Source organism: Pseudophryne corroboree, chromosome 2 (assembly GCF_028390025.1).
Source record: "Pseudophryne corroboree isolate aPseCor3 chromosome 2, aPseCor3.hap2, whole genome shotgun sequence".
Lineage (NCBI taxonomy): Eukaryota > Metazoa > Chordata > Amphibia > Anura > Myobatrachidae > Pseudophryne > Pseudophryne corroboree.
This window is the reverse complement of record NC_086445.1, coordinates 350,953,382-351,025,470: the sequence shown is the minus strand read 5'-3', so window position 1 is coordinate 351,025,470 and position 72,089 is coordinate 350,953,382. Positions and strand designations below refer to the sequence as shown.

Here is a 72,089-nt window from a genome sequence, read left to right as displayed (position 1 = left end):
ATGTGCTGTTTGGGGAGGGTTTTTTGGAAGGGACATCCTGCGTGACACTGCAGTGCCACTCCTAGATGGGCCCGGTGTTTGTGTCGGCCACTAGGGTCGCTTATCTTACTCACACAGCTACCTCATTGCGCCTCTTTTTTTCTTTGCGTCATGTGCTGTTTGGGGAGGGTTTTTTGGAAGGGACATCCTGCGTGACACTGCAGTGACACTCCTAGATGGGCCCGGTGTTTGTGTCGGCCACTAGGGTCGCTTATCTTACTCACACAGCTACCTCATTGCGCCTCTTTTTTTCTTTGCGTCATGTGCTGTTTGGGGAGGGTTTTTTGGAAGGGACATCCTGCGTGACACTGCAGTGCCACTCCTAGATGGGCCCGGTGTTTGTGTCGGCCACTAGGGTCGCTAATCTTACTCACACAGCTACCTCATTGCGCCTCTTTTTTTCTTTGCGTCATGTGCTGTTTGGGGAGGGTTTTTTGGAAGGGCCATCCTGCGTGACACTGCAGTGCCACTCCTAGATGGGCCCGGTGTTTGTGTCGGCCACTAGGGTCGCTTATCTTACTCACACAGCGACCTCGGTGCAAATTTTAGGACTAAAAATAATATTGTGAGGTGTGAGGTATTCAGAATAGACTGAAAATGAGTGGAAATTATGGTTTTTGAGGTTAATAATACTTTGGGATCAAAATGACCGCCAAATTCTATGATTTAAGCTGTTTTTTAGGTTTTTTGGAAAAAAACACCCGAATCCAAAACACACCCGAATCCGACAAAAAAAATTCGGTGAGGTTTTGCCAAAACGCGGTTGAACCCAAAACACGGCCGCGGAACCGAACCCAAAACCAAAACACAAAACCCGAAAAATTTCCGGCGCTCATCTCTAGTGTCAATGTGTTCATATACAATCTGTTTTTGTGTCAGTGGGCTCCTGGTCTGTGTGTGGGTGTCAGTGTTCCCCTGGGACCTGCACCATATGTGTGTCAGTGTGCCCCCTATACAATCTATGTAATGTGTACACACGGCTCCTCTGTGCTGTAGTGTGCATAAGTGTCTCCTCTGCGGTGTAACGTGTATAAGCTGTTGTACTGTGGTGTAACATGTATAAGCTGTTGTACTGTGGTGTAACGTGTATAAGCTGTTGTACTGTGATGTAACGTGTATAAGCTGTTGTACTGCAGTGTAACGTGTATAAGCTGTTGTACTGTGGTGTAACGTGTATAAGTAGCTCTTCTGTGGTGTAACGTGTGGGATTATATATAATTGTATTTTAATTATAATGATCTTTTTTTATTTAAATTTTTTATTTTATTTAATTTATGTCTTTTATTTATTTATTTTCCTAGGGGAAGGAAGGGGGGGGGGGCGCAAATTTACTGTCTTGCCCCGGGTGAGAGCAATCCTACTTTCGGCCCTGGTATGTATCTCAAGTTTCCAAAAGAAATGAGCAACACAAGATACCGGATGAGACTGCTTGAGTCTACAAACAAAACAACCGTACAGAAGGTGAAACTACGAGAGACAGCCTACCTACATGCCATGTGTTTCAACATGCAAACTTCAATGGGATTTACCTCCTATGTCCAAAAGTGGTATGATACATGCCAAAGTGATCTAGCTAATTCTCGCAGGCAGTGCTGCAGTCAGAAATTGTGGGATCTATTCTTAATATGTGTGTACTATTTTTTGGTCTATACAGCTGGTTAATATAGTAGACACCAGCGGAAAAGAAGTGTTGGAGACATAACCAGGAGCTTGGGTTTATTGCAGTGCACAAGTTTTGTACAACCATACTCACAATTACACAGACAAGTAGCAGAGATGTAGCAGAGCATACAGTGGACCAGCCAGGCATGTATATTAGCAGGCAATGCAGCATATCGCAGAATCCCCCACAGAGCTGAGTAATTATCTGTGTAGTTCTATGGTGCTCAAAACCAGTGGCAAGTTGGCAGAAGACCTGAAGGTGGAAATATTCGTATGATGGCTGTGTCAGGTAATGGAGAATTATGGAGGAAGCACAGTAGCACACTCTGGATACCAACACCCATGACAAATGAAACATACAAGGAATCAACCCCCTCCTCTAGCCACCAATGCTCCTCCACCCACCAAGGCCGGGTGGGCACATAGGTGCAGTATGGATCCCTGGTGTACAAAGAAAGTGAATGTTATGATTTCCCCCTATTAAAGTGCGACACATGCCCCTAACATGCTATCAGAGAGCAGGTGCAAGTTTTGATGATGCAACTAAGTGTGGCATATAAGGCACTAGTAATCGGTATTACATCATGCACAGGCGCTAATAGTGGTAATTATGCACCTGAATATAGATTGACATTGACACTGGAAAACTGGCATTGAACTTGACACAGACAGGGGTAGATGTACTAAGCCTTGGAGAGTGATAAAGTTGAGAGAGATAAACTACAGACTCAAACAACCTTGTGGCTGTTAGGAATGGCAGCTAGGAACTGATTGGCTGGTACTTTCTCTCTCTGCTTTATCACTCTACCCCAGAAAGAGCTAACAATATTCACCTTCATTGCACAGATCACAGTTGTATACTGTATGAGCTTGATCATATGACAATGAGTTGATCAGTGACAATATTAACATAACTTCTTGTTTCCTGAATAGACCATGGGGCCTATTCATCATTGAGCAGTGAAAAGCCTTTTATCAGTGCTAAAAAGGACTTTTCACTGATTCCTCCATTTCACAGAAGGAGTGTCACGAGCTGCTGCCGCAGCTCATGTCCTCCGACGGTCTTGGTCATTGCCACAGGACCTTGACGTTATTCCCCTTCTGACAAATAGGACGCAGGGGCATGGATGATGTCTCTATCAGGAGACGGAGATGACGGGCAGCTGCGGCGGTTAATAGGAGCCTCCCCGGCTGACTGCACCACCATTTTCTTTATTAGAGCGGCTTCGCGTGACATCACGCAGCCTCTCCAAAAGCGGTCCAGCCAAGCATGCATTGCGCAGACCACTCTCCCGTAATGCAGAAATGCCGCCCCCCCATCAATGGCCGCCGCTCTCAATCATAGTGTGATCACATCCTTCAGGGATGCAATCATACTGTGAATGCGTACACATGCGCTGTGCAGCTGCAGTGCATGCGACAGTCGCAAGAATCGCTTATTTGTGATTTTCGGCAAACAGAGAGCCGAGCCGAATGAGTGCTCATATTGTTTGGATTACAATTACAGAACTTCTTCATTATGATTAGTCATCTTTGCTGTGGAATTCTTCACCATTCCCACACCACATTCCTTTCTGTGAATTACAATACCATTACCACTTCACCATGACTGAGTCGTATCTCAACAGTCAATTATCTCACTTCAATCATGCCCAATCTTTCCAACTGGATATTAAACTACAGTGAATTATCTTGCTTCAATCCAGTTTTGTCTTCAAATTTCTCCTCCACATCTTTTTGTGATTCCTGTACTCCTTATCATTGGACCGTGACTCCTTCAATGGAAGTTCAAGAATCGTAACACTTTACCATGAAGGAATCTCATATTCCTCCAGTGGTGCTCCAGCTCTGTCAGGGTCGCTTTCCTGTAAGTGAGAGTGAGTTTCACTTATAAAAACTAATTTTCTATCTCAAAGTGGCATAAAGAGCCTGCTGCCTGGAGAAGAGTTATCTTCCTGACTTCTCCCTGTTCTCCATCACCGGCCAATCAGAGGAGCCTTGGGGACAAAAAAATCTGCGCCCGACCACCGCTGATCTAAATTGTATGTGCCAGTCACTGCCACTGCACGCTGTCGGCTTGCTCTGCCCCCAACCCCACCGCTGCTATGTATAGTGAGGTGTCCTAACATATGCGTATGCCAGGTTAACGTTGACTGTCACCATGGCCAACTCGTTTGATGCTCCCCCTCACACCCTAACAGGTGTTCTAAAGCAGGTGACCGTTGACTGTCACCATGGCCAACTCGTTTGATGCTCCCACACACATCCTCAGGACACCAACCCCACAGTTTCCCCCGTGACTTGTGAGGTGTCCTGGTACATGCACGGAAAGGGCCTAATTCAAATCTGATCGCAGCAGCAAATTTGTTAGCTAATGGGCAAAACCATGGGGGTCATTCCGAGTTGTTCGCTCGTTATTTTTTTCTCGCAACGGAGCGATTAGTCGCTAATGCGCATGCGCAATGTCCGCAGTGCGACTGCGCCAAGTAAATTTGCTATGCAGTTAGGTATTTTACTCACGGCATTACGAGGTTTTTTCTTCGTTCTGGTGATCGTAATGTGATTGACAGGAAGTGGGTGTTTCTGGGCGGAAACTGGCCGTTTTATGGGTGTGTGCGAAAAAAATGCTACCGTTTCTGGGAAAAACGCGGGAGTGGCTGGAGAAACGGAGGAGTGTCGGGGCGAACGCTAGGTGTGTTTGTGACGTCAAACCAGGAACGAAACTGACTGAACTGATCGCAGATGCCGAGTAAGTCTGGAGCTACTCAGAAACTGCTAAGAAGTGTCTATTCGCAATTCTGCTAATCTTTCGTTCGCAATTTTGATAAGCTAAGATTCACTCCCAGTAGGCGGCAGCTTAGCGTGTGCAAAGCTGCAAAAAGCAGCTTACGAGCGAACAACTCGGAATGACCCCCCATGTGCACTGCAGGGGGGGCAGATATAACATGTGTAGAGAGAGTTTGATTTGGGTGGGGTGTGTTCAAACTGAAATCTAAAAACTGAAAAACTGAAAAGAAAAAAAGGAGGTGCAATGAGGTAGCTGGATGACTAAGCTAAGCAACACAAATGTGCGGCACAAACACCTGGCCCATCTGGGAGTGGCACTGCAGTGGCAGGCAGGATGGCAGATTGAAAAACTAGGCCCCAAACAGCACATGATGCAAAGAAGAAAAAGAGGTGCAATGAGGTAGCTGGATGACTAAGCTATGCGACACAAGTGTGCGGCACAAACACCTGGCCCATCTAGGAGTGGCACTGCAGTGGCAGACAGGATGGCAGATTGAAAAACTAGGCCCCAAACCGCACATGATGCAAATAAGAAAAAGAGGTGCATTGAGGTAGCTGGATGACTAAGCTAAGCGACACAAGTGTGCGGCACAAACACCTGGCCCATCTAGGAGTGGCACTGCAGTTACAGACAGGATGGCACTTAAAAAAACTAGTTTCCAAACAGCACCTGATGCAAAGAAGAAAAATAGGTGCAAGATGGAATTGTCCTTGGGCCCTCCGACCCACCCTTATGTTGTATAAACAGGACATGCCCACTTTAACAAACCAATCATTTCAGCAACAGGGTCTGCCACACGACTGTGGCTGAAATGACTGATTTGTTTGGGCCCCAACCAAAAAAAGAAGCAATCAATCTCTCCTTGCACAAACTGGCTCTACAGAGGCAAGATGATGACCTCATCCTCATCCTCCGATTCCTCACCCCTTTAGTGTGTACATCTTCCTCCTCACATAGTATTAATTCATCCCCACTGGAATCCACCATCACAGGTCCCTGTGTACTTTCTGGAGGCAATTGCTGGTAAAGGTCTTTCTGGAGAAATTTATAATTCATTTTGATGAACATCATCTTCTCCACATTTTTTAGATGTAACCTCCTATGCCGATCACTGACAAGGTTACCGGCTGCGCTAAACACTCTTTCGGAGTACACACTGGAGGGGGGGTCAACTTAGGTAAAATAAAGCCAGTTTGTGCAAGGGCATCCAAATTGCCTCTTTTTCCTGACAGTATACATACGGACTGTCTGACATGCCTACTTGGGTGCTGTCACTCATATAATCCTCCACCATTCTTTCAATGGTGACAGAATCATGGAGGTCATTCCGAGTTGTTCGCTCGCAAGGTGATTTTAGCAGAGTTGCTCACGCTAAGCCGCCGCCTACTGGGAGTGAATCTTAGCATCATAAAATTGCGAACGACGTATTCGCAATATTGCGATTACACACCTCGTAGCAGTTTCTGAGTAGCTTCAGACTTACTCGGCATCTGCGATCAGTTCAGTGCTTGTCGTTCCTGGTTTGACGTCACAAACACACCCAGCGTTCGCCCAGCCACTCCTCCGTTTCTCCAGCCACTCCTGCGTTTTTTCCGGAAACGGTAGCGTTTTTTCCAACACGCCCATAAAACGGCCTGTTTCCGCCCAGAAACACCCATTTCCTGTCAATCACACTACGATCGCCTGAGCGAAGAAAAAGCCGTGAGTAAAAATCCTACCTTCATAGCAAATTTACTTGGCGCAGTCGCAGTGCGGACATTGCGCATGCGCACTAAGCGGAAAAACGCTGCGATGCGAAGACATTTTTCGTAGCGAACGACTCGGAATGACCTCCCATATGCAGTGACAGTAGACATGTCAGTAATCATTGGCAGGTCCTTCAGTCCGGACCAGATGTCAGCTTTCGCTCCTGACTGCCCTGCATCACTGCCAGTGGGTGGGCTAGGAAATCTTATCCTTTTCCTCGCAGCCCCAGTGGCGGGAGAAATTGAAGGAGGAGCTGTTGATGGGTCACGTTCCGCTTGACTTGACAATTTACTCGACAGCAGGTCTTTGCACTTCTGCACACTGGTGCCTGCTGGAAAGAGAGATACAACGTAGGCTTTAAGCCTAGGATCGAGCATGGTGGCCAAAATGTAGTGCTCTGATTTCAACAGATTGACCACCCTTGAATCATGAGAAAGCAAATGATGGGTTCCATCCACAAGTCCCTCATACTTTGCGGAATCGCTCCGCCTTAGCTCCTCCTTCAATTTCTTCAGCTGCTTCTGCAAAAACCTGATGAGGGAAATGACCTGATTCAAGCTGGCAGTGTCTGAACTGACTTCACGTGTGGCAAGTTCGAAGGGTTGGAGAACCTTGCACAAGACGGAAATCAATCTCCACTGCGCTTGAGTCAGGTTCAGTCCCCCTCCTTTGCCTATATCGTAGGTGGATGTATAGGCTTGAATGGCCTTTTGCTGCTCCTCAATCCTCTGAACCATGTAGAGTGTTGAATTCTGCCTCATTACCACCTCTTGCTTCAGGTGATGGCAGGGCAGGTTCAGATGTGTTTGATGGCCCTCCAGTCTTCGGCACGTGTTGGCTGAATGTTGAAAGTGGCCCGCAATTTTTCGGGCCACCGACAACATCTCCTGCACACCCCTGTAATTTTTCAAAAAATTCTGCACCACCAAATTAATTGTATGTGCAAAACATGCGACGTGCTGGAATTTGCCCTAATGTAATGTACGCACAATATTGGTGGCATTGTCCGATATCACAAATCCCCAGGAGAGTCTAATTGGGGTAAGCCATTCTGCAATGATGTTCCTCAGTTTCCGTAAGATGTTGTCAGCTGTGTGTCTCTTATGGAAAGCGGTGATAAATAGCGTAGCCTGCATAGGAACGAGTTGGCATTTGCAAGATGCTGCTACTGGTGCCACTGCTGTTGTTGGTGTGGGAGGCCATACAGCTACCCAGTGGGCTGTCACAGTCATATAGTCCTTAGTCTGCCCTGTTCCACTTGTCCCCATGTCTGTGGTTAAGTGGACAGTGGGTACAACTGCATTTTGTAGGATACTATGGACACTTTTTCTGATGTCTCTGTACATTCTCGGTATCGCCTGCCTAGAAAAGTGGAACTTAGATGGGATTTGATACCAGGGACACAGTACCTCAAACAATTCTCTAAGTCCCACTGAACTAATGGTGGATACCGGACGCACGCCTAACACCAACATAGCTGTCAAGGCCTCAGTTTTCCACTTTGTAAAAGGATGACTGCTGTCATATTTCATCTTCCTCACAAAGGACTGTTGGACAGTCAATTGCTTAGTTGAAGTAGTACAAGTGGTCTTCTGACTTCCCCTCTGGGATGACGATTGACTCTCAGCAGCAACAACAGCAGTGGCAGCAACAGCAGGCATACCACTCAAGGATCCTCTGGAGGAATCCCGATTAGGAGAGGAAACCTCAGTCTTGCCGGTGACATGGCCTGCAGGACTACTGATGTTCCTGACTGAGGAGGATGTTGACGTTGAGGGAGTCAGTGGTGTGGCTTGCAGGAGCTTGGGTACAGGAGGAGAAGGGATTTAGGTGTCAGTGGACTGCTTACGCTCTTACCCAAAGTTTCACAACTTGACACTAACTTATGATGAATGCACAGCAGGTATAAGGGAGGATGTTCCTAGGTGGATAACATCCTTACCCCTACTTTTTACAGATTGACAGAGGCAACAGATGGCTTGACACCTGTTGTCCGTATTTGTGGAGAAATAATTCCACACTGAAGAGGTGACTTTTTTGGTAGTTTTCCCAGGCATCACAATGGGCTTCTTCATCCCATGGACAACAGGTGTCTCCCCCGGTGCCTGACTTAAACAAACCACATCACCATCAGAATCCTCATCGTCAACTTCATCCACAGCGCCACCAACACCCATATCCTTATCCTGGTGTACTTCAACGGTGACATCTTCAATTTCTATATCAGTAACTGGACTGTGGGTGCTCCTTCCAGCACTTGTAGGGGGCATGCAAATGGTGGAAGGAGCCACCTCTTCCTGTCTAGTGTTGGGAAGGTCAGGCATCGCAACCGCCGACACACTTGGACTCTCCTTGGGGATTTGTGATACATTCTCAGAATGCACAGTTCTTTTCTGTGCTCTTTCCAGCTTAACTCTTTCAATTTTTCTAGCGGGAGGATGAGGGCTTCCATCATCATGTGAAGTTTAACCACTAGTCATGAACATAGGCCATGGCCTCAGCCGTTCCTTGCCACCCCATGTAGTAAATGGCATATTGGCAAGTTTACATTTCTCCTCAGACCATTTAAATTTCTTTTTTTGGGTCTTATGACTGTACTATGGCTTTTTTAATTTTACATGCCCTCTACTATCACAATGGACATCGGCCTTGGCAGACGACTTTGATGGCATTTCATCATCTATGTCATGGCTAGTGGCAGCAGCTTCAGCACTAGGAGGAAGTGGTTCTTGATCATTCCCTATTTTATCCTCCAAATGTTTGCTCTCCATTATTTTTCTGGAGTTATATAACACAATATGTGGCACAAGATTGTGTTCCCTACACCTCACAGGGCAAACCCTGTAAAAATTATTTGGATTAAATATTAATAACCTCTTTATTTGGAGTAAATAATATACAGCACAGGACAGCACCACTGAATTTATATGGAAGCACCACTGGACTGGAATTATACTGAATTATATGGATATATATGGAATTATACGGCAGAATAACTGGAATTATACAGCAGTATCATGGGAATTATATCGCAATATCACAGGAATTATATGCCAGTATCACGGGAATTATATGCCAGTATTCCGAGAATTATATGGCAATATCACAGGAATTATACAGCAATATCACAGGAATTATATGCCAGTATCACGGGAATTATATGCCAGTATTCCGAGAATTATATGGCAATATCACAGGAATTATACGACAATATCACAGGAATTATACGCCAGTATCACAAAAATTATACGCCAGTATTCCTAGAATCATATGGCAATATCACAGGAATCATACGGCAATGTCATAGGAATTATACGCCAGTATTCCAAGAATTATACATCAATATCACAGGAATTATATGCTAGTATCACGGGAATTATATGGCAGTATCATAGGAATTATATGACAGTATTCCGAGAATTATACGGCAATATCACAGGAATTATACGCCAGTATCACGGGAATTATATGGCAGTATCATAGGAATTATATGCCAGTATTCCGAGAATTATACGGCAATATCACAGGAATTATACACCAGTAATACGGGAATTATACGCAGTATTCCGAGAATTATATGGCAATATCACAGGAATTATACGACAATATCACAGGAATTATACGCCAGTATCATGAAAATTATACGTCAGTATTCCGAGAATTATATTGCAATATCATAGGAATTATACGCAAATGTCATTGGAATTATACACCAGCATTCCGAGAATAATACAGCAATATCACAGGAATTATACAGCAATATCATAGCAATTATATGCCAGTATTCCAAGAATTATACGGCAATGTCACAGGAATTATACGCCAGTATTCCGATAATTATACGGCAATATCACAGGAATTATACACCAGTATCACGGGAATTATATGGCAGTATCATGGGAATTATACGCCAGTATTCCGATAATTATACAGCAATATCACATGAATTATATGCCAGTATTCCGATAATTATATGGCAATATCATAGGAATTATATGGCAATGTCATAGGAATTATACACCAGTATCACGGGAATTATATGGCAGTATCACAGGAATTATACGCCAGTATTCTGAGAATTATGCGGCAATATAACAGGAATTATACGTCAGTATCACAGGAATTATATGGCAGTATCACAGGAATTTTACGCCAGCATTCCAAGAATTATACGGCAATATCACAGGAATTATATGGCAGTATCACGGGAACTATACGCCAGTATTCTGATAATTATATGGCAATATCACAGGAATTATACGGCACTGTCACAGGAATTATACGGCAGTATCACGGGAATTATATGGCAGTATCACAGGAATTATACGCTAGTTTTCCGAGAACTATATGGCAATATCACAGGAATTATACGGCAATGTCACAGGAATTATACGTCAGTATCACGGAAATTATATGGCAGTATCACAGGAATTATACGCCAGTATTCCGAGAATTATATGGCAATATAATAGGAATTATACGGCAATGTCATAGGAATTATACGCCAGTATTCCGAGAATTATACAGCAATATCACAGGAATTATACAGCAATATCATAGTAGTTATACGACAGTATTCCGAGAATTATACAGCAATATCACAGGAATTATACAGCAATATCATAGTAATTATACGACAGTATTCCGAGAATTATATGGCAATATCACAGGAATTATACGGCACTGTCACAGGAATTTTACGCCAGTATCACGGGAATTATATGGCAGTATCACAGGAATAATACGCCAGTTTTCCGAGAATAATATGGCAATATCATAGGAATTATACGGCAATGTCCACAGGAATTATACGCCAGTATCATGGGGATTATATGGCAGTATCACAGGAATTATACGCCAGTATTCCGAGACTTATACGGCAATATCACAGGAATTATACGCTGTATCACAGGAATTATACACCAGTATCACGGGAATTATATGGCAGTATCACAGGAATTATACGCCATTATTCTGAGAATTATACGGCAATATAACAGGAATTATACGTCAGTATCACAGGAATTATATGGCAGTATCACAGGAATTTTACGACAGCATTCCAAGAATTATATGGCAATATCACAGGAATTATATGGCAGTATCACGGGAACTATACGCCAGTATTCTGATAATTATATGGCAATATCACAGGAATTATACGGCACTGTCACAGGCATTATACGCCAGTATCACAGGAATTATATGGCAGTATCATAGGAATTATACGATAGTTTTCCGAGAACTATATGGCAATATCACAGGAATTATATGGCAATGTCATAGGAATTATACACCAGTATCACGGGAATTATATGGCAGTATCACAGGAATTATACGCCAGTATTCTGAGAATTATGCGGCAATATAACAGGAATTATACGTCAGTATCACAGGAATTATATGGCAGTATCACAGGAATTTTACGCCAGCATTCCAAGAATTATACGGCAATATCACAGGAATTATATGGCAGTATCACGGGAACTATACGCCAGTATTCTGATAATTATATGGCAATATCACAGGAATTATACGGCACTGTCACAGGAATTATACGGCAGTATCACGGGAATTATATGGCAGTATCACAGGAATTATACGCTAGTTTTCCGAGAACTATATGGCAATATCACAGGAATTATACGGCAATGTCACAGGAATTATACGTCAGTATCACGGAAATTATATGGCAGTATCACAGGAATTATACGCCAGTATTCCGAGAATTATATGGCAATATAATAGGAATTATACGGCAATGTCATAGGAATTATACGCCAGTATTCCGAGAATTATACAGCAATATCACAGGAATTATACAGCAATATCATAGTAGTTATACGACAGTATTCCGAGAATTATACAGCAATATCACAGGAATTATACAGCAATATCATAGTAATTATACGACAGTATTCCGAGAATTATATGGCAATATCACAGGAATTATACGGCACTGTCACAGGAATTTTACGCCAGTATCACGGGAATTATATGGCAGTATCACAGGAATAATACGCCAGTTTTCCGAGAATAATATGGCAATATCATAGGAATTATACGGCAATGTCCACAGGAATTATACGCCAGTATCATGGGGATTATATGGCAGTATCACAGGAATTATACGCCAGTATTCCGAGACTTATACGGCAATATCACAGGAATTATACGCTGTATCACAGGAATTATACACCAGTATCACGGGAATTATATGGCAGTATCACAGGAATTATACGCCATTATTCTGAGAATTATACGGCAATATAACAGGAATTATACGTCAGTATCACAGGAATTATATGGCAGTATCACAGGAATTTTACGACAGCATTCCAAGAATTATATGGCAATATCACAGGAATTATATGGCAGTATCACGGGAACTATACGCCAGTATTCTGATAATTATATGGCAATATCACAGGAATTATACGGCACTGTCACAGGCATTATACGCCAGTATCACAGGAATTATATGGCAGTATCATAGGAATTATACGATAGTTTTCCGAGAACTATATGGCAATATCACAGGAATTATATGGCAATGTCACGGGAATTATACGTCTGTATCACGGAAATTATATGGCAGTATCACAGGAATTATACGCCAGTATTCCGAGAATTATATGGCAATATAATAGGAATTATACGGCAATGTCATAGGAATTATACGCCAGTATTCTGAGAATTATACAGCAATATCACAGGAATTATACAGCAATATCATAGTAATTATACGCCAGTATTCCGAGAATTATATGGCAATATCACAGGAATTATACGGCACTGTCACAGGAATTATACGCCAGTATCACGGGAATTATATGGCAGTATCACAGGAATTATACGCCAGTTTTCCGAGAATAATATGGCAATATCACAGGAATTATACGGCAATGTCCACAGGAATTATACGCCAGTATCATGGGAATTATATGGCAGTATCACAGGAATTATACGCCAGTATTCCGAGATTTATATGGCAATATCACAGGAATTATACGCAGTATCACAGGAATTATACACCAGTATCACGGGAATTATATGACAGTATCACAGGAATTATACGCCATTATTCTGAGAATTATACGGCAATATCACAGGAATTATACGGCAATATCATAGGAATTTTACACCAGTATTCCAGAGAATTATACGGCAATGTTACAGGAATTATACGCCAGTATTCCGAGAATTATATGGCAATGTCACTGGAATTACATGCTAGTATGCCGAGAATTATACGGCAATATCACAGGAATTTTACGACAATATCATAGGAATTATACGCCAGTATTCCGAGAATTATACGGCAATGTCACAGGAATTATACGCAAGTATCATGGGAATTACACGGCATTATCACGGGAATTATACGCCAGTATTACGGGATTCATACGGCAGTAACACTGGATATATGGCAGCAGAGGACACCACTGTGACTGGTCACTGGACTGATGCTGCACAAGACACTTCCCCTGGTCTAATGCAGGACAACACAACACCACTGGAAGGGACTTATACAGCTACACTGGATATATGGCAGCAGAGGACACCACCACTGTGACTGGTCACTGGACTGATGCTGCACAAGACACTACCCCTGGTCTGATGCAAGACAACACAGCAAAAATGCAGGGGACTTATACAGCAGCCAGCAGCACTGGGGACATATAGCAGCAGAGGACACCAACACTGTGACTGGCTGGACTGATGCAGCATAAGACACTGACTACACTGGACTGGTCTGAGCAGCACAACACAGCACTAGACTCACCACCCAACTTTCCCGTCCCCACACAGACACTGCGGATGGAGACACGTCCTCTCACTACACTCTCCGAGACTGGAGTGAAAATGGCCGCGAAGCGCGGCTCCTTATATGGAATCCAAATCCCACGAGAATCCGACAGCTGGATGATGACGTTTTTCCTCGTTCGGGTTTCTGAGTCAGGCAGGAAAACCCGAGCCTGACTCGGATCCGGACTCGAATGGTGAAGTTCGGTATGGTTCGGTTCTCTGAGAACATGAACCCGCTCATCTCTAATATATATATATACATAGATGTAGAGCAGTCCGGCACTTTCCTGTAGAAAAAGGCAGTGGCACTGCAGGTCTTTTGAAAAATCGGCTGTATTAAAGCATATTACAGTGCCCAAAGACCAACGTTTCGTGGCCTTAGCACCACTTTTTTTCACTTCACCTTGAAGAAAGGGGCGCCATGGGCCTGAAACATTGGTCTTTGGGCCGCTGCCTTTGTCTACGTGTGTGTGTGTGTGTGTGTGTGTGTGTGTGTGTGTGTGTGTGTGTGTATATATTACTGTATATACATATTTATAGAGTCTTATTCTTATATATCTAAATAGTATGAATATTCTAGTTTGTTTAAAAAATATATATACCTGTTACATTAACAAGAATGCTTCTGCCTGCCCTGCTGCCCATCATTACTGTGTTAGAGCAGCAGCTAGCAGGTGACAGGTCTGAAGCCTCATCTCAGACACCCTGCCACTGCTGCTGCCAGCCAGGACGTCTGTGAGGGAGTACATCGTGCAGTCCACCTAGGGGGCAGGGCTTACCATGTATGGGCGGGGCTTAACACAGCCCGGAGTCTGAGCATCGAACACGAGGGACGGGGACAGTTGTGCGGACAGAGGGAAGCTCGGAGGGGACAGGCGGAGCCTAGGCCAGGAGGGAGGCGTATGCTGTTCATGAGTTTAGACAGGAGAAAAGTATTTCTCCTGTCAACACTGGCTAGCTGCACTGCAGGGGATCCCGTGGACCTATTTTCAATAGGGGTCTTGGAGCTGCAGCTCCATCTGCCCATTGTTAATCCAGCTCTGCAGGGGGCAGATATAACATGTGCAGAGAGAGTTAGATTTTGGTGGGATATATTGTTTCTGTATAGGGTAAATACTGGATGCTTTATTTTTACACTGCAATTTAGATTTTAGTTTTTTACACTCCCCACCCAAATCGAACTCTGTTATATCTGTTATATCTGCCCCCTTGCAGTGCACATGGTTTTGCCCAACTGCCAGTGTCTGACTGGGGCATGAAGGGCCCACTGGGGGAATGCTGCTGTAGGGGCCCATGCTTAAAGGTATAGCCAGGTTCCAGAGGGGGCGTGGCCAGCCACCACAGAGGTTTGGCTAACCATTACATATTCTGTACCGTTTGGTAAATATATAACAAACCAAATTATTGTGAAGTATAATGTAACATATGTATAATACATAAATTCAGTGCACTAGGATAGTCTGGAACTTGATCCCTAGAGGAGGAGGAGGGCCCACAGGCAGTAGGGCCCACCGGTGGTTTCCCCTGTTCCCCTGTGGGCAGTAGCGGATCTTGCCACAGGCAAGTAGGACTTTTCCCCGGTGCGCCGCCTTCCGGAGGGCGCCACACCAGGTCAAGATCCGCTGCTGCTGTGTGCCCCCCGCTGCCCGCCTGCTGCCGCTGTGAAGGGAAACTAGACGCGTACGCGTCTAGTTTCCCTTCGTGGAGAGGTCCTTTACTGTGCGGTGCGCGATGACGTCATCACGCACCGCACATCTTTTCAGTCTGTGCAGGGGCGTAATTGACCACGCCCCCTGTATGAAGCCATGCCCCTATTGCCGCCCGGGGCGCTCAGAGCGCCAGAACCGGCCTGCCTGTGGGCCAGTCCAGACCTGCCAACTGCTAACAAGTTTGCTGATGTTGCAATCAACTCTGAATTACCCCCATGGTTTTGCCCATTAGCTAACAAATTTGCTGCTGCGATCAGCTCTGAATTAGGCCCAAAGACCCTGCTTCACAGGATCACTGGGGCCCTGGATTTCGAATCAGTTCACTGGACAGGTATCCATGATTTGCTACTTAACAACGCTATATATCTCATCGAACTGATGCGATATATAGTGAAAAGTAACAATTCTCTTTTCACTCTTTTTATAACTAGACTTCATCTCTCTATGCTCCTGTGTAGCTTTAACTGTAGCTGAAAAGTGATTGTCCTTATAGGTAGAGAAAGTAGGGTGGCTCATAAATAATGAGCAAAGAAAAAATAATATATATGCAAACAGAACATGATGCTTATAAATAGAGATGAGCAGGTTCGGTTCCCAGAGAACGGAACCCCCCCCCCAGAACTTCACATTCCGAGCCGGGATCCGAGCCAGCCTCCTGCCTTCCCACCAGACTCGGAAACCAGAACGAGGCAAAACGTCATCATCATTGGAGAGTGAGTGAGACAGACCTCTTTCTCTCTGTGGGTGGTGGTGTTGGGTGGGGCAAGTGTGTGCTCTGTAGGTGTGCTATTCCCGTCACTGTGGTGTACCTGTGCTGCTAGGGGTACCGTCCTGGCTGTCACTGGTGTTTCATGTGCTGTTAGGGGTGCTGCAGCTGTACATGGGTGTGGCTGTCCTGGCTGTCACTGTGTTGTACAGGGGGCAGGGGCACTGTCCTCCTGCAGACTGTAAACATTCAGGGGTGTAGTTGTTAAAATAAAAGCACACTGGTCCTGTATGCTGTAAAAATTCAGGGGTGCAGTTGTTAAAATAAAAGCACACTGGTCCTGTATGCTGTGAAAATATGGGGGCGCTGGCCCAATTATTATGCTGTAAAAATTCAGGGTTACTTCTCTTGTTAAAATAAAAGCACACTGGTCCTGTATGCTTTTAAAATTCAGGGGTGCAGTTGTTAAAATAAAAGCACACTGGTCCTATATGCTGGAAAAATACAGGGGTGTTGGCCCTGTCTTGTATACTGTTAAAAATCAGGGTGCAGTTGTAAAAATAAAATCACACTGGTCCTGTAAGCTGTGAAAATAAAGGGGTGCTGGCCCAGTTTTGTATGCTGTAAAAATTAATGGGTGCAGTTGTTAAAATAAAAGCACACTGGTCCTGTATGCTCTGAAAATACAGGGGTGCTGGCCCTGTCTTGTATGCTGAAAAATTCAGGGGTTCTTCCGTGAAAATAAAAGCACACTGGTCCTGTATGCTGTAAAAATACAGGGGTGTTGGCCCAGTCTTGTATGCTGTAAAAATTCAGAGGTGCAGCTGTTAAAATAAAATCACACTAGTTCTGTATGCTGTAAAAATTCAGGGGTGCAGTTGTTAAATTAAAAGCACACTGGTCCTGTATGCTGCAAAAATACAGGGGTGCTGATGTTAAAATAATATTACACTGGCCCTGTATGCTGTAAAAATTCAGTAGTGCAATTGTTAAAATAAAAGCACACTGGTCCTGTATGCTGTGAAAATACAGGGGTGCTGGTCCTTTCTTGTATGCTGTAAAAATTCAGGGGTGCAGTTGTAAAAATTAAAGCACACTGATCCTGTATGCTGTAAGAATAAAGGGCCACTATGAAAATAAAGGGGCACTGTTCTGTGTGCTGTAATAATAAAGGGGTGCTGTCCTGTGAAATGGAGAACAACAATTTGGAGGAAAAAATAGTGGATGATCAGGAAACACTTCCTGTTCCTAGTACTAGTGCTGAAGCTGCTGAAGCCACCAGTCATGACATTGACAATGCAATTCCATCAACTTCGTCTGCTAAGGCCAATGCCCAATGTCATATAGGGCATATAAAATCCAAAAAGCAAAAATTAATAATCAGGAGAAAAAATAAATTATCTGATAAGGCACATAAAATTGTCAATATGACATTCACAATACAAAGTGGCGACACGAACTTGGCCTATGTTTATGACTGGTTGCTGAGCTTCTCATGAGGAAGGAAGCCCTCCTTCCTCTCAAAAAATTTAAAGAATTAAGCTTGTTTAAGCACAGGAAAAAACAACTGTGCGTTCAGAGATATCACAAATCCCCAAGGAGAATCCAAGTATGTCCGTGGTTGCGATGTCTAGGCCTGACCTTCCCAAGACTGTATGGAAAGAGGAGGCTCCTACCACCGTTTGCCAGCCCCTTGCAGGTGCTGGGAAGAGCAGTTCGTACATTTTTTGCCAGCTCGTCTGATTACTCAGGTCCAGATATTTCATTCTTTATTCAGTTACTGACACACTTGTAATTACTTCATTTTTGACAGTAAATGGTATATCCACCTATGCGGCTGTACGATGGGATCTTGTGTGGGTCCCTCACTGGCTAACATTTTTATGTTTGAAGTGTAGAGGGATCCCTTCCTGTTAAATCTGGCTTTTCATGGAAGATTGAGGTATATCACCCATTACATAGATGATCTTTTTGTTGTGTGGCAAGGTACGGAGCAGAAATTTGTGTCCGTGATGATGGAAGTGAATTTTTATTAAGTTTATATTTGAAATTAAATCCTCATTAGTCCATTATTTGTATTTAGAGATAAAACAAGTGGATGGTATTCTACATATCAACTTATATAGAAAACCTACCGATAGGAACACCCTATTGAGGGCTGACAGTCAACACCCTAGATCAACTATCAATAGTCTACACCGATCACAGTTTCTGAGAGTGAGAAGGATCTGTGATGACTCTGACAGGGCCGCTACTTGTATGGACGAGATGTCTATTCAGTTTATACAACGGGGGTATGATGCACAAGCACTCAGAGTTGGCAACACCGAGATATCAGTCTCTACAGGATTCTAAAGTTAAAAAAGCTACAGTACAGAGGATTCCTTTTGTACAATGTTATCTTATAGCCATAGCAATATGCAACAAGGCAAGAAACCATGGCCAATTATTACCAGTGACCTGAATTTAAAGGCAACTAGGGATGCTAAGATTATGCCGAATTATAAAACTGCAAAGAATTTACGGGACATCCTAGTGCGTAATGACATTTTGGGTATGGAAACACATTGCCCCAGCATTTCCTAACAAAAAAGCCTGGCTGCTATAAATGTGTGTGCTGCACCACATGCAGCTACATGGAATCTGGCTCGACCTTTGCCCATCCACAATCTGGTGTTAAATTGAAGATTAGAAATGTTGTATCCTGTCAGACCTCCTATGTTCTATACTATATCCAGTGCCCTTGTGTAGGCAAGACTATTAGATCTTTTCGAGAAAGAATGGCTTTGCATCGTAAAGCCATCAGGGATGCCATTGAAGGAAAGCCACAGGAACAACCTGTGGCACGACACTTCAAAGATGCTAAGCACTCTCTAGCTACACTTAGATATAAGATCATTGACCACATCACCCCCAATATACGGGGTGGTGATTGTGGTAAACAGTTATTGTGTCGTGAAGCACGTTGGATCCATCTTCTGAAGACAGTAGCCCCATTTGGTCTTAATGAAATCAACAATCTGGGTTGCTATATTTAATGAGCAGTTATTGCTATATATTAGTTCTTTTGATCACTTTAATAGACATATATCAGCAAATGCTGACAATTTGTGATAGATTATGTCTGGGGCTTCTTTATACGGTTGGAGCAAACTTGTTTGGTTTTCAGGTTTTGAAATATTTATACAATTGGTTAAAAAATTGATACAAGTGGCTTAGTCTCTGACCCTTTTAATCTACTATTACTATATGAGGTTTCCTCGGGTATATTTTGTATGTCAGTTTAGCATACACTGATCATTTGCTGTTTATCACTACCTGCCTGCATGTTGTTTAGTCTATGCCTTTCTTTGTGCTGTGTTGTAATGTAAATATATCTTATTTTGGCCACATTGCGTTATGCCGAGCCTCCATAGCAAGGAGGTGCGCGCTGCAGATTTCGTGACATCATTGGAGGTTGCCGGAGCACGCGCCGGACTGGGTGCATGTTCCAGTGGCGGGATTCTGTCACTTCTTTTGTTAAAAAGTAAGGTAAGATTGTTCATTTTTTCATGTCCTGACGAAATTTATGTGCAATAAGTGAAATGTTGACTACCACTTTGACTGTCCGGTTAAGATGACCTGGACAGGGCTGACTAACTGAAATCTGAAATCCCGGGAGTGCCGCAGCAATGACCATATATATATATATATATATGCAATGGTGAAAGGCGGCACTCAGGAGACTGTCAGATGCGGTGAAGAAAAACCTTGTTTATTTCAATATGTTTCGGCTAAATAGCCGTCCTCAGGAAACAAGTGATACCAGTACATTACATACTTTTATACCCCCTATGTGTCCAGGTGATTGGCTGCACTTACCTGCCGCGCTCTCGCCGGCCGCCCGCTCCTTCGCGCCGCTTTGTTCTCACCGCCCGCAATGATGACGCTCCCGTCATCACAGCCAGTGGGACTCCGCCGCGTGGGTCGATGACGTCACCGGGCTGCAGCGGCAGGCATTGGCTTTTGTGGTCACCATGGAGTCCTGTGTAGACAATAACATAAACACCAATGATATAAAATCAGACAGTGATTGATTTAAAAACAAATACCATTAAAAACAGATCTGACAGATCCCAGTTAACTTTAACCCCTAATAGACCAGTACTGGTGTATAACATTATTATTATAATTCTCTCAGTTGTATAAGTGTAAATTACAAGAATGCATTAAGGCCTGCATATTCATTTAAGCCCCGTGGAGATATAATGTCCAATTGATGTATCCACCAACATTCTCGTTGGAGGAGTTTCTTGCTTCTGTTTCCCCCCCCTCCGATCTACCGGTATGTGGTCAATAATTTTTGCTCGGATAGAGGCTACATTGTGACCACTTAGTGCACAGTGTCGAGCAAATGGTTGCTCGCTGTTTCCTGAACCCAGGGCTGATCTAATGGCCAATCTATGATTGGCCATTCTCTCCTTAAATAAACAGTTTGTCTTGCCCACGTAGTATAACCCACATGGGCAAGACAGTACATACGCAACAAAGCGTGAAGTGCAAGTGAGAGAATTCCTGATCCTGAACTTCTTGCCTGTGTGTGGGTGTGCAATAGTGTCACCCGTTAATAGTGATCTGCATGTTACACAACCCACACACCGATAACATCCTGCCTTCCTAGTTAGGAAGTGTGGTTTAGTTGATGGTGTATTTAAATCGGTTACATCAAGTTTCACTAATAAATCCTTCAAATTCCCATCTCTTGTATAAGCAGGTAACAGATGTGAATTATGAAGTCCCAGTAGGTTCTTATCAGTGTTAATAATTGGCCATATTTGCTTCATCTGCTTTTTGAACATGGGACTATGTTCATTGTACCTATTAACCCATGGAGTAATATTCTTTATTTGTGTTTTTATACCACTCATTTTATCTCTTGCCTTAGTGGCCACTAAATTAGCCTGTTTGTATCCTCTTGACCTGAATTTCTCCACCATCTCATTTAATGCTAGTTCAACCTGCTTAGGATCACTAGTGATCCTCCGCACTCTCAGCATTTGTGAGAATGACAGACCTTCTTTCAGCGCCAAGGGATGTGCACTGTTGTGATGTAATATAGTGTTCCTATCCGTGGGTTTTATGAAAAGAGACGTAACTATTTGTCGGTTCACCATCTGGATCTCTACATCTAGGAAATTAATGATGGAATCACTAATGCAAAAAGTAAATTTGACTACACTATCCGAGTTGTTGTGAAGCTCCAGTTCATGCTGTAATTCCTCCGCACTGCCATCTCTAAGAATCAGCAAATCATCTATATATCTATGATATATAATATTAAACTATGCTTAATGCCACTCTGGTAGATTTGTTGCTGTTCCACATAATACATAAACGCATTTGCGTATGATGGGGCCACATTGGACCCCATCGCACAGCCTGACTTTTGGAGGTAATAGGCCCCATTAAACATAAAGTAGTTTCTGGTAAGAACCACTGTCAGTAATTCTACAAAGAATTCCACAGGTGGACCCTCATAGCATGTATTCTCCGTGATGATAGCTCTAACTGCTGCTATGCCTTCAACATATGGTATGCACGTGTATAAACTTGATACATCAGCACTCACATAACTGTATGTGCTGGTAGAGTATCCACAGTGTTGAGGCAATGCAGGAGGTCAGTGGTATCTTTAAGGTACGAAGGCATCTTTTGGATGCAAGGATTGAGTAAAGCATCCAAAAATACTGAAACCGGTTGGTATAGTGAACCCCTGGCAGATATAATCGGTCTGCCAGGGGGTTCACTAGCACTTTTATGGATTTTGAGGACCGTGTAGAATAAAGGTGTTATTGGATATTCTACTGTGAGTGCTTTACACAGATCCCCACTAATCCATTGATGGTGGACTGCCCGTGACAATAAAACATCCAATTTTTTTTTATATTTCATTGTTGGATCTGTAGATATTAATTCATAAACACTGGTGTCCTGAATCTGTCGTTCACATTCCTTCATGTATTGTGATAAGTTCTGTATTACCACTGCGCCCCCTTTGTCCGCATTTCATATTACTATATCTTTGCGGGCTCTGAGCTGATTAATAGCTTGTCTTTCAGTGGGGGTTATGTTGCTAGTATGGGGATTGTGTGGAGTATTATTACTACGGCCCGTGTCCTCCATCATGCGTGAAAAGGTCTTGATCGAGGCATTCATGGTGCCCGGATCAAATCGTGATCTGCTCTGGATCTTCCTCAATTGGCTAGGGATATCATCCTTTTTAGCATGGTCCACCTCCTTCATTTTCTTGCCAAATTAATCGTTAAGGCATAAGGAACGTGTAAATCTATGTGTTTCCACCTGCCATTGGAAGGGGTCATGCTGTGAAGAAGGGACAAATGAGAGTCCTTTACCTAAAATCTGTAATTCTGTAGGAGTTAAGGTTGTTTTAGAGAGGTTAAACACAGTGTCCGTCAACGTCGTGTTTGGTGGGGCTTTGCTTTGACTTTGCCACTGGTGCCCCCTCCGCGTCCTTGGGCAGGTGGTTTTTTGTTCGCCACCCTCGTTCGTACCCCTAAAGGGTAAGCATCACTGGTGGTGGCTGACTGTGTATCCGATTCGCTTATAGACGTGCTGGATTGCGCGTATTCTTGAGCCGCTCTGTATTGTTTGTGAGCCCGGAATGATTGTCATGGTCGTTCTCCTGGCTTTGATGGTGTTAGCCACTGGTAGACTTGGTTCTGAGTATAATCTTGTTGGACCACTCGACGTTTATCCTTTTTGAATTTTATTAAATCCTGTGTATACTGTTCTATTTGAATATTGAGCTTTTCCAGCCATTGTGTGCCTGTATCAGCCAAAAGGGTATGTTTGTGTTTTTTTTTAAATTCCTCTATTTTGGTACGAGTGATGTTTAATTCACGGGTGGACTCTTCTATCACCAAGAGGAGTAAATCCATGGAACATTTGTTTAATATTTCCACTCATTTTTTACAAAATGCCATGTAATAGCGCCCTGTGGTGGGCATGTTCCACACTCTAAACCCCCTTGGTATTTTTTGTCCTTATAATAATCGGATAGTGTGATGGCGTGATATAAAAAATCAACCTCTTTTTTTTTCATCCTATACCAGTCGGTGTATAGGTCCTCATTTGCTGGTATGGTAGTGTCGTCATTTAAAGTGCGCACGTGCAATATGCCCTCTGCTTCAATATCTGAAAAACTGAAGCTTTCACATGTATTAATAACTGTAAATCCCAGGGCAGACTCTGATTCACCATCATTCAATGCAGCCATAGAGCAATCGTGTATCTGGTCCTGTGAGATAAGTGCTCCCAAGATCCGTGCTGAATAGTCCTGGATATGATAAAATAACAGCAATGCTTGCTATAGGGGTGCCCTGGTTCAATAAGCACACCCGGTTAACTTTAACCCCTAATAGACCAGTTCTGGTGTTATACACCAGTACTGGTCTATTAGGGGTTAAAGTTAAACGGGATCCGTCAGATATGTTTTTAATGGTATTTGTTTTTAAATCAATCACTGTCTGATTTTATATCATTGGTATTTATGTTATTGTCTACACAGGTCTCCATGGTGACCACAAGAGCCAATGCCTGCCGCTGCAGCCCAGTGACGTCATCGACCCACGCGGCGGAGTCCCACTGGCTGTGATGACGGGAGCGTCATCATTGAGGGCGGTGAGGATGAAGCGGTGCAAAGGAGCGGGCGGGCGGCGGGAGCGCGGCAGGTAAGTGCAGCCAATCACCTGGACACATAGGTGGTATAAATGTATGTACTGTACTGGTATCACTTAGCCGAAATATGTTGAAATAAACAAGGTTTTTCTTCACCGCATCTGACAGTCTCCTGAGTGCCGCCTTTTACCATTGCATGTACAGGAGTCACCTACTCCAGGAGGGCACCGGAGCACGTTGACCTACTCAGAGGGAGTGCCGGGTCACCATTGGTTCTTATATATCTATATCTATATATATATCTATATATATATATATATCTATACATACATATATATATATATATATATATATACAAACGATGTGACAATGATCCACAAAAACCAGCACACCTTATGTAGCAATAAACAATTTACTGAATTCTCATCTTAAAGTGCACCATGCAAATGATAGTACAAATCGTATACTTAGCAGTTCAATTCATGTTGATAACCCCGCATGTTGGCAACTCTAACAGCTGTTTCGGTGCAACAGCACCTTCGTCAGGGAAAGCCAGCAGTATAACTAACCATCACCAAACACCACATTTATTTACACAGAGACAATTAAAAACAATTACATACACCTGTTCATTCTAATCAAGAAACAAGTCATGTGATCCCATGGTCCAATCCAGGACTAGGGTACTGGCCACTTCTCCAGCGCCATGGCAACAAAATACCAAACACACAAAGTGTGTGTACTTAAACATTCGATATCAGCTGATGGGGCATGGATCGTTAAATCACATAAATCTTATAACAGAGCGCGCCTCATCCACCGCCACAATCGCACAGTTAAAACGGCCGAATGCATCTAGAGCCGGTTACTTCCGGCGTGCGGAACCAATATCGTGCAGTGGGGTTGGCGGGGACCTAACAGCGGGACGCGTCACCCGGAAGTGACGCGAATCGCTGTTGTAGTAGAGATACCATTCCCATGGCAGCGGGACGCGTCACCCGGAAGTGACGTAGTCGCGCTGGTATCATGGGGAAAAAACATCCCTAAACAGCTGTGTATGTATGCTATATTACACACTTTGTTCCTATCTCCTCCTCTACGTGCCGGAGGGACTTGCTCTATAAGCATAACTTTCAAGTCCTTTATCGTATGCTTAGCTGCTGCAAAGTGACGAGCTACTGGCGGTGTGCTGGTGTCAATTTTTATGCTTAAGGAAAGAGTGGCAATGCACCGCAGCTCCATTAAAAAAGCATTGACAAAAATTGACACCAGCACACCGCCAGTAGCTCGTCACTTTGCAGCAGCTAAGCATACGATAAAGGACTTGAAAGTTATGCCTATAGAGCAAGTCCCTCCGGCACGTAGAGGAGGAGATAGGAACAAAGTTCTTTTACAAAAGGAATGCAAATGGATTTATAATCTAGATGCGATGACACCAAGAGGGTTAAATGAAGAACTGTCCTTTACGCCTTTCCTATAGACTCTGATTTATATTGGTCATCTTATTAGTCTGGTGGACTCAGTACATTCATATCCATGTTGCTATAGCCTGGTGATGATTTAATTTATTAATTCACACTTACCTGTAGGGACACAGTCAGCCTGGCCTTATTGGGACAATGTCCATGACCATATTTCATTCTTTTTGTGTTTATTAATTTTTTGTTTATGTATTACTTACTAGGTATTTATAGCTTGTGACATATATTTTTGTCATGTGATCCTTTAGACCGATTGACGAAGATGGGATGATTTATGTCTGATTTTCACTGGCCACTTCCCACATGCTGCGCTAATTGTTGGTATCCTATGTAGGTGTGTAATATAGCATACATACACAGCTGTTTAGGGATGTTTTTTCCCCATGATACCAGCGCGACTACGTCACTTCCGGGTGACGCGTCCCGCTGCCATGGGAATGGTATCTCTACTACAACAGCGATTCGCGTCACTTCCGGGTGACGCGTCCCGCTGTTAGGTCCCCGCCAACCCCACTGCACGATATTGGTTCCGCACGCCGGAAGTAACCGGCTCTAGATGCATTCGGCCGTTTTAACTGTGCGATTGTGGCGGTGGATGAGGCGCGCTCTGTTATAAGATTTATGTGATTTAACGATCCATGCCCCATCAGCTGATATCGAATGTTTAAGTACACACACTTTGTGTGTTTGGTATTTTGTTGCCATGGCGCTGGAGAAGTGGCCAGTACCCTAGTCCTGGATTGGACCATGGGATCACATGACTTGTTTCTTGATTAGAATGAACAGGTGTATGTAATTGTTTTTAATTGTCTCTGTGTAAATAAATGTGGTGTTTGGTGATGGTTAGTTATACTGCTGGCTTTCCCTGACGAAGGTGCTGTTGCACCGAAACAGCTGTTAGAGTTGCCAACATGCGGGGTTATCAACATGAATTGAACTGCTAAGTATACGATTTGTACTATCATTTGCATGGTGCACTTTAAGATGAGAATTCAGTAAATTGTTTATTGCTACATAAGGTGTGCTGGTTTTTGTGGATCATTGTCACATCGTTTGGATGTTAATATTTGACCGAGCACCCTGCCAAAACGATTGAAGAATGTGTGCGTTCCAAATTTGCATATATATATATATATATATATATATATAGATATATATATATAGATATATAGATATATATATGTTCATCAATGGTAAATCAACTGCAACTTCAGTGTTCAACATAACTTCATAGTAACAAAATATGTGCGTACCATATATTAATCTGAAAACCAGCATATAGTTATAACTTCCTCCCAGTTTCTCCTTCTTTTAACATAAAGATAAACAATTGCACCTGAATATGTAGTGATGATAATTGTTATACTGAATAACAAATGCCAGATATACACTCTATATATGAAAAATATGTGTATTTATTTGTTCTAAAACAAAATAGCAGAAAGAAAGAATAATTAGAAAAAGTTAGTGAGTAAATAGAAAATTAGATGAAAAAAAAAATATATATATGTATATGAAAAGAATCTATACATATGTATATTTAGGTCTGCAGTCCAGTACAGTGGAGTGTGGCGTCCCACCTCGTTCAATCGTACTCAAACTTCTACCATAATGTATGGAAGAGCATATAAAACACAGTCCCAAAGGAGCTCACTCAGTATTGTGGGGGTCACGGTAAATGAGTCTGTTTCAACAGCTTGGTCCTTTCTCGAGATGGGGGGAGGGTTTGAGGTGATATTCCGACAATGCAGGCAATGCCTCTTTCCCTCAACACCAACGTGCTTGACGGATTGGGGTTTTTCACATAGATGACCTTGTGGTCTAATATCTATATCTCACCTCCTATGCCCATGCGTGGCAATCACCCATGTGATAATAAACAAAGTGATTACTCACTTATTTGTAAACATAGTAGTCTGAATGTAGATCCACATAATATACCTTAAAACAAAAGCTCCCACCAGGGAAGAAAAACGTGATAGTGTGACATTTAAAAAATGTATTTTATCACATCACACAAATAGAATAAAAAATGGATTAGTACAATGTAACAATAAAATCAATACTTATCTGCGTGTCCTGCATCAATGGTGGAGTAGGTTCCGAACACGTTTTATCTCTTCACATACTGTTTTATGGGACTTCCTCAGGGGTCAGTATGTGTGTGTATATATATATATATATATATATATATATATAGAGAGAGAGAGAGAGAGAGAGAGAGCAAGTCGCATATATGGGCTGTCGGGGAAGCTGATATTGTGTAATTGGCTTGCACCTATCCAGGGAATACATAAGAAATTCTGGTGGTTGACATGACTATCAGGGGCATCCCAACAGTGAAGATCCTGACATCAGAGGGGGTAAGTATTTCTACCCCCCCATCCCCGTCCTCATCCCTTTCCCTGGCAGCTATGGCTAAACCTTCAGGGGTGTCAGCTACAGCTAACCCTTGGAAAGTTGTGGCTAGGGCTATCCAGACCCCCTAATGCTTAACCCTAACCCCCCTAGTGTCTAACCCTACAAAAAAACCATCCCCGGCCCCAACCCTTAACCCCAATACTCACCTTCGAGGTGACAGCTGTCTGTGAACCGGCATTGGTCTCCTGAGTGGTGTCGAGATTCCGGCTTCGGTGACATGACTGACAGTATCCTGACAGCCAGGATGCTGAACGCATCTCCTATCCAGTATGCAGGAGGTATATGAAACAAAGCTATTTACTAAAGTACAAAGTATACTAGGAAATTTGTAGCATCCAAGTCATGATATGTGTACAATGCTGCCATCTAAAAAATGATACACAATTTCAACTTCGACAACCATGTTAAATCATTCCTAATGATCTGTTGGAAACACTTTTTAAAGTGACAAAATTTTCTTTTTAAGTTTTTTTTATTACTTTTCTAATTGCACATGCAATTCATTTTGCTAACTATTCATGTATGTGAAATATATATATATATATATATATATATATACAGTATATATATATATATATATATATATATATATATATGTGTACACGGGGCATCAGAACTTTATTAGGTCGGGCGGGCAAGATGTCATTTTGGTGCCCCTAAATCATTGATGGTCGCCCCCACTAGGGGTAGCTGGAAGAACCTGCCACACCACCTACCTGATGTAGGGGTTAAAGAGTAGCAATGCATGGATCTCACCTGCAGGAGCTATACAATGACAATCTGGAGCATACAGGGTTTGCTGAGCAATGTAGTGCATCTGGTGCAGCATGCACTATCAGGCTATAAACTTACTGTGAGGGCAGTAGGGTGATTGGGCACCTAAGCAGCGGTGTTATATAAAGCAGTGGTGGCATAAATCAATGATTACGCAAATGTTTCAGACTTTCTGCACTGTGAATGCAAAAATGGGCAATCCCGGGATTCCCAGGATACCCAGGATTGGCTTTTACCTAGGTGGCCACCCCCTCGCCCTACCCCGCTCGCACATATAACTCATCATATACCGGGGGCGGGCGGGAGGGGAACATCCTGAGAATGCTGCTGGCGGCTCCGACCAGCAGCTGACAGCACAGCGTGACCTCTCACGCTGTGCTGGGGACCCGGAAGGAGGAAGCCGGGCGGCGTTTGAGCATCCTGTGGATGCTCAACGCTGATCCCTCAATCCCCGGGATTGGTGTTTCCAATCCCGGCAATTTTTGGGCCTAAATCCCGGGATCCCGCTGATCCCGATCCCGGGATTGGCCACCATAATTGTTGCTTTCTGTGTCACTGTAAGGATAAATCCATATCTTGTGTAATAAACATAGATCACCTAGTTCATTACTGCTACAGGTACAACAGCTTGGTTTTACTGCAAGGTGTGTTCCAGTGAACACAATTCAGGTGGTGCTAATCAATTCAATTAAGGACTTTGCAAAGACTCCATGGGGTCTAATTGGAGTTACAAAAAGTGCAGCAGGGTCGTAGTGCAGGATGGACTTGCTGTAAGAGCCTTTATGGGTCCTAATGCCTGCTTGCTCTGTACTATTTGATGGAGGCAGTCCAGAGTGCTGCTCTCCCAACAGCATTGGCTAATGCTTGTTAAATGTTTGAGGTGGGAGGTGAGCCACACCCTTGCTCTCCCCATCCTGACACCTATGTATATCACTATATAATTGACAGCAGCCCATCCCTGCCTCACTGACTGCAGCACATCACTGCCTCACTGACAGCAGCACATCACTGCCTTACTGACAGCAGCACATCCCTGCCTTATTGACAGCAGCACATCATTGCCTCACTGACAGAAGCCCATCCCTGCCCCACTGACAGCTAATTATTCCTGCCTCACTGACAGCAGCACATCATCTCCTCACTGACAGCAGCCCATCCCTGCCTCACTGACAGCAGCACATCACCGCCTCACTGACAGCAGCACATCACCGCCTCACTTACAGCAGCACATCACCGTCTCACTGACAGCTAATGATTCCTGCCTCACTGACAGCAGCACATCACCACCTCACTGACAGCAGATCATCACTGCCCCACTGACAGCAGACCACCACTGTCTGATGTGCTACATGATGAGAGCACTGTTCTCTAAACAGCATTGACTGGCGCCTCTTAAATGTTTGGGGTTGTGAGCCACCCTCTTGCTCCCCCACCATTCCGACACCTATGTATATCACTCTTATTAAGAGCAGCACATCCCTGCCTCACTGACAGCAGCACATCCCTGCCTCACTGACAGCAGCACATTTCTGCTTCACTGACAGCAGCCCATACCTGCCTCACTGACAGCAGCACATTCCTGCCTCACTGACAGCAGCACATTCCTGCCACACTGACAGCAGCATATCACTGCCTCATTGACAGAAAAATGTCAACTGTTTTATTCACTTACATTATTATCCAGTTAAATATTTCATCATTAAAAATAATTAAAATTAAACAGCTTATTTTGAATATTTGTTCCTACTAATCTTTATCTTGTTCCCCCCTATTTGTCACAACAGTGACCATTTTAGAAACTATATATACCACTCTTGGGTGTTGGGTCGGCCTCTGATAAATGGCATTGTGCGTCATACTGCCACCAAGGCATGCGTATATTAGAGCACATCTGCACACCCCCCAAGATTATTTATATTACACACAGGGTGTGTGTATATATGTATATATACATATATATATATATATATATATATATGATGCAGCTGAATCCGGAACTCTGTATCTATACTCAATGTATTTGGCCCAGGTGCCCTCTGTGAGGGGAAGAATTATCGTTATCCTGATGAAGGGGGTCACACCCAGCAATGTTGATAAATAAAGCACTGTAATATTTTGGCCACTATATCAGTCCCAGAGTGCTGCTGCTTCTGATATATACAGTATGTTTAAAAAATATTTATATATACAAACCTTTTATAGTGGTTTCAGCTGAAATACAATGTGCTTGCATAAAAGAGTCAGGGGCAGATATATTAAGCCTGGAGAAATTATAAAGTTAAAGGTGACTGTTATTTTTCAAACCTAGCCTGTAACTTGACAGTTAGGAGCTGATTGGCTGGTATGTTATCACTTTCAACTTTATCAAATCAATTCTCCAGGCTTAAGACATCTGCCCCATAGTACTACATTTTGTTGAATAAAAACATCATACTCTTTACTGAATCTCACTTTGAGAAAAATAACCCTAAATATCATCTCTTGCCAAATTCCACAGAAATAAATGAAGATTAAGTGTTCTTTACTGTTCTACTAACAAACTGCAAAAGAAAATAAAAACTTAACTTCTGCTCTAGTAATTCTGCTTTGTTGCTAAAATGTATTCAAAAGAATTTAAAATGTTGAGCTAATTTCAATCATATTTAAAATATGACACTGAAGTTTTTGAAGTAATATTCAAAAAAAAATTGTAATAATTTTATTTAAAATTTCAAAGATAACAACAGCATATTTTAAAAGAGCAGTCCAAAACAACTGTAAAGAACTAGACAAATCAAGCACAGATGCATTCCAAAGTTGCAACTGTGAATTTTTTTTACTAGAGATGATCGGGTCCAGTTTCCTGGAAACTGAACCCACCCGATCTTACCAGTTATGAGCGGATATATGGGGGATTGGGATCTTGGACTGGACACACTAATTAGATATTTAGTAGGTGGTGTTACCATGCTGGGACTTGTAGTTCCACAAAGAAAGAGAATTTAATGCCGATGCCCACTCTACGATACCAAGAACTGCTAGTCAGAATAACTGCAATAAACTCGCAATCTGTCATGGAGCAAATTCAAGCTTCTTGGTATACTTTCTGTCCAAAAAAATACTAGCCCACCAACCAGCGTCTAGGTGATCTCATCTCTGATGGATCCCTAACACCGGGATGCAAGACCCCAACAAGATGGCGAGAGTCAGCCACCTCAGGGCAGCATACCAGTAAAAAAAACTTAGGTGTTTGTGAGTGTTAATAAGAAGGAACTAAAAAGCCATGTATTAAAAAGTGTTACACAATTGAATATTGTTACAAAAAATAAAAAAAGTGTAGTGTTAGTAGAAAAAAGAGTCCATACCTAAACTGATCAACTGTACTAATTTGTAGGGCTTAACCTTCATTGTGTCTTTAGTTTCAATATGCAGCCTGTGAGTACCAGAGACTAATGCTGGTCCATGCAGGGTTCTGCAAACACACTGTGAGGTATTGGCATTTCTATAATGGGTGCAATGTGTGCAGTGCACATGGGCCCGTGGGTCCATGAGGGCCCACACCGCACACATTGCACCCACATTTTAATGCTGACCGTTTCGGAGTCCTACGTCGGTCGCTGCAGCCGTTGAAAGAAATTACACACAAAATGGCAACCGCACATGAGCAGTACTGAAATTAGTCTCTGGAACATTGCGGGTGCCATGCTTCCAAAGACCTGCGCATGCACAGTAGACTCCGGCACAATGCTAGAGCCTACTGCGCCGGGAAGAGGAGGGGGCCCACCCGTGGTCTGCACAAGGGTCCCTCCTCTGTTAAACCCCCCCCCCCCCCCACTGTGAGGCAGTCGGAAATGAATGTTATTGAGGTTAAGAACACTGTAGGAACAAAAACAGACCCAATATTACATATTCTAATTATGTTTCTAATCTTTTTAAATACAGATCCAAAACAAAAACACATCTGTAATTTTTGCAGTAGGGTATATTAAAAAGTAAATAAAAAAAGAGTAAAAGGGGGAGGAGGATTGGGGGGGAGGTGGCCTGAAATTATAATGCTAGAAATGAAAAGAAACAGAAGAAGACAAAACAACAGAACAAGAGAATCAAAACAAATGATCTGAAAAGCCACATGAGGACCTATGGTTGGAGAAGGATTTAGCAAAGGAGTACTAAGAGCACCAAACTAGGAGGAATTGGGGTGACTTTGAGTTGAGGTAAGCTGTAATCTTCTCCATCACAGCTACAGCAAGTGCCAAGTTTTTTTTTTGATAACTATGGAGAACAGGGAAAGAGCAGGATTTTTCTAGTGAGAGGCAATAAGACATCTTACTGTATGAAGATCTGGGTCACCAGTTTGTCCTCACAGTTTTCTAAAGTGTCAAATTGAAGACCAAAGAGAAAGTACCACAGGTTATTGATTATGGGTGAATTTCTCCTGCTGGAATGCCCATCATGATATGGTAGGTTCTATCAAGTGGAGGAGGGAATTGTAATTAAGGGAAATCATACCTTATAGTAACCATCTATGGTAACAAAGGAACAATAAGAACCAAATGGAGAAGAGAGGTAACAAAATGGTGTAACTGGAGAAAGCTAAATAAATGAACCTCGGGAAAGAGAAGAAATTTCAACTCTTTGGAACCTACTTTTACATCCTGGGAGCAGCGGATTAAACAATGGGCACCCCTGTCGAGTTCTATTGGAGAGAGCGAAAGGCTTTGAGACAACACCATTCACTGAATCATAGGGGGTAATTCCAAGTTGATCACAGCAGGATTTTTGATAGCAATTGGGCAAAACCATGTGCACTGCAGGGGAGGCAGATATAACATGTGCAGAGAGAGTTAGATTTGGGTGGGTTATTTTATTTCTGTGCAGGGTAAATACTGGCTGCTTTGTTTTTACACTGCAAATTAGATTGCAGACTGAACACACCCCACCCAAATCTAACTCTAACAATGAGTAAGGTCCTTACCTTCCTTGTGCATTATGATAATTTTGACTTCAAGAGCCTGTTTCAATAAGGGGTTGCCTTGTAAAATACTATTGAACATAGGGAAAAGATGGGGTCAAGCACTTTTTGTAATAATTTAAACTAAGAAGTGGTGAAGCCACCTGGACCGGGAGCTTTATATGATTTAATTTGCTTAATAGAAGAGCAAATCTATGCTTCATTCATTTCAACACTCATTGCCTCCGATGCCTCTGGAAAAGGCACAGGAGGCGGCACCATGAGAGGAACTGTTGGATCAGTGAAGAAGAGTGAGAGGCTGAAATGGGACTGGGATTGTTGTAGAACTTTTCATAGAAGTCAAGAAAGGCTTTAGCAACAAACTTGGGGTTGTGGGCAGGATTACAGAACAGGGTAGTGATGGACAAAATATTATTTGGTTATGACTTCTTCTACAACTGGGAGGCAAACAGTTTGTCCCTTTTCTCATAATAGGATTGATTCAGTCACTGTTCTGCTTTAGCAGTTAAGAGGAAATTTGGCTCCCCTATGGCTGCAACCAATTTGGAATAATTATCCGCTAGGCCAGATGATTGGTGGTGTCTAGAGAATGGACTAATGCTGCGAGATTTGCAGGTTCTGAGCACAATTCTTATCAAGAGCTGAAGCATGAATGTGATAGCCACATACTACAGCTTTAGTGTTAAACTAATACATTTATTTGCTTTCTACCATGGCTTTCATCTAAGGGTCAAGGAGGGTTCTATCCTTGAAATACCAGCTACAGGGTAGCTGGGAAAGAGGTGGCTGATAACACCTTCTGTTACTGGACATCGATCTGACTGTGATAGGGTAAATGGATTCATCAACAATAGCCTGGGCTCGTCATGAGCTCACAAATGTATCAATCCTAGTATGGACAGCGTGCAGAGTAAAGTACAAAGTGTAATCCTTAGCTGTAGGTTTTGCATATGCCAATAATCAAATAACAGGTGTTGAGAAAGGAGAAGGGAGAGGACCTACCTTAGAATTAGCAAAGGCTACATGAGCAAGGGAAGTGGGCAGGGGTTTACAGCAATCAAGATAATTATTGAGAGTTGTATTGTAATCCCTTTCCAAGAACATCTCATGCTGTCTTTGGAGGGTTAAGTAGATCACTAAAGGTTTAAAACAAATGGGATTGATTGTATTTGTGGGCGCAAACATTAATTGATGTATATGGGACATTATTTAAGTCTCCCACAAAAAGCAGGTATCTCCCCTCAGGATCACGGACAATAGTAGTGGGAATAAAAACATGATGACTAGTTAACATAATTGCCACCCTCTTTTTCTTGCGGGTAGGGTCATAGGCATGGGGGGAAGCATCTGGACAACAGTTCCAGAAGTGTGTTTCCTGTAGTACTGCAATATTGCATCTAGACTGCTTTAAAGTATGGCACAGGGTAGGCCTCATTCAAGGACTATTTACACATTTTGTTTTGAAAGACAGCAAACTAAGATCCATGAGGGTCTTAAATAAGAAAAAGAAATGGGACAACAGCGGAAGGTAAAGGTAAGCAAAAAGAAGAGGAAGCATGCAACAAGAAAAGAGAAAAGAAGACTCTTTTGTGGGCGCACTCTTGTATGTATATATATAGACGTCTCAGAAGAAACAATGATAGAAATATATATATTTTATATATTTTATTAACACAAATTGATAAAATAGTAGTAGGATATCTTGTCAAAATATTGCAAGAGGGTAGGGGGGAAAAAAGTAGAAAGAGGGTGGGGACACAGAACAAATATTGACAGTGTAAAATACTGAATAACAGTTCTGGGCTGCCTGGGTTCAAAAATACAGAAGATAACAGCTGGAGGCCTGAAAGAATACCTAAATAGGTATGTATATCAAATGTTTTCCTTTTTCTGATTTCAGGACTCTCACCATTGATTCAGGGTGACCATCCCTGTCTAACATTGGCAGCAGATCCCCTAATTTTCCTCTCCAACCTACATCTACTCTTTTTCTTCCTGATTCGTGAACTCTCATCAGTGATTCCTGAGCCCTCGATTACAATATTCATTCTACTTTCATACCACACTGGCAACGCCCGAATCCTTCCGATCTTGGAAGCTAAGCAGTGTTGGGCTGGGTTAGTACTCAAGTGGGAGACTCTTGAGGAATACTCAGTTCAGTAGAAATCTGCGGACGGTTTTTGCTCAGCGTCTAACACTGACAGCAGATTCATCTTGCTCACCTCAGCCTTTTCTATTTCTATATACTTACAATAGATGTAGCTGATTCATCAACCTAATATAGGAAAACATTTAATATACATACCTATTTAGGTATTCTTTCAGGCCTCCAGCTGTTATCTTTTGTATTTTTGAACCCAGGCAGCCCAGAATTGTTATTCAGTATTTTACACTGTCAATATTTGTTCTGTGTCCCCACCCTCTTTCTCCTTTTTCCCCCCCTACCCTCTTGCAATATTTTGACAAAATATCCTACTACTATTTTATCAATTTGTGTTAATAAAATATATATATTTCTATCATTGTTTCTTCTGAGACGTCTATATATATACATACAAGAGTGCGCCCACAAAAGAGTCTTCTTTTCTCTTTTCTTGTTGCATGTTTCATTACTGACTCAGGGTGCACCACCAAATATAAGATTAATTAGAAGACTGAGTTTTCTCCTTTTACTTATTACATTTTGGTCTAAATATTATCCATTAGATACGTTACTACTTTCCAGTGCGGTATACCCCCAATACAAAAAGAAGAGGAAGCACAGATGGGGCAGGAAGGTTGGGGGGGGGGGGGGATAGCTAACAGAATAAAAAAACAAACCTCTGACAGTATAGTTTAACTCATGGGTAAGGAAGTCCATTAGGTCTGCGGTGACTGCCATCAGTCACACAGACTAAAGGGGAGGAGGGAGTAGGCCAAACTCAGCCCAGAGATGGACTCTGGAGGACGTCAGTGTGTAGTGGTAGGTTAGCAAAATGGCATATATGTATTACCATTTTGTATTGCATTGTACTTTTTAATGTGTTGCTTTATCTGACACAGGCAGGGATGGAAAGTCCCGTGACGTGGATGCCTGTGGTTAAACTGAACTTCATCTTTGTGTTACACTGACATTTTGCACCTGCTTTAGATAATAACTAAAACTGCTTACATTACTAACCTTTGTCTTTGAAAATATCTACCTGATTGATTATCTCTTTTGTTAAGTGTAACTCCATGTTACTGCTTATTCTATAAAGCATATTTAAATACACGTAATGTCTTGCAAAAAAGGAAAAAATAGCGCCACTTGTGGTAAGTTAACCTTCACAATTATGTACAATATATGTCCAAAAATACACTCCCTTGGTACAAAGGGTGTCAGCAGGCCCCTAAATAAAAACAGCAGTGGTAAGCTGCTGTAAAAAGTGTTATAGAAACCAAGAATATGGGCACAAGCGACCAATGGTGTCTATAGTAAAGGAACGTAAAAAGATTTTTTATATAGAAAGAAAAAGCATATTTATTTTACATGATTAAAAAACACTGATATACTTTAGTTTAAGAAAAAATGCTTAAGTATAAGAATTCATAAAAAAATCATAAAAAATGAACAAAAATATGATTAAAAGAGAAGAAAAAAATCTAAAAGTACAGGGTACACATCGGTTTGTAGTAAATGTGTAAAAAGTGCTTATCTTAGGTTCAGGAGGTTAGTCTGGGAAAGATCATGGAATGCCCAACGCATTTCGTCCTTCAGGACTTCATCAAGGGTAGTGTGGTACTGGGACAGGGCTCGTATTTATACCTCTGTCAATTAGAAGACTATGTGTGACATCACTTCCTCCCACAGTGATGTTTAGGGAGAACAGAAATCTTAGTGTGTTTCACATTTAAATAATTTGTATATGAGTAATACAAATGTCTCTAAACAAAGCAGATCCTTATCACATAGTTAAAAAACGAGTAGTTTAGTGAGTGTAGGTGAATTGATTGTTTACAATGTACTGGCAGCAGGTACTTCCGCCCCACTTCCGGTGGTACGGCGGGCTCTACTGCGCTTGCGTCCGCTTTTGTGTTCGTAATCAGGTGTCGGAAGTCACAAACGGGCTCCTCTGCGCATGCGCCCGCTTCCGCACTTAGTAGCACGTCAATGAAGTCACGTTGATTCCGTCAGACGCCACGTCCGTGTCATCACATCACGTGTGGGAACCCAGAAGCTCTGTGTGCCGTGGAGAGCGTGCTGAAATCGGAACTCCTCTGTTAGGCCGCGCGTCACTTCCTTCAGGGATTACATTCAGTGGATGATATCCGGGGTTTAGTCTTGAGACGCACGTGAACCGCATATGGTGTTTCTGACAGCATTTTTTTCTCAATAGTGGGTCCCAATGTTAAATTCACTATTTAGGATTATTATGTGCGACTTCTTCATTTGGATCATATATGGATATATGGTTTGTTGTTCCGGAAAACATATGGAGGAAATAAAAATACAAAATATATATACATTACCGAGAAATCATGACAGGCTTATTAATAACCAGATATGTATTAATTTGTATGGAGGAAATAAAAAATAAAATTGAAATTACCAAAAGATCATAGCTTTTATTAATATTTATTTAATAATATTTATTAATATTTATTAGCTATATAATTCTCTAAATAGAAATTAATACATATCTGGTTATAAATAAGTCGGTCATGATCTTTTGGTAATTTCAATGTTATTTTTTATTTCCTCCATACAAATTAATACATATCTGGTTATTAATAAGCCTGTCATGATTTCTCGGTAATGTATATATATTTTGTATTTTTATTTCCACGTGCGTCTCAAGACTAAACCCAGGATATCATCCACTGAATGTAATCCCTGAAGGAAGTGACGCGCGGCCTAACAGAGGAGTTCCGATTTCAGCACGCTCTCCACGGCACACAGAGCTTCCGGGTTCCCACACGTGATGTGATGACGCGGACGTGGCGTCTGACGGAATCAACGTGACTTTATTGACGTGCTACCAAGTGCGGAAGCGGGCGCATGCGCAGAGGAGCCCGTTTGTGACTTCCGACACCTGATTACGAACACAAAAGCGGACGCAAGCGCAGTAGAGCCCGCCGTACCACCGGAAGTGGGGCGGAAGTACCTGCTGCCAGTACATTGTAAACAATCAATTCACCTACACTCACTAAACTACTCGTTTTTTAACTATGTGATAAGGATCAGCTTTGTTTAGAGACATTTGTATTACTCATATACAAATTATTTAAATGTGAAACACACTAAGATTTCTGTTCTCCCTAAACATCACTGTGGGAGGAAGTGATGTCACACATAGTCTTCTAATTGACAGAGGTATAAATACGAGCCCTGTCCCAGTACCACACTACCCTTGATGAAGTCCTGAAGGACGAAACGCATTGGGCATTCCATGATCTTTCCCAGACTAACCTCCTGAACCTAAGATAAGCACTTTTTACACATTTACTACAAACCGATGTGTACCCTGTACTTTTAGATTTTTTTCTTCTCTTTTAATCATATTTTTGTTCATTTTTTATGAATTCTTGTACATGTAATGTCTTGTCCGCTTTCTTTAATTCCATGTATCAAAAGAATCTAGTTCCACTGTCAACAGAGTGGCATGAAGGAATGGTATGGTTCTGAATAACAGAGGGAATATAACACATAAATTAGCTAACAATGTGGATAACTATGAATAAAAAGAGAAATGAATGAAGAAAACAACAAATTGAACAAAACAACAAACTGAAGAATGGGTGCTGAGATATGGAGGTCCTGGTGAGCCAATGAGAGAGACCTACAAAACACAATAAAGTGAAGAAAGTAACAAAAAAAAAACTGAAGCAAGTAAGAAAAGAATGAAAGAATGACAAACTGAAGAAAATAACAAAGGTTGTTCACTTTGTAGGTTACGAGTGGTAATGCACACAGGTAATGGACGTGTACTCTGCAGGATGTGATAATGCATGCAAGTGAAGATGTGAACTTTACAGGCTGTGAGAAATAATGCACACAGGTATGGCTATGTGGCCATTAGTTGACTGGAACTGCACAGAAAACAGTGGTTAACAGCACAGGCTAAGCAAGCTGTGTATGATTAGCAGTGTGGAAACTGCACAGGATTGCAGTGGTTAACTGTGCAGGCTTTGCAAGCTGGGGATGATTGGTGGTGTGGAAACTGCGCAAGATTGCGGGCTTTGAAAGCTGCACATGGGGCCTAATTCTGAGTTGACCGCAGCAGCAAATATGTTAGCCGTTGGGCAAAACCATGTGCACTGCAGGGGGGACAGATATAACATGTGCAGAGAGAGTTAGATTTGGGTGGGGTGTATTCAAACTGAAATCTAAATAGCAGTGTAAAAATAAAGCAGCCAGTATTTACCCTGCACAGTAACAAAATAACCCACCCAAATCTAACTCTCTCTGCAAATGTTATATCTGCTCCCCCTGCAGTGCACATGGTTTTGCCCAATTGCTAACAAACTTGCTGCTGCGATCAACTCAGAATTACCCCCATGATTTGCGAGTGATAATAGCACAGGAGTGCAGGTAGAAGTGGTAGTGGTTAACTACACAGGCTTTGTAAGTTGAGGGTGATTAACTTTGTTAGAACTGTAGAGGAGTGCAGGCAGATAGACAAAAGCTAGGAGAAGCTGAAACAGGTAATAGGAAATGATGAACGCAGAACTTGAGCACCTTGGAATTGTCACCAGATGGTAGATACAACAATCCAACCAAGAATCAGGGAGCTGTACTTGAAGTAGGAACTAGTAATGTACAAGTTGTACTGGTAAAGAGCAGATGCAATAGTTTTGAACAGTCATTGGTTCCTGTAGTCAGTTCAAAGCTAGCCCTTCTGTATTTGGGAGAAACAGGAGTCAACTGATCAACAGGGCAGCACTGAAGCCAGGAATAGGGACCAATGATCAGAAGCTAACTGGACTCAAAATGTTTATGTTTACAGTAATGGGCTTCTGAAGTGCCCAGAAGATGAAGCAACAGTACTGAATTCAGTGAGAGAGAGCCAGAGTCAGTCTGAAAAACGACAGTATCTGTGTCTTACTTTTGCATACAAAGACTTTATAAATTGGTATAACCACCTTGTTTAAATAGAAACTTTGCTGTGTTGTTTTTTTAAGTGTCAAAAGGATAAAGGCTTATCCTCCAGCATGCAAGTATGGATATTTCTACTATGGGGATCAGCTATTTCATCAGATATTTGAAGATATTTTAATTTTTTAATGGATAAGCCTCTGCAGATTCCTCATTTCCAACTGGAGACCCAACAATATGCCAACAGGAGGCCCCAAGATGCTCTTAGTGCTGTGACACCATCTTTATCTGGGGATAAAGATACCAGCACCACAGGGCACAGGCTTTGAATTTCTGATACCAGTACTTTTATCAAGTCCTCTTCTTACAACTCCCATAACAAGTTTGGCCTTCTAGTTAATGAATTGTCATCAACATTGACTGTTCTAGGTCAATGCAAAAATTGTTGATGGCTAGGGCAGCCATCCAACAATGCTCCTTTACATATACTTTGGCAGTGGTCTGAACATAAGTCAAGGCATTATTATCTGTATGAACCTCTAACTGAGCTCCATCCAGATATTTAAACTATCGACCATGGTCCATTTTAATGCCAAGAATTCCAACTTGTGGACAGCATAGCTTTTCTCACTGGTGCTTTGCCCTTAACTTACATAAGATGCTGGCAGATTCTGATCCTGGTGTTGATAGGGCACTTCATCCAGTCCCTCAAAACAGGCATTTACATTGAGTATGGCATAGAGGGATCTACATATGTAAGAATAGGACTTGTCAAACTTTCTTTCAATTTTAGGAAAGCCCGCTCACATTCAGAGGTCCAATGATTATATTTATTTTTGTTTTTTAAGCTTTCATTCCTTTTGGTGGAGGATACCCAGTGGTAAGATCAGTCAGTTGCTTTGCCATTTTAGAAAAACATTGTACAAACCTACAGCTAAGGAAGATGGGTGATCATAGCACAAGGAAACGTGTTGAGTTTGTATCTGGACTCTTGTTACTCCAGTGGACTTCTGTTTGGACTTTGCCATTCTCCTTGGAACATTCTGCAGCACACTGGATACCTGGTGGATACTCCTTCAGCATGTCCGTCTGCAAATTTGGTTGCTAAAGGAACTATTTTGACATACAAGATTCACGTAGTGGTAATACATTGCTGCTAAAATTGGATCCCTTATGGACACAAAGGAGACAGTCCTAATTTGAACACTGATTAATACATGAGCCTGTCTGATATTGCATGATCCTAATATACCAACACACATGTGGCCTAGCTAGTAGTTGCTTTTTCATAACTTGTGATTTTATTTGTATTTTTAAAATGGTTATAAAATAAATATGTATTTTCTTTGCCATATACCATCCATCATATATTAATTGCATATACTAGTGCTAGATTCACTGCTTTTAATCCTATGGTAATACCTGCAGAATCCTAAGAACAAGCGCAAGACTTTCGGTTTTCCTTGGTCACCACAAATCAACTACTGCAAATATTTTTGTTCGGGATCAGTGGCCAACTTCTGGCAGAAATGACACTTGTCACTAGACACAAGACAGCTTCTAACCATGTACTATCAGTTGATCCAATACCCAAAGTAACCATGCATTGTGCTTCTACAAACTCTTACCAATACAATGATGTCATCTAAATACATGAGTACTTCATGGAGATTCATATTCCCCTTTTTCATACTCATTTAAGATGTAGCTGGAGCAACAGATAGCCCCTTAGGCATTCCTTCAAATTGGAAAAAAAACAAGGAAGAATATGAAAGTGTTTTTTCATGCATCCTCAGGACTCATTGCAATCTGATAAAACCCATTTCTTAGATACATAATGGAAAACCATTGGCTTCTGGAGAGACAGTCCAAGGCTTTGTGGAGTCTAGGAATGGTATATTGATAAGGAATAGCTTGACTATTCAATGAACTGCAATGATTGGCCGTATGAATAACACCATTCTTCTTCCTGCTACCACAAAGGAAGATGAATAAGAACTTCCCAATTCAATGATTACATTATGGTCTAATAAGTTTCGTAAAGAACTGCCTTATATCCTCCATATAATTAAATAGATCTTTCATGGAATAAACTCCTTTAATCTGATGTTATGATCCACTTACTTTCAATAACCCAGATACCACTCATGAAGCGAGAACACCGACCTCCATTCCTTTAAGTCAATAATTAATTTTCATTCAGCTTCAAATATTATATATATTGTATTTGAAACAGCTGCAAGCTGTCCTCAGTCAAACTAATGGACTCAAGGTCCACAACAGGGATATCCCTAGGACACTCCATCAAACACAATGACTGCACTACAGGACTGGAAGGCAACTGTTCCCCCACGACCCCCTGACACCATTGGGCTAGAGTCCTGAATAGATTAATATTAATATCCATGATAATAGAGCTGTCCCTAGTTTTTTCAGGGCACTTGGGACAGAATAAAGCAAAAGTAGAAATTCGGATTTCTACTTCTGTCACCTCCTAGCGTAGACTTAACATAATAGTCAAAGATCTAGGATAAGGGTAGCTTTGATTGCTAAAACCCCAAATCACTAGTCAAGCAAGAGGAAAGATTCATACATCAGCCAGGTTTTCTTCATGCCAGTTCTCAAATTTTATTGAAACCCGAGACCACTGTCCTGAAGGGTGCAACAATTATACCCATTTATAGGGGATCAGTACTAAATGCCGCCGTCCGGAATCCCGGCGGTCGAAACACCGATGCCGGAATCCCGACCACACAATCCCGACAGGTGTGGCTAGCGGAACGCAGCCCCTTGCGGGCTCGCTACGCTCGGCACACTATTATATTCTCCCTCTATGGGTGTCGTGGACACCCACGGAGGGAGAATATGTCGGGATTGTGGCGGTCGGATTCCGGTGTCGGTATTTCGACCGCCGGGATTCCGGCCGGCGGCATCTTGACCGCATCCCATTTATAGAAACAGAGACCAATGGAGCAGGTCCCATCTGGCCATCTGAGATAGCATGGCACCACGGCACTCCTCAGTAGACTTATTTAACTTTATAGGGAACCAGTCCAGGGCTCACTGGTCTCCCTCATCCATTTCCCTTCCTTTCAGTCATTTAAGATGGGGGTTCAGAACAGTAAAAGGTAGGATGCAATCTCTGCCTACATTTATAAACCATGACTACAAGAGAAAGAGAGAAATTATACTCTTTTTACATTTAAAGTAGATCCTCTATTTACATTTATAAATCCTATAACCAAGCCTCCAACATCTAAAACAGTCTTGAGGCCACACAGTTCTACCTCTACCTCTCTTCAATGATATAGTGGGGTATTGAATTTGGGCAATTTTCTTATCTTCTTCAAACTGAGTTTCTAACTGTTCCAATATATTATTTAGAACCTGTATTCATTTTGAGAGATCCCCTATTTTAGGCTGATCCTCCAATTTAGAAATGATGACACTGACTCTTCAAGTGTGTCCCCTGGCTGTGGCATTACCCCCCTGCTAGTGGAGCCTGGTGCTGGTTCTTAAAATATGTGGGACCCTTACTCAAATTTACAGTAGTTGCAAAATTATTTACTGTATGTATTTTTTCATGACCAAATAAAAAACATATAATCATTTTTTTTTATTATCAGAAATGTGTGTAAATACAACATTTATTAAAACCATTTGGACTGCTTTGAATGTATGACACACATAACCAGAAGGAATGCAGTGCCTGTCTTTTTTGTTGTACATTTCCCATGTAACCATCTGGGCAACAATGTGTTGTCACATAAAACATTGTTCGACAGACTCCTCTGATTCATATATATTTAGGGGGATTGTGACTAGTGGACTTACTCTCTTGACCTGAGCACAATGCTCTATACCATGCATTGTGGTGCATCATATCTTTTGTCATTGTATCTGTTTTCTCATCTTGCAGGATACCCAACAGTGGTGATGGCATGATCATCCACACAAAAGTAGATCCCGCATACTGCAATTTTTTCTATCCCTCTCATACTTATTTACCTGTGCTTCCACTCACCTGTTCACTGTTCACAGTAACACATAGGAGGGCAGTAGAAACAGGGCAGGGACCACATGATACTGATAACTGTGTGTGTTGCACTAAACTTTCTTATATCAACAGGAACACAATTCTGAACCCACTTTGGTCAGATATTTGATGTCCTTAGGCATAAAAAACACACACTGCACTTGCAAATGTGGATAGTCCCTTATAAATTAAGTCCATATTGAAAAGGACCAATACCAAATGAGTATTGAGATTGTCCTTTTATTCTTATGTCATATCTTTGTCATTTCTTGACATTATAACTAGAGATGTATGGTTTCAGTTATCTGAAAACTGAACCCTCTCGAACGTACCAGTTCCGAGTAGATCCGGTTCCCGACTTGGTTCTTCCCTATAAATCCAAACCCAAAAACATCCTCTTCCTAGCATCAGATCTTCTGTGCTTTGTATTCCCTGACTTCTGTATCAGATCCAGTTATTGGCCGCTGCCATGGTAACAGGCCACTGGTTGGTTGAGAATGTTTGTCTCTCAGCCAACCAGTGGTCTGTTACCTTGGTAGTGGCCGCTGTTTTGATCCAACAGACAGAAGTGTATTACTGGGAGAAAAAAGCTGAGTGACAGAGGTGCTGTCACTGCCTCCCACCCACTGGCCCTGACATCCCTGCCACGGGGGAGAAGGGAGCGAGCACCAGCTGATCGGCTCTGTTCCAACCTCCTCTGCAGAGTTCTGGAGCCTGTCAGGAGAAGGGAGAGCTTGCTGCTGCACATGAGATCAGAGAGTGGGGGGTGGGCTGACAGGAGATGTTGGGGAAATGGGGATGGCCTGTTTACTCTGTCACCAGCCACAGTGCCTCACTGACACATTTCTGTCATATTCCTGGAATTAGGGGGTTCTGTCTCCCCCACCTTGAGCTCACCTTCCCCATCCTGTGTCAACTGAGCTTCCCTCTTACCCTGTGCCCCTTTGAGCTCACTGTTCCCATCCTGTCCCACTTAAGCGTCCCCCCTTACCCTTGCTCCACTTAACATCCTCCTTTCTCTGTGTCCCCTGAGAGTCCCAAGTAACCCTGTGTCCCATTGAGCTTCCCTTCCTCCACCATGTGCCCCTTGAGTGTCCCCCCCTTACTCTGTGCACCCCTGCGCATCCCTGCTTACTCTGTGCCCCCTTGAGTATCGCCCCAAACCTGTGCACCCCTGAGCATCCCCTACAACACTGTGCCCCTGTGCAACCACATCAACCTTGTGCCCCCAGTGTGTCCCTTACAACCCTGTGTCCAATGAGCATCCCCCAACACTGCCCTCCTTTGAGAGTCCCCCATTTTGCCCCTCCAGCTGTTGTCGAACTATACATCCAAGCATGCCCTGCAACAGTTTTAGCATGGTCAAAATTGTAGCAGGGCATGCTGGTATGTGTAGTTTAACATCTGGAGAGCCAAAGGTTCTCCACTCCTGCCTTAAAATCTGTGCCCCCTTGAGCATCCTCCCAACCCTGTGCCCCCTGACATTCCTTATCCTTCCTGAGATCTTAACCCTGTCCCCCCAACCTTGTTCCTCCCTGAGTACTCCCTTCCCCCTGTGCCACACAAGCATGCCCACACCCCCTGCCATGTTATGTTTAAAAAGTGTTATTGTCCCTCACCTATTCAATTGACTGGAAATTATTGGAAATGAATGTTGTTGAAGTTAATAATACTGCAGAAACAAAACAGGCCCAAATTACAAGATTTTAGCAGTTTTTAGCTTGTAAAAACAATAAAGTTCCAAAACATTGGCGTTGGTGCACATCTCTAATCATAACAGATGCCCTTTTGCCTTTTAACAGTTCAATGTGTATTTCTGCTTAATAATATAGCTATAAGACACAGTGATAGACAGGATAGATCCCTATCTAAAATATTGCTAATCACTCATAACATCGGCTGATACACACATAGTATTAACACATAGGGGGTCATTCCGAGTTGTTCGCTCGCAAGCGGATTTTAGCAGATTTTCTCATGCTAAGCCGCCGCCTACTGGGAGTGAATCTTAGCATCTTAAAATTGCGAACGATGTATTCGCAATATTGCGATTACACACCTCGTAGCAGTTTCTGAGTAGCTCCAGACTTACTCGGCATCTGCGATCATTTCAGTGCTTGTCGTTCCTGGTTTGACGTCACAAACACACCCAGCGTTCGCCCAGACACTCCTCCATTTCTCCGGCCACTCCTGCATTTTTTCCGGAAACGGTAGCGTTTTTTCCCACACGCCCATAAAACGGCCTGTTTCCGCCCAGTAACACCCATTTCCTGTCAATCACATTACGATCGCCAGAACGATAAAAAAGCCGTGAGTAAAATTCCTAAGTGCATAGCAAATTTACTTGGCGCAGTCGCAGTGCGGACATTGCGCATGCGCATTAAGCGGAAAATCGCTGCGATGCGAAGATTTTTACCGAGCGAACAACTCGGAATGACCCCCATGGTATTATTATCTCAAATGCTATTCTTGTGTAATTTTTGTGTTATTAATCTATGTAACTGCCCACTAGCAGAGGCGGATTTAGTCCTCATGGGACCCTAAGCAAGACACCAATTTGTGGCCCCCCCTTCCTCAAATAATCACCCCCAGTCAGTCAGTGTATGCTAAATCCCCCCCCCCCCCACAAAAAAAAAGGCTGTTGCCTTTTGGGGATGAGGGGTGACCACACAATAGTACCCCCAGTTCAAATTATGCCACACAGTAGTGCAACCTTAGTCACATTATACCACACAGCAGTACTCCTTATACATGTTACACCACACAGCAGTACTCCTTATGGATTCTGTATGGGATCCTGACTGTCGGGATCCTAGTGGTCATAAGACTGATGCCTGAATCCCGACAGTAGAGCTCCTTATACACCTTATGCAACACAGTAGTGTTACGTAAAGACATTACGTCACACAATAGTTTTCCATATACACATTACGCAACACAATAGTGCTCAGTAAACACCTTGTGCCACACAATAGTACTCCGTAAACACAGTATGCCACACAGTAGAGCACCGTACCACGCTATTGTGGAAAAACAGAAAAATTAACCACTTCTCCCGGTAGCAAGGGCTGCTGAAAGCTATAGTTTATTTTCAGATTCTTCAATATAGTGCATCACCAGTGAGTGCTGAACACCGGTGCCGGTAAAGTGGCTCCTGCCAGATTCAGTCCTATCGGCAGACCCCCTAAGATCCACTGGGCCCTAAGTGGCTGCTTTGGCTGCATAGCAGTTTATCCACCCTATCCAAAATATAACATCAGCTGATACACACATTGTACTGTTATCTAAAGTGTTATTCTTGTGTAATTTTTGTGTTATTAATTTATGTTACTGCCCACTGGTAACCAGGACAGATGACAATTTTAATGTATGCTAATAAAAGTTACATTTTATTAATTATTTGAAGAGGAGTTCCTTGGCAAAAAGTCTTCTTTTTGTTTTTGAATATTAACATAATGTACCTGTCAATAATATGATGTCTATATTATGATTAACTAGATTTTCAATGTTGACATAATATTCCACACCCACATCATCATAGCCAAAAAAAATCCAAAAATTATGGTGCAATAAGAACTTATTTCTGTTAATGACAGAGCAATGCAAGTCAAACACTTTACAACTTAACAGATATTATTTACGGTTTCTTCATAAGATAATGTTAAATGCTGAATGCATAGTCCACTTCCTGGATGTCTGTGCAGGAGTGGGTACATCACCTTCTGTTGTCATCATTAGCACACTCCTTTTTATTGTTATACAGTTTATATACAGAAGTGCCATTGTTACATTTTCCTTGAGCTCATATCTTAATATAAGGTGCTCCCTTAACTTAACTGGCAGCATCTGGGCAAAGTGATGCATTGAAAGGATTCTCCCAACATTAACATTCACATACATTAGCAATTCATATGAAAATTAACCAAGTGCTATTTTTAGAGCATATCACACTTTAGGCGCTAAAAGCAAAACTTTTATACTTAGAAATCCTTCATATAAAGGTATCTTTTCTACCTGTGGCGTACCCTAACTCACAATTTAGTGACATCCAAACTTTACATAAAGGCATCTTTGTGTTTGTATAGAAACCCAAAACATTGGGCGTACCTTGACTCACAATCTGGAGAGTGGAGATGTGTCTATCGAGGTATCTTTAAATCCCATCACCATATATATGTAAGGTGTCTATTACTTGGTATAGAATTCAAGATGGGCGTACCCCAGTCACAATCAGAAGCACTGTAACTTTCACATAAAGGTATATTTCTCCAACTTTCCACTGGTAAAAATATCAGGCTCAGAGGTTTTCATTAAAAAGTGGGGTACAATTTATTATCCTAAAAGGATATCAAAATAGTAAAAAATATTATTATTTTTTCCAAAAAGGGAGCACTACATCTGCAGCAAAAGAGTAGACTAAAAGGCAAGATGAATAAACCTGATGCAGATCGTCCGGACTCTTACTCATCAGTTACCTAAATGATCATAAGCTGTCCATGGTGGTGTGCATGTGACAACTGGAGGCTAACCCCTGCTGCCTGCCAATGCATTTCAATCCTACTGGATCTTCCCCAGGTGATGCAGAGAGGGGCACAGGCTGTGATTTTTTTTACCTCCTGTATGACAAATATAGGAAGTGATGTCATTACTAGCACAAACCATCCAAAGTGTCAAAAATAAGTCTTTAAATACATTCATAAGTATTTGTACAAGAAAAAAACTCTTTTCATATGTTCATATAATAAAAGGTAATACAAAAGTTACAAGAAAACTTTGTTAGAAATGTGAAACTGGAAGTGGATGGCTCACCGGACGTGTGCGTGTGTTCCACCATACGGTTTGCGTTCACCGTCCAGAAGTAATGTATCACAGTGGAACTAGCAAGGTGGCTCCAGTTCTGGAGCTCTAAATTGTTAAGAGGGGTCAAAATATGACATTATCCACCTCAGTAGGAAATAAAGGAGATTGGGTATTAATAACTAACGTTTGTATAAACATATGCATATACACCAGATTAATGGCTTCAAAAGCTAGAAGTATATGCATTTCAACTATGGGTCTTGTGTTCCAAATACCGGAAGTAGTAATACACCAATTTATACACATACAGAGAAAAATGATGATTAGAGGCATAGGCTATCTAACATACTGTATTAGTGACAAATTATTTAAGACATTTAAATATAGGATGAAATTCAGTATGCTGTATCTTGACAATGTCTGTGATAATGTCCTTTACCGAAGTCCATGTACTTATTTTCAATCCCCAAAAGTACATGAAAGGGAGAAAAGAAAAATGAGTTCAAACACATTTTATATCATAGGAACCATTTCATTTCAGATTCACTGTTTAAATCTTGAAGTTCATGTCAGTCTTGGCTAGTTTGCTAGCCATATCTCAATTCCTGATATTGGGTTTAATTAATAGGACCCCATAAAAGCCTATATTGTGGGAGACAGAGCTTTTATGTATGTTTTTAAAATGGAGGGATCTGGCATGTGTTTCCAGACCTTTTTTATGTTTCTTATATGTTCTCCGATTCTTAATTTTAATTGTCTAGATCAGTGGTTCCCAAACTTTCTTGATTCATGGAGCCCTAGAGTATCAGCATTTGTTTCATGGCACCCCTAGGATAAAAGTTTATTATTGATATATTTTGAAAAAAAATATTAAATTAAGTAAATTGTGCCTACATGTCATCCTTAAGTTCAGTTATTTCAGGTTTTATTACTGGCAGCCACTAGAAATGTTTTTGCTTATCACTTTAACCATAAATAATTTGATTTGGTCCTTGACCACCAACCCGAGGCACCTCTGCAAGTGCCTCGCAGCACCCCAGGGTGACATGGCACACAGTTTGAGAACCCCTGGTGTAGATTAGTGATGAGCACCGGAAATTTTTCGGGTTTTGTGTTTTGGTTTTGGGTTCGGTTCCGCGGCCGTGTTTTGGGTTCGAACGCGTTTTGGCAAAACCTCACCGAATTTTTTTTGTCGGATTCGGGTGTGTTTTGGATTCGGGTGTTTTTTTCAAAAAACCCAAAAAAACAGCTGAAATCATAGAATTTGGGGTCATTTTGATCCCAAAGTATTATTAACCTCAATAACCATAATTTCCACTCATTTTCAGTCTATTCTGAACACCTCACACCTCACAATATTATTTTTAGTCCTAAAATTTTCACCGAGGTCGCTGGATGACTAAGCTCAGCGACCCAAGTGGCCGACACAAACACCTGGCCCATCTAGGAGTGGCACTGCAGTGTCACGCAGGATGGCCCTTCAAAAAACTACTCCCCAAACAGCACATGACGCAAAGAAGAAAAAAAAGAGGCGCAATGAGGTAGCTGTGTGAGTAAGCTAAGCGACCCTAGTGGCCGACACAAACACCTGGCCCATCTAGGAGTGTCACTGCAGTGTCACGCAGGATGGCCCTTCCAAAAAACACCCCCCAAACAGCACATGACGCAAAGAAAAAAAGAGGCGCAATGAGGTAGCTGTGTGACTAAGCTAAGCGACCCAAGTGGCCGACACAAACACCTAGCCCATCTAGGAGTGGCACTGCAGTGTCACGCAGGATGGCCCTTCAAAAAACTACTCCCCAAACAGCACATGACGCAAAGAAGAAAAAAAAGATGCGCAATGAGGTAGCTGTGTGACTAAGATAAGCGACCCTAGTGGCCGACACAAACATCTGGCCCATCTAGGAGTGGCACTGCAGTGTCACGCAGGATGGCCCTTCAAAAAACACCCCCCAAACAGCACATGACGCAAAGAAAAAAAGAGGCACAATGAGGTAGGTGTGTGACTAAGATAAGCGACCCAAGTGGCCGACACAAACACCTAGCCCATCTAGGAGTGGCACTGCACTAAAGACAGGTGCCGTTCCCCTCAGCCCGGCGCAGACCGGCGCATAGAATTCACACCGGGTGTCTGCTTCACTAAAGACAGGCCGCTTGCTGGCCGAATACACCCAGCTAAAACAACCTAAACACTCCGGAACACCAGCATACAGCCTCCGTTTTGAAAGTGCGGAGGTACCGGAGGTGGTGTGGATCAGCGGGGACGGCTTGTTGGGACTCTCTGCACGGCGCGGCATCAGGTGTATCCGCTGAGGCTCTGGTGTGTGTCTTTGTTGGGACGGCGGGACGACACCAGGGAGCAAGGACTGAATAGGCTCCTGCCCAGCGGAGGTTGTATATTTTAAATTATTTCCTTTGCAACAGTTGCCAATTGCCATGGATTTGTGACACATACAATCCCCACAAAACATACAGCCGTGAGTGACTCTTGTTTAGATAAGCATTTTACAGCTCTATATATTTATATTTATTGTGTGCATTTAGTGAATCCAGCATGGTCTAAAACCTTCCAGGTGTTATTAAGAAATAGTCACATGCGATTAAGATTACTTATAATTCATGTTATATAAATTGATCATGAAGCTATAATGCAGTGCATATTTACATCATTGTGACGTTTTTAATATTGTTTCTAACTCCCGGGAGGTTGTTGTAATCCAGATACATTTTACATAAATAAATGTTTTTTACTTTTCTGATTGTCAAGCGCCACTTGTTATTTATTTGTTAGTTTTGCCTTAAGGGACTGGCAATTCCCTTCTACAGGAGGCTGCTGACAATCAAAGTGCAGTGCTACTCACCTGAGCGCTTAGTTTTTTTCTTTCGGACTGTCTGACGTGCCTACTTGGATGCGGTCACTCATATAATCCTCCACCATTCTTTCAATGGGGAGAGAATCATATGCAGTGACAGTAGATGACATGTCAGTAATCGTTGTCAGGTCCTTCAGTCCGGACCAGATGTCAGCATCAGCAGTCGCTCCAGACTGCCCTGCATCACCGCCAGTGGGTGGGCTCGGAATTCTGAGCCTTTTCCTCGCACCCCCAGTTGCGGGAGAATGTGAAGGAGGAGATGTTGACAGGTCGCGTTCCGCTTGACTTGACAATTTTGTCACCAGCAGTTCTTTGAACCCCAGCAGACTTGTGTCTGCCGGAAAGAGAGATCCAAGGTAGGTTTTAAATCTAGGATCGAGCACGGTGGCCAAAATGTAGTGCTCTGATTTCAACAGATTGACCACCCGTGAATCCTTGTTAAGCGAATTAAGGGCTCCATCCACAAGTCCCACATGCCTAGCGGAATCGCTCTGTGTTAGCTCCTCCTTCAATGTCTCCAGCTTCTTCTGCAAAAGCCTGATGAGGGGAATGACCTGACTCAGGCTGGCAGTGTCTGAACTGACTTCACGTGTGGCAAGTTCAAAAGGTTGCAGAACCTTGCACAACGTTGAAATTATTCTCCACTGCGCTTGAGACAGGTGCATTCCACCTCCTATATCGTGCTCAGTTGTATAGGCTTGAATGGCCTTTTGCTGCTCCTCCAACCTCTGAAGCATATAGAGGGTTGAATTCCACCTCGTTACCACTTCTTGCTTCAGATGATGGCAGGGCAGGTTCAGGCATTTTTGGTGGTGCTCCAGTCTTCTGTACGCGGTGCCTGTACGCCGAAAGTGTCCCGCAATTCTTCTGGCCACCGACAGCATCTCTTGCACGCCCCTCTCGTTTTTTAAATAATTCTGCACCACCAAATTCAAGGTATGTGCAAAACATGGGACGTGCTGGAATTTGCCCAGATTTAATGCACACACAATATTGCTGGCGTTGTCCGATGCCACAAATCCACAGGAGAGTCCAATTGGGGTAAGCCATTCCGCGATGATCTTCCTCAGTTGCCGTAAGAGGTTTTCAGCTGTGTGCGTATTCTGGAAAGCGGTGATACAAAGCGTAGCCTGCCTAGGAAAGAGTTGGCGTTTGCGAGATGCTGCTACTGGTGCCGCCGCTGCTGTTCTTGCGGCGGGAGTCCATACATCTACCCAGTGGCCTGTCACAGTCATATAGTCCTGAGCCTGCCCTGCTCCACTTGTCCACATGTCCGTGGTTAAGTGGACATTGGGTACAACTGCATTTTTTAGGACACTGGTGAGTCTTTTTCTGAGGTCTGTGTACATTTTCGGTATCGCCTGCCTAGAGAAATGGAACCTAGATGGTATTTGGTACCGGGGACACAGTACCTCCAACAAGTCTCTAGTTGGCTCTGCAGTAATGATGGATACCGGAACCACGTTTCTCACCGCCCAGGATGCCAAGGCCTCAGTTATCCGCTTTGCAGCAGGATGACTGCTGTGATATTTCATCTTCCTCGCAAAGGACTGTTGGACAGTCAATTGCTTGGTGGAAGTAGTAAAAGTGGTCTTACGACTTCCCCTCTGGGATGACCATCAACTCCCAGCAGCAACAACAGCAGCGCCAGCAGCAGTAGGCGTTACACGCAAGGATGCATCGGAGGAATCCCAGGCAGGAGAGGACTCGTCAGAATTGCCAGTGACATGGCCTGCAGGACTATTGGCATTCCTGGGGAAGGAGGAAATTGACACTGAGGGAGTTGGTGGGGTGGTTTGCGTGAGCTTGGTTACAAGAGGAAGGGATTTACTGGTCAGTGGACTGCTTCCGCTGTCGCCCAAAGTTTTTGAACTTGTCACTGACTTATGATGAATGCGCTGCAGGTGACGTATAAGGGAGGATGTTCCGAGGTGGTTAAGTCCTTACCCCTACTTATTACAGCTTGACAAAGGCAACACACGGCTTGACAAATGTTGTCCGCATTTCTGTTGAAATACTTCCACACCGAAGAGCTGATTTTTTTGGTATTTTCACCAGGCATGTCAATGGCCCTATTCCTCCCACTGACAACCGGTGTCTCCCCGGGTGCCTGACTTAAACAAACCACCTCACCATCAGAATCCTCCTGGTCAATTTCCTCCCCAGCGCCAGCAACACCCATATCCTCCTCATCCTGGTGTACTTCAACACTGACATCTTCAATCTGACTATCAGGAACTGGACTGCGGGTGCTCCTTCCAGCACTTGCAGGGGGCGTGCAAATGGTGGAAGGCGCATGCTCTTCACGTCCAGTGTTGGGAAGGTCAGGCATCGCAAACGACACAATTGGACTCTCCTTGTGGATTTGTGATTTCGAAGAACGCACAGTACTTTGCTGTGCTTTTGCCAGCTTGAGTCTTTTCATTTTTCTAGCGAGAGGCTGAGTGCTTCCATCCTCATGTGAAGCTGAACCACTAGCCATGAACATAGGCCAGGGCCTCAGCCGTTCCTTGCCACTCCGTGTGGTAAATGGCATATTGGCAAGTTTACGCTTCTCCTCCGACAATTTTATTTTAGATTTTTGATTCCTTTTTTTACTGAAATTTGGTGTTTTGGATTTTACATGCTCTGTACTATGACATTGGGCATCGGCCTTGGCAGACGACGTTGATGGCATTTCATCGTCTCGGCCATGACTAGTGGCAGCAGCTTCAGCACGAGGTGGAAGTCGATCTTGATCTTTCCCTATTTTTGGAACCTCAACATTTTGGTTCTCCATATTTTAATAGGCACAACTAAAAGGCACCTCAGGTAAACAATGGAGATTGATGGATACTAGTATGGATGGACGAGCGACTGCCGACACAGAGGTAGCTACAGCCGTGGACTACCGTACTGCGTCTGCTGCTAATATAGACTGGATGATAATGATATAAAAAATATATATATATCACTACTGCAGCCGGACAGGTTTATATTATATAATGACGGTCCTGCTGGACACTGTCAGCAGAATGCGTTTAGAGAATAAAAACACCACACGACGAGTGTTTAACTTTTTCAGGCAGACAATTACAATATACTGGTGGTCAGTGGTCACTGGTCAGTCACACTGGCAGTGGCACTCTGGCAGCAAAAGTGTGCACTGTTAATATACTCCTGCTATAACTGCTCCCCAGTCTCCCCCACAATTAAGCTGTGTGAGCAGTGAGCACTCAGCACAGTCAGATATACATAGATGATGCAGCACACTGAGGCTGAGCACAGATATGGTATACTGTGTCACTGTGTATCGTTTTTTTTCAGGCAGAGAACGGATTATATTAAATAATAATAAAACTGCACTGGTGGTCACTGGTCAGTCACTAGTAAACTCTGCACTCTGAGTACTCCTAAGCTCCAGTAACTCAAGTGTCTCACTCTCACTCTCTATCTATTTCTATTCTAAACGGAGAGGACGCCAGCCACGTCCTCTCCCTATCAATCTCAATGCACGTGTGAAAATGGCGGCGACGCGCGGCTCCTTATATAGAATCCGAGTCTCGCGATAGAATCCGAGCCTCGCGAGAATCCGACAGCGGGATGATGACGTTCGGGCGCGCTCAGGTTAGCCGAGCAAGGCGGGAAGATCCGAGTCTGCCTCGGACCCGTGTAAAAAGCGTTAAGTTCGGGGGGGTTCGGTTTCCGAGAAACCGAACCCGCTCATCACTAGTGTAGATGTCTGTCAAATGTAGAATTTGTTACAGCTACAGCTGCTAGCATCAGTTACATTATTGCTGTTACACGTGATGAAATTGTTGATGCTGATATAACAAAGAAAAAACGGCTGCACTGTGTGTCAGGAGATGATGTATATAAAAAGAGAGCCAACATGTGAAAAATTAACAATATTTAATATAATTAATATGATTAAAAAACCAATGAATGAACATGTATGAACCGATCACATGGAATAAAACACACCTTAAAAACTCAGGAATAAAATAAACTCTGTAAGGGCGTTATATGCAGATTCAATATTGGCAGGTGTCCGTTTTCCATAGGCTAAATAGCCATAGCATAAATTGATTGCCAGTAAATGAGCACAGAAAGTTCCAAATGGTCTGTGTGCTTGCAGAAGTTGGATGTAATACGTAGAAGGTATTTACCTCTCCAGTGGGCTGGGCGAGAGTCGGGCGTCCCCGACTAACCGTCCTGCAATGCCCACGTCCACACGGCGGCGGGGAAGGATGGAGATCACTGGAAGAAATAACTGGCTGTAGAGACGTGACGTCCAGCGGTCGCTCTCAAAGAATTTTGCAGCCAGATAAAGAATCGTTCCAGTCCGTGCAAGCAACACCTGTGGCTACCTGAGCGAGGTGTGTGGAGGGCGGGGTCTAGAGAGGGTCTCTAGACCCCGCCCTCCACACACCTCGCTCAGGTAGCCACAGGTGTTGCTTGCACGGACTGGAACGATTCTTTATCTGGCTGCAAAATTCTTTGAGAGCGACCGCTGGACGTCACGTCTCTACAGCCAGTTATTTCTTCCAGTGATCTCCATCCCTCCCCGCCGCCGTGTGGACGTGGGCATTGCAGGACGGTTAGTCGGGGACGCCCAACTCTCGCCCAGCCCACTGGAGAGGTAAATACCTTCTATGTATTACATCCAACTTCTGCAAGCACACAGACCATTTGGAACTTTCTGTGCTCATTTACTGGCAATCAATTTATGCTATGGCTATTTAGCCTATGGAAAACGGACACTTGCCAATATTGGGTCCTGAATCTGCATATAACGCCCTTACAGAGTTTATTTTATTCCTGAGTTTTTAAGGTGTGTTTTATTCCATGTGATCGGTTCATACATGTTCATTCATTGGTTTTTTAATCATATTAATCATATTAAATATTGTTAATTTTTCACATGTTGGCTCTCTTTATATACATCATCTCCTGACACACAGCGCAGCCGTTTTTTCTTTGTTATATTGTTCCTTTGCTCACTCCACATAGTGTTCTCGGCACGCGCAGTTTCTCAGGAGGTGTACCTAACTAGGAATGCTTAAACTATTCATCTGCCATATTCCATAGGCGCTGTTTAGCAGTTAAGTGTTGTTGTTGATGCTGATGGCTACATTATGATGCTAACATTTTCAATCTTACTAGTTCCACTACCATCCACATTTTTACATCCATGGCATGAGAGGTACCTGTAAAAAATCTGATTTAATTTGTGATAGTCTTCTTTCTATGAATACCATGCTCGTCACAAGTTTGTTTTTCAAATTTGGGGTTTTAAGGCAAATACACACTGGACAGTCAAGAACAATATGACCAACTATCAGATCTTCCTTTAGTAGTTCCTATTCCTAATTTTTTTATTCTCTTTGCCTTTAATAAATTCTGTTCTTTCCATTCCTTTAATAGAGTCCAGGGAATTATTTATTTTCTATTCATCACACCCACAGGCCTTAAATGTTTTATACATTTGTTTTACTTGAATTTGAAAGACCTCATATTCCGTACAGTTTCTTTTTAGCTATTTTAATTGTCCATCTGGTATAGATTTCAACCAGCTGTTATGGGGGCAACTTGACGACCTAATATATGTACCAGTATCTGTAGACTTCATGAAGTTTTTGTTTTGGTGTGTAAAATACCATCTCTAATATAAACGGTGATGTGAATTTTTTTTACAGTTGAATTGCTTATCTCAAAAGTTAATTTAATATTACTATTATTTTGATTCAAAAATGAACAAAAAGCTTCTAACTGTAGATGATTACCCTTCCAAATGAAACAAATATTATCTATATATCTGACAAAGGACACCAGGTTCACACCAAAGGGATTATTGGTTTAGATTCCATTATTACACAGAATTAATTATATACTTTCTATAGTGTAGTCTTCAAGAGTTTTGGACAGATCTAATGTTTCTAATGCTGCCTTGGTCGCTTCTATTCCATGTGTATGGTCAATGATAGTATAGAGTGAAGTCACATCTGCTGCTATTAGTAGATAATATTCTTTCTATGCAAAATTAGATAGATGATGCAGGTGATGTTTTGTGCCTTTCAAAAGTGGTCTATTCTTAAGGACCAAGGATTGATGAATTGTGACAGGTTAGCTGACAATGATCCCACACTGGAGATGATGGGTCTCCCTGGTGGATTGGTCAAACTTTAGTGGACCTTGGGAAGAATGTATATGACCGGAGTGGTGAGTTCCTCAATTAGAAATGTAGCTTATTTTTTTGTTAGAGTAATCTTTTTGCAGAATGTCCTTATGAGTGTCTTTAAATTTTCCGTCCTCATATCTGTTGAGTTATTTTTTAATTTCCTCAAACTGTATGTATATCTCCTTCTCTTAATCCTCGATGTCCAATAAAATGATTCCCCCTCCACCGGATTCTCACTTCTTAAGATTTTTAAGTGCTTGTCTCTCTTTAAAGATAAGGTAAGAATTATGTTTGTGTTTCTACTATGGTGCCAGTTTGTCCATATCATCTTGAACTAGAGATCTAAAAGTATCTATAAAAGGGCATTTTAGGTGTTGGATCTGTCTGAATTGCCATAGTTTAGTGGGGTTAGAAAAGATACAGATGGTTTAATAGGTGAATCTAATTTATCTCTATTTTTTTACCTTTCAGGTTATTAGTGTCCTTTCTATTCTTTTGATATTGTTAGTGATCCTATTTTCCATTTGCTTAAAATCCTGTAAATTTGAGAAAGGGGTAGTAAGGGTTTGATCTCCTCAATTTCTCTTTCTACTTTTCTAAGATCCCCATGTCTTTCCTTGATGATTAAATCTATCAAAGACAGAGAACAATTATTTGTAATAGCATTCCATTCTTTTGTAACTCACTATTATAGTAGGGGAACCCATAGGAAACAGCGACCACAATATGGTCACATTCAATATCAGTTTTCATAAACAGCCCTGTACTGGCTCAACTAGGACTCTAAACTTTAGCAAAGCGAAATTTGAAAAGATGAGGGTATTTTTCAGTGATATTGAATGGGAGGTTTGTTTTTAGGAAAAAATACTACGGAGAAATGGGAGGTACTAAAATTCCTGCTAGCTGAAAATACACTCAAATTTATTCCTACGAGCAGCAAAAAAAGGAATAAAAATCATAAACCGATGTGGCTTAACAAAAAGATAAAGGAACTTATGGGCAAGAAAAGGAGAGCATTTAAAAAATACAAATCTGATGGGGAAGCAGAGTAATTTCAGCAGTATAAGGAATGTAACAAAATATGCAAAAAGGAAATAAGAGCGGCTAAAGTAGAAACTGAAAAATTAGTAGCAAAGGAAAGCAAAGCGAATCCCAAAAAATTATTTAAATACATTAATAGCAAGAGATTAAAGAAGGAGAGTATGGGCCCTTTAAAAGACAAGTTGGGAGTCTTAAGCAAAAATGATAATGACATTAACTGGATAGACCATGTGGAATATATGAAGGCCTGAGCGAGATGGACTCTTATAAAGATTATACTGTATAGGAGATGTGCTGGATTTAGCTGCCTTTTAAGAATTAGACTTTGTGTCCACCCTATGGTGTCTCTATCTTTGTGGTGATAATGTAATCGTTCCACACACAGCGGTGCTTCGGTATAGGGGCATCAGCAATTATGTTTTGTGGATTGTAACCATAATCTGTATATTTTCACACTGTGTTTCTCAAAAAAAAATTTAAACACAGCAGGCATGTTTGTGACAGCTGTCTATTAGACATAACACCGGCAGTGTGCAATCATCATGTTTACAGTCCTATCAAAACATTCTTGCAATACACTCCTTTTAGTGTGATTCCTTTTCCATGCTCTTGCACTATAGTTAGTCTACTATATTGTGTTCATTAGGTCAAGCTTGATCATCTATTTATAGCATGGATGCTCCGTATCTTAGCATTTTGTTATATCTCACTTGTTTGTTTTTCTATCTGACAGCCCCGGCCAGCGCGACCTGACGCGGCGGCTGCTACTATGGCAACTCGACGCACAGATGCGTGACGTCATCCGTAGTGGACCCCGGAAGTCCAGGGAGCGCAGCGGAGACCGAGTTGCCGGAGGCGTCCATCCTCATCACTCTTGGCGGGTCTTCTCACGGTATATAAGGTAAGCTCACTGCACCCATCACATACACCTTGAAGAAGGGGCTACGGGCCCCGAAACGTCGGTCACAGTTTGTATTTTGTGATGTTTTAATACACATCTTTATTACTACTTTGAAGTCCTGGAGTGCCACCGATCTTTCTTCATTTATCGCTGCATCATTCCGGAGGGCATCTGGGCCTGTCACTGGACATATTTAGGGAGTGCCGGGCTGCTCCATTCTATATATATATATATATATATATATATATATATATATATATATCTATCCCTTATTGTCCTATTAAAAACACCATATCATATTCATAACAAGCACTAACCACCTTTCTAAAGGTATAAAATAAAGCACTCATATAATAATCAAATTATGTTAAAAACATGAATTGCATATAGTCTAGGTGTCATCCTTGATGCTGCCTAGGTGTCATCCTTGACTCTGATCTGTCCTTTGTTCCCCACATTCAATCTGTCTCAAGATCATGTTACATTCATCTAAAAAACATATCCAAAATATGACCATACCTTACACAAGACACTGCTAAAACTAATCCACGCTCTCATTATCTCCCGCATTGATTATTGCAATAGTCTCCTAACTGGTCTTCCCAAAACGAGACTCTCACCACTACAATCCATTCTGAATGCAGCGGTGAGGCTAATCTCCCTCGCTTGACGTTCATTGTCTGCAGATCCACTCTGTCAGTCACTCCATTGGTAACCTGTATTCTACCGTATTCAATATAAAATACTTTTACTCACACACAAGGCCATTCACCAAACTACACCAACGTACATCACTTCACTTATCTCAAAATATCTCCCAACCTGACCTCTTCGCTCTTCACAAGACCTGCATCTCTCATCCACTCTCATTACTCACTCCCACTCAAGATTGCAGGACTTTCACCGGACTGCACCCACTCTGTGGAATGCCCTACCACGCACAATAAGACTCTCCTCTAGTCTCCAAACCTACAAGCGTTCCCTGAAAACTCACATTTGTAGGCACGCATATCAAATTCCAGAACTTCCAACATAACTTTTATAAAACTTACGATCAAATTGCATCCACTCTGCACAGTCCACACATATCCTCACGTCTTCTCATTCTTCACTTTGCCTTCTTCTCAAACCTGGTTCATCATTGCTGTATGACCATATCATACAGCCCACCAAGAACCTTTGCAATCTGGCGAACAACTATGCAATAGATAGCACCTTTCCTTGTATATACATGCCTATTTCCCTATAGATTGTAAGCTTGCGAGCAGGGCCTTCCTACCTGTATGACTGTTTGTTATTACCCAGTTTTGTTATATCATTGTTATTTCCAATTTTAAAGTGCAATGGAATTTGCTGCGCTATATAAGAAACTGTTAATTAATAAATAAATAAATAAATAAATAATAGTCTGTATGCAACCTGACGTAATGGGTAACTAGTACTATCTTCAGTATGTTTACTCATTCTGTTCTTTGTATTTGGTGGTAAAAAACACATGAAAGCATGAGACTGATAATAGTGAAACTTATATTTTTGTATCACTCCTGACATTTAGATAGGAAAATTGTCTAGTAATATATACAAATCTAGAACTTGACATTGAATAGATACATGTGTATGTCGATTTCTATTGATGTTAAAATGATACACATTTGATGAGACAAGATTATGTGGTTATTAATAGGAGATTTAAATACTGCTGTAAAGGCATTATATCAACATACAAGCAGAGTTCATCTAGTAATACTGTAAAGCGTTATCTGTCAGGGTGGGTCTGATTAATTAAGAAAGGTTAGAATTTAATGTGTTTTATTTTTAATTTTGTGGATACAACTTATATCAAATATGAGAGTCCCTCTCATATTACTTCTTGGGAAACTGTGAACCTTCTATTTTTTTATGGGTATTGGTTTATTATGGTTGAAGACCCGGTCTGGTAGTTCCACTAACGTTAGTGATTACTATATATTCCCCTCAAAATGTATATTTAGAGGGGGTGTGTTTTTTTTTAAATAAATATAAAATATGAAATTAAATTAGCTTCCGCCTGGTTGGGACTCAAACCTGGGCTACATTGTCTGTTGGGCTGGAGTGCTGACCATTTGGATGTGGGAATCACATTTACCATCATGTGGTTTATGAATATATTTGTGGTTCATAATATATTTAGTCTATATTATGTGTTTTTATTTTGGTTTGGGATATCTGAAAATCTTGTTATCTGGTTTATTTATTGTTAATGATCCTTGTATTTTCTTGAAAAAAAAACGTATATTTGGAAGCTGTGAATTGATAACTAAAAACTAAAACCGTACCATCCTAGCTAGGATTTGAACCCTTGTTGTTTATTATTCCGGAACACTAACCACTTGGCTATGGGAGCCACACATAATTTTATGTGTTTCTATTGTCTTTGGGATATACACGCGATGCACTATATATATGAAAAGATCTAAAAACACTAAATTTGTATATATATATATCTTATATTTATTTTATGTATGTTGGTCTAATAATTTGGTGATGAATATATAGCACCCGGTGTCTATGCTGATCACTATGATGTTTAGTATAATTGCTTCTAGGTGAATCTATGTAAAGGATCTTGAGCACACCTGTATGATATAATTAGAGAACAATTCCCATTGGAGGAAGCTGGAGTTAAATACATGGACTCTGCGCTGTTCAGGGAAAAAAAACTTTCTGAGGAAACCGTCACTACCTTGAATATGGAGAAACATGTTAAGATCACTTGCACCTAAGTCTGGACCTATCCGCTTATTGGATCCAAGCTCCGCCGCTCACACCATAGGTACAGCGCTCTCTCCCTCCCTGCCATGGGTGGAACAACAAGGACACTTAAGCTGCAAACAGTTGGAGACCACAAGGTAACTATCTGGTCTACCGCTGAATGTTTTTATGAATCCCGCTGAGGAATCCAACTCTGTGTACCATAGCCCTGCTGACTGAATAATTCAAGTGCCTTGAAATAGAACTGTGTCTATAAGTAATTACAGTACATTGTTTCAAGCGACAGTGAAACAGAGGAGGTGGAGTATAGTACTGACTTACGTGACGATTGGAGCGTGAGAGCGAACCAAATAATTTGTTGGTAACTTTGATTATACAAATAGTGATATAGTGTTACTGGGACTTAGGGGGACATTTATTAAGCAGTGATAAGAGCAGAGAAGTGAGCCAGTGGAGAAGTTGCCCACCAATCAGCAACAAGTGGAGAAGTTTGCAACCAATCAGCACTGAAGTAACATCTATAATTTGCAAACTATAAAATGATACCGAGATGCTGATTGGTTGATGGGGCCACTTCTCCACTGGCTCACTTCAATCTGTACCATCCTGACATTTTCCTGAATAAACCACAGCAAGCTGATTCAGCAAGACAATTCAGTTGTTGCTGTGTATGCAACAAGTTGTGTGTTGTGGGACTTGCAAAGGACATGTGCGAGAGGTATGTTTTTCTTGTCAAGAACTTGAGCAACCATTATTTTTATTTTTGTAAATGCTAGTAATACCTTTACCCTGCCAAAAAGGTAAATTTAAACTGAGTCTGCCCATCAGAGGCAGTGTTGTATATGCATATATTTGCTGCAAGAGACATATATACCTTCACTGTTGATAGAAGCAATTGGTTATCAAGCACTTACAAAGTTTTCATTTATGTAATTGCAAGAAATATGCCACGTTAAGTACAAAAGTTTGCTCAAGCACCAGACACGCAGGGGGAGATGGTGTGGCTGAGAGGTGCAGGGGGCAGGATGTGACACAGGGCAGAATGTGAGTCTGATTGAACCGCTGTTGTATGATGCTGTTTGTAAGAACCACTTAACTTACATTAAACTTTGGGTGAAATGCAAAAGGGCAACAGAGGCATTATGCCAGAGGTAGACTGGTACTGGTGCCCCATAGGAGTGGCTGGAATATAAAAAATCATTGCATACAATCTTCCCTCTAGAGGTTTTCGAAGCTCTGCATGTTTAGGACATGGAAGCCTCACCCAAACATAATGAATAATGTCCTAATGATAACCTTTGTCATGTTAGTTAAATGTGTTCAGTGTGACGTTTATTTTTATATATATCTTTTTTATCCAAATCTACATAGTATTTACAAACAATGGGCCTGTCATGCCTGAGGGTTGGGTTTGGCTTAGGCAGGCATTCGTGGGTGGAGCTGAATCAGAGGGAATGTGACTAAAGCCAGGAGGCTTTAACCAAGCTTTGTGCATGGAACTTGGAACTGGCAGGTATTGAAGATATATATTTAGAAGATATTTTGGTGTTTTAGCAGGAATAAGCCTGAATAGCAGTGATAAGGTGGAATAACACGAGTAATAACTTTATTAAACAGTAACTGCAGATCACTGTTGGTTCTGAATATTAATTTAACCGGAACCGGGTTGGTGACCAGAATGCTACTGAAATGCTTGCTGGAATGGAACCAGAAAGGTGACCGGACTGGAACCAGAACATTGAGTGGATTGGAACCGGAATTGTGACTGGCTTGGAACCGGAATGGTGACTGGAATGGAACCAGAATGCTGGACGGACTGGAACTGGAATAGTGACCGAAATGGAACCATAATGCTGGCCAGAATGAAACTGGAATGGACTGAAGTGCTGACCTGGCTGGATCTGCAGCGATGACACTAGAGAGTCCTTGGGAGATGCGGGTGTACTTGCAGAGAATGGAGACTGAAATGGAACCAGAATGAACTGAAGTGCTGACAGTCTGGGTCTGAAATGAGTCCTGAGATAAGCAGAAATACTTTGAACTAGGAAATCATCAGACTGGAACTGGATCAGAGCAAAGTACATAGAATGTAGAAGCTCAGCACAGAGCCATATTCACTGAGAAGAGACTGTTATATAGGTGATTTCATGTCAGAAGGAAATCTCCTTTATAGCAGAGTGTTCAGAGATTGAATGCTATGATCAGCTGGTGGAAGGAGCTCATGGATTGGACAATGGAGTATCAGCTGATAGAATCCAAGATGGCAGCACCCAGGTCCGGTTTTGGAGGGAGCTCTGGATTAGTCCCAAACACCAGGAAGTAGACATCATGGAGGACAATGCTGAGACAGCGGGCAGCAGCAGCAAGTGCTGTGCAGCACTATTCAGATACAGTGGTAGCTACTGGGTTCTTCATGTGGACACAATGAGAGACCAGATGCTGGAAACAGAATCCTGCTGACTACTCGCACAGAGGAATTCCTACTCAGGTGGCTTAATTAGGAGTAAGCAACACAGACTGCAGTTTGTATGCTGAAGGACAGCAGGCCAAGATGCAGTGGCCTTACAAGGGGGTGCGGGGGGTGCTGCCCACACCCGGGTCTCACCCGCCGAGGGGTGGCACCAAAATGCTGGCTCCTGCTCAGTGACAGGAGCCGAGTGCTGCACTGTTACATTTTGTGCAGCACTCGGCTCCTGTCACTGAGCAGGAGTCTGCACTGCAGAAAGAACACTCTGCGGGAGACAGCTCACACCTCTCGAACACCGCAAGTGACAAAAAACGGAGGTTGGGACGCAAAACCCCACCCCGCTAAGCCACGCCCACTTTATGAAAGCCACACCCACTTTTTTTAACCAACGCTGCACTGGGTGCAAACAAAGTAAGCGACGCCTCTGCCAAGATGTACTTGGATCTGGTGTGCTGGCTAAAACCCAGCATGAAGGATAGACTTAACTGCAGAAGAAATGGCAGTGGTAAGTTACAGAACATGAGCATTTCATTCAGGATTGTGACTTGGCTTTATTCAGCTGTGGTTAGAGGTGCCATCACCGCTGCTTCCTGCACTTCAGGTTCGGTGGCTCACTCCGCTCCTCTTTCCTCACCACAAGGTTACTAAAAGTGATAGTTTGGGACATGGATAGTAAATGCAGCAAAAGTTGTAAAAATGTCAAAAACTATAAAAACATGTGTCAACCTTTTGACCCTGTCGACCTAATGCATGTCGACCATTAGTGGTTGACATATTGACTGTTGACCTTTTTAGTGTAGATTTATAGACCAGATACCCTGAAAAAGCTATACAAGAACCTGTACCATATGCAAAACTTTATGTAAAGGCTTATCTAATTTCTTTAGATGGTCCACACATGGACTTCCTGTTTGGTGCTGCATGGAGTAGCAGCTCCCTGAGTCAGCTCCAGTGCCAGCCGCCTATCTACCCTGCTACACGCCGTTTCCAGGCATCTAAACACCCCATTACAGCACTCCATACCTGCCTTAGGTTGCCCCCACTGTGTATGGATCGCTTCCTGACCAGAATGCCGGGGAAATCAGCCCATTCACGGCCCGATCCTGATCGCGGGTCCACATCCAAAATGGCGCCTGCCACTCAGCCTGATGCCGGGGACCCTGCCTCTGAACCACAGGCTGACGGACCTGCTTCAAAAAGGTCAGGTAAACAGCCTCCCAACACTGAGCAGCCCCCTGACCTCCCTCTGTCCTACCAAGATATAGTTAAAGCAGTGAGAGAGACAGTGTAGTGCCTGCTCCAGGAACAAGCACAAACACATGCTGCAGCTTTGCAACAAGCAGTTACTGATATAAAGAGTCAGTGTAAACAACTGACTAAACGTATCGCTCATGTTGAACACACTGCTGGGGAAAATTTCCAAGCTATAGCTGACATGAACGAGGGAATGATCAAGTTACATGATTCTGATGCAATGGTGAGGGCGAAGTTGGATGATCTCGAGAACAGATTGATGCGCAACAACCTCCGTCTGATTGGCCTTCCGGAAGCCATCAAAGGACCCGCGTTGTATGACTTTCTGCGTAATACCCTGCCTGATTTATTGGGGATACCTGTCATTTGTTCTGATTTAGTTGTTGAAAGGGTCCACAGGACGGGTCCTGCGCGCATGTCTTCCCCTGCCTCTGCTAGACCCAGACCGGTGCTGTTTTGATGCCTCAACTTCTTACACAAAGAAGCCCTGTGGTCTGCATCACACAAGAAGTGTGCATCCCTGTGGTCTGCATCTTATTTGGAAGAATCTCGGCTCTTAGTGTTCCAAGACTATTCCCCTGAGCTTACCAGGCTGCGTAAAGCTTTTTCCCCTACCTGTACTAAATTGGCCCAAGCGGGGCATAAGTTTGCCTTGCTATACCCGGCAAGATTGCGGGTATTTGAAGGTGCCTCATTTAAAGATTTCACAGGTCCTGAGGATGCAGAGGCATATATCTCCAAAGCAAATCGTTCCGAGAATGAGGCTGACTGACTATGTTGAACCAGGAATTTCACGGATAATGTATAATTTTCCAATTTACACGTGATAGCTGATCGTTTCTGCAGGGCCCTTGTCATTTTATTTTTCCCTAATGTTTTGGATGTGGTCTTGCAGTCATGTACACCTTGTCTGACTCTGGACATGTCTTCGGACAGGGGCAGTCTCTGTACTGTTCTCTCCTTTCCTGTGGTCATATATTTATGTTTGGGTAACCAGCAATCCCTTTTTTGATTATGATAGGGGGTGGTGGCTAGGACTGAGTACCTCCATGCTGCATAGTGCAAGGCCTTCCTTGCCTGCCGTGAAGTCTCTTAAAGAGAGAATACAGAGTTTTCCAAGCAAGGAATTCTCTGAAACTGTGTTTTTTTGTTTTATTGTTAATATGTTTATGTGTTGTTTTGGTGTGGCTGGGTATGTCTGGTTGTCTTGTGTCCCCCCCCCCTTCCTCGTATTCCCCCCTGTATTTCCTTACTTTTCTGTTCACGAATTAATATTATTATCACACTGTTTTATATATTGTCTGTCTGTCTTTCTCAATATAAGACGGCTATATGGCTACTCTTCAAGTAGCGACCTGGAACGTCGGTGGTATACACTCACCGATCAAAAGAAAAAAATGTCTTATGTACCTGAATAAATTGAAGCTAGATTTTGTACTCTTGCAGGAAACACATCTCCTCTCCCCCGAAGCCCAAAAATTGGGTACTTTAGGCTGGCGAGTTCTTGCTGATGCCCCCTATTCCACAAAAGCTAGAGGTGTTATGATTCTAGCCAGATCCAGACTCCCGATCCAAATAACAACATCTGTCCCAGACCCAGAATGCCGGTTTATAGTACTGGAAATTGATGTTTAGAATATGAGATATGTTTTCTGTGCCGTTTATGCCCACAATAAGTACTCTAAACAATTTATCCGCCTACTAATTTCAAAACTTCTCCCGTATTCATCGATGCCATTAATTATAGGCAGGGATTTCAATATGATATCCTCGAAAATGCTGGATACTAATTCTTCCACACACTTGAGATCCCCCCCAAGCTTGGTATTCCATATATAATGCAACAATTGAAGACTACTGATGTGTGGAGATTCTTTCACCCTACGGAGAAGGAATTTACATGCCTCTCTGCCCCTCATCATACATTGTCACGTATAGACTTCCTCCTATTGTCTGATTCTTTTATCCCCAGTTCGGTGCAGACTAGTATAGAACCTATGGCCATCTCTGATCATTCTTTGGTTTGGGTGGAATTTTCTACTTCTCTGGATTTGGGTGCTTTTAGGAGGTGGCGATTTATTACTGGTTTTGCCTCCTCTGTTTCCTTTAGGGAACAATTGATAGTGTTTTGGGAGGACTTTCAAAAGGAAAATGCAGACATGGCTCAAACTGACCCTCAACTTTTTTGGCAGGCTGCAAAAGCTGTTCTTCGAGGTCGTATAATAGAATTTGTATCTCGCCGCAAAAGGCAGTTTGCTGCCACTTTTAAATTAGCCCAACAGACATTGACTGAGACTTATACTACTTTTAAGACGAAACCCACATTATCCTCCAGACGTCTCTACCTTGCAGCTAAAACCCACTTTGAGGCCACTTTAAAAACCTTAGGAGATAGACATGCCTTCCATAAAAATCATAGGTTTCACCGTTTTGGAAATAAAACAGGACGACTGTTATCAAATTTATTAAAGGGAGTTTCCCCAGACTTGCTTATACAGGCGCTTAAATGCCCTGATGCCTCCCTTGCTACAGAATCTAGAGCAGAGGTTCTCAAACTCGGTCCTCGGGGGCCCACACAGTGCATGTTTTGCAGGTCTCCTCACAGAATCGCAAGTGAAATAATTAGCTCCACCTGTGGACCTTTTAAAATGTGTCAGTGAGTAATTAATACACCTGTGCACCTGCTGGGTTACCTGCAAAACATGCACTGTGTGGGCTCCCGAGGACCGAGTTTGAGAACCTCTGATCTAGAGATATAGCGGCTGTGCTTTCCGGTTTTTACTCGGATATATATACAACCCCCCAGATTGATTTGGATTCTAAATCTTCTTTTTGGCAGTCTCTGCAGTTACCGGTTCTTGATTCTTCTCTGGCTAATGGCATCTGTGCTCCAATTACTCTTCCAGAAGTTGAGAAAGCAATAAGTTCTCTGAAGCCAGTTAAGACTCCAGGTCCCGATGGTTTTTCAGGGGAATTTTATAAAATCCTACATTCTCGCATAGTGACAACCCTGACGGACGTGTTCAACGTCATTTTGTGTTCCCATAAAATCCCAAATGACTTTAATGACACCACGATTTGTCTTCTCCCTAAACCGGCGAAAGACCTTAATCTCCCGGGCAGCTATAGGCCCATCTCACTACTTAATGTAGATTACAAATTATTTACAAAAATTATAGAATTAAAACCCCTTTTACCCTCTTTAATTCATATAGACCAGACTGGATTTATCACTGGGCGGCACTCCTCTAACAATATTCGAAAAGTGCTGGCTGCGGCGCACTGGGTGGGGCTCAGTGGGGACCAGAACCCACACTTTATATTGTCTATAGATGCTGAGAAAGCTTTTGATTTAGTCAGTTGGGATCATCTGTTTACTACGTTATCACACTTTGGGTTTCTGCTGGGCCTCTCCAGTGTGCTGCAGACCCTGTATGCCTCCTCAAGCTCATGTATACTCTGCAATGGCTATCTCTCTGAACCAGTGCAATTGCATAGAGGTACCCGACAGGGCTGCCCCCTGTCCCCCTTACTGTTCGCCCTAGCTATAGAGCCTCTGGCTGTAGCTTTGAGAGAACTTCCACAGTTTTCTGGAATTTCTATTGGTCATCAAGTATTGAAATTAAGCCTTTTTGCTGACGACTTGTTATTGTTTATTACAGACCCCCACAAATGGATACCAGCCATAATGTCCTTGCTATTCAAGTTCGGCTCCTTTTCTGGATATAGAATTAACATATCTAAATCCAAACTTTTACCACTTAACCCCCCCCCCCCCCCCGCATTACACATGGCCTCCTCTCCTGTCGCAATTTACATTTAACAGATCCACATTTAAATACTTGGGCATCCTTATCCATATAGAGCTTTCAAATCTTTATTCAGTTAATTTTTCTCCTATCCTGACTAAGGTGTTGTAATCTTTATTTTCTTGGTCTACACTCCCTATCTCCTTACTAGGTAGAGTAGCCGTACTAAAAAGCATCATATTCCCTAAGATTTCTTATGCTCTTCAATTATTACCTCTTCAACTTAACAAGGCTGATCTTCTTGCTTATGACAGACTATTCACAAAATTTTTATGGAGTGGAAAACAATCCCGCATAGCCCTATCCAAACTCAAGCTTAAGAAACCCAATGGGGGTCTAGCGGTACCGGATTTAGCAGCGTTCTCCAGGGCAGTTTCTTTTAGATACCTTTCAGATTGGTTATTAGAGTCTTCCGCCTATGCTAACTATGATATTGAACAAGCCCTTGTGGCACTGTATGATCTACGTGCACTGATACATACCCCAAAAAATCTGTTACCCTTAAGTGTCAAGAAAAATATACTATTTTGGGATACTTACCAAGCTTGGGGGACCATAAATTTTGCCTTAGATAGACATCCTGGGCAATCTACATTTATTCCATGTTTGGGCAACCCTTGTTTTACACCGGCTTTGGAAAACATCAGGTTTCAAAATTGGAAACAGAAAAGTATAGCGGTGGTTAGAGAAAAGTATAGCGGTGGTGAGAGATGTTTTTGATCCAGGAGGTGTTCTGTACTCCTCTCAGGACCTAGTGGAAAAGTTTGGACTTCATTGCTCAGACTTTTTTATATATCTTCAACTTCGCCACTATGTCCAGTCCTTACCGCCTGTGTGGAGGTCCGAGGATGGGCCTTATCCCCTGGTAGCTTTGCTCACTAGAATGAACAAACAAGGTTTTAAGACCCAATGGATTTACTGGGACCTACTACCTACGGGTAATAAGTTAAATAAGATGTGGTTACCTTGGTCACAGAGGTGGAGTGTTGCTTTTTCCCGGGATGTAGCTTGGGCAGATACCTTTTACATTTGTACCAAATGTATTTAAAGTGTTACACTCTTCCCAACTGCAGGAAACTCATTACTAGTTTTTACACAGAGCCTATATATCGCTGGGAAGGCGGAAACATATGGTTCCTGCGGAATCAGACAGGTGCCCCAAGTGTAAGGCACCAGA

At 42.4% G+C, this 72,089-nt stretch overlaps 1 pseudogene; it reads left to right on the top strand.

The window, feature by feature from the left end:
- Nucleotides 1-35,810: 35,810 nt before the first annotated feature.
- On the top strand, nt 35,811-35,929 carry LOC135052336 (5S ribosomal RNA; annotated as a pseudogene).
- Nucleotides 35,930-72,089: the final 36,160 nt, after the last annotated feature.